The sequence below is a fragment of the Haliotis asinina genome, chromosome 5 (genome assembly GCF_037392515.1).
Source record: "Haliotis asinina isolate JCU_RB_2024 chromosome 5, JCU_Hal_asi_v2, whole genome shotgun sequence".
In the NCBI taxonomy this organism is placed as follows: domain Eukaryota; kingdom Metazoa; phylum Mollusca; class Gastropoda; order Lepetellida; family Haliotidae; genus Haliotis; species Haliotis asinina.
Window position 1 is genome coordinate 9,196,672 of NC_090284.1, and position 55,385 is coordinate 9,252,056.

The 55,385-nt window shown below is 39.4% G+C and overlaps 4 protein-coding genes across 4 annotated transcripts; all 4 read left to right on the forward strand.

Moving 5' to 3' along the window:
• Positions 1-7,564: 7,564 nt before the first annotated feature.
• LOC137284396 (G-protein coupled receptor GRL101-like) lies at positions 7,565-18,685 on the forward strand. Its single transcript, XM_067816186.1, has 14 exons — positions 7,565-7,623; positions 7,869-7,956; positions 8,473-8,627; positions 9,911-10,060; positions 10,836-10,949; positions 11,232-11,345; positions 13,583-13,732; positions 14,033-14,143; positions 14,419-14,535; positions 14,911-16,467; positions 16,947-17,089; positions 17,683-17,821; positions 18,048-18,262; positions 18,616-18,685. Exons 2-14 carry the CDS (start codon positions 7,913-7,915, stop codon positions 18,658-18,660), a joined length of 3,054 nt encoding a protein of 1,017 aa, XP_067672287.1. The 5' UTR covers positions 7,565-7,623; positions 7,869-7,912; the 3' UTR covers positions 18,661-18,685.
• Positions 18,686-23,260: 4,575 nt separating this feature from the next.
• On the forward strand, positions 23,261-29,851 carry LOC137285035 (trypsin-like). Its single transcript, XM_067817218.1, has 7 exons — positions 23,261-23,303; positions 27,133-27,266; positions 27,940-28,037; positions 28,406-28,671; positions 28,853-28,998; positions 29,166-29,220; positions 29,740-29,851. The coding sequence occupies exons 1-7, from the start codon at positions 23,261-23,263 to the stop codon at positions 29,844-29,846; spliced, it is 849 nt and encodes a 282-aa protein (XP_067673319.1). The 3' UTR covers positions 29,847-29,851.
• Positions 29,852-31,006: 1,155 nt separating this feature from the next.
• LOC137284384 (trypsin-like) lies at positions 31,007-38,221 on the forward strand. The gene is made up of 7 exons (XM_067816168.1): positions 31,007-31,115; positions 32,283-32,416; positions 34,483-34,580; positions 35,267-35,532; positions 36,306-36,451; positions 37,678-37,732; positions 38,087-38,221. Exons 1-7 carry the CDS (start codon positions 31,073-31,075, stop codon positions 38,188-38,190), a joined length of 846 nt encoding a protein of 281 aa, XP_067672269.1. The 5' UTR covers positions 31,007-31,072; the 3' UTR covers positions 38,191-38,221.
• Positions 38,222-47,639: 9,418 nt separating this feature from the next.
• LOC137284438 (trypsin-like) lies at positions 47,640-53,973 on the forward strand. The gene is made up of 7 exons (XM_067816236.1): positions 47,640-47,738; positions 49,080-49,213; positions 49,961-50,058; positions 50,544-50,809; positions 52,342-52,487; positions 53,177-53,231; positions 53,820-53,973. The coding sequence occupies exons 1-7, from the start codon at positions 47,696-47,698 to the stop codon at positions 53,921-53,923; spliced, it is 846 nt and encodes a 281-aa protein (XP_067672337.1). The 5' UTR covers positions 47,640-47,695; the 3' UTR covers positions 53,924-53,973.
• Positions 53,974-55,385: the final 1,412 nt, after the last annotated feature.

A 55,385-nucleotide genomic window follows, 5' to 3' on the forward strand; every position in this document is an offset into this window, starting at 1 on the left:
AGTGATTATAACCTCCACATTCACATTAAATGTAAGACAAGTTTTATATAGATTATACAACGTCAGTTCATTTCGTAGCCAGCCATTACTAACACCATGACGAACCTTTATTCAATCATTTATCTGTCATTTTGTCTCAGTATTATTCTTTTGTTGTCAAATTATTCCAGTTGTGTATCCAGCTATTGGAACAATGTACTGGAGCGGCGTATATATAAATCAAGTAGCTTGTTCGCATATCTAGGCTTCTGCTTGGACGAAATATAAATGTGGTTAAACCATATTAAAGTACATGCACCAGAATGTCATTGAGCTGTCTGTGTCGTTTGTGCTGCCCATATTCCAAAATATTATGCAGCACAATAACTTTTTATTTCACCTGTAGTGAAACTGATGCTGCATCAATAACTTAGGTAATGAACTGAATAGATATTGTATGAACCTGGTACAACTATAATTGTTAATAAGTGTTGCTGGAACAGTCTTTTTGATGGAGGAGAGACAGCTAGTAATTATAAACCTCTCAACTGGAACAGGTTGCGTATGTAGTCAAACTGGGAGTAGTCATTATGGGAATGAACCGTGATGACAGAGGCCAGGTCCTGGCGCCACGCTGACGGCTTCGTGTATACAAAGCACCTGACCCGTGAAGAACAGGGTTAGAACTGATCTTCAGCTGCTTATGCCGGTCGTTCAGAGGCAAATGAGGGAATTTGATGGTCAGACTCACTGACTTGGTTGACAGGTCATCGGTTCCCAATTGCCTCGATCGACGCTCATGCTGTTCATGACTGGAATGTCTGGTCCAGACTCGATTATTTACAGTCCGCCGCCATATCGTTGAATTATTGTTGAGGGCGGCACAAAACGCAACTCACTCATCCAAGCCTCCAACATGCTATTTAGTCAAGGACTAAAACAAAGGTTGCCATGGTTCATTGGGTCATATCGATGTGGTTATTTGTAGCGTGGCGGCACATTCTACACAATAAAAAGACAAAATTGAAAAAATAAAGCTTTCTACTGATGATGGAAGAAAGTATTATATTTTAGTTATATACGACATTTTCTGTTGAAAGCCTCATTTTCGAGAGTAATGTGATGCATGATAAAGGCGTGCTAAGTGATATTATAAACACTGCATATTGTTGCCTCTTGAACATTTTTCTGTACATTTGATTTAGTTTTAGTTTTTTTCTGTCTTTAGGAACCAGAACCGAATGTGACACATTGAATGTGTCACATCGAAAATATTATAAGCAGTTTGTTGAAATCTTATCAAATACGCATCATTCATGACACGGCTGATCGACGTGGAAATGGGCAGATTATGGGTATTTTGCATCAATTTTCCTGACCCTGTTTTCTTTTTAACTGCTCCTGGCCGTGATCAAAGCGCTTGGGGGATATCATTTTAGTGGAAGCTGTCTTAACTGGAACTCATCGGGACTGAAGAAATAATCCAGTTTAGACAACACGCCGGATTGTAGAGCTGATGATAAATATACAAGTCAACAATGGGACTGAATTTTTGTGCCAGTCTTAAAGGTCACATGCAACGTAAAACACATCTTTGCAGATTCTGGTACCTTTCGGTATGCACTTACCGAAACAAATCATAAAAAATGCCAATTCAACCTATAAAGTTGAAAAAAAACGCGATGAAAAAAAAAGCCCGCGAAATCGTAGTTCAAACGTTTCACTAAATTCCCCCCAGCGCTGGGGGGAAAACTGGTTTCAACAGCTGTGCTGCGCTGAGTCCATAACGCATACGCAGTGAATAGGTTCGCAGAGCTTGAAACAGTATGCATGCTCGGAGTCTTAGGTCGTGAGCAGTAGTCTAATCTTGGTTGTGTACACAAACAAGTAAATAATCAACTCGTTACGTAAAATAACTTGTTGACTGTGGTAAGCAGTCTCTGTCACAGAGAAAGCTCAGTGTCTGGTTTATTCACACTTATATGTCTGTCTGCCTGTCTGCTAAAGACAACATGCAAGTGATAAATGTGTTTTAATTATGTTTGACTTTTTGGTTGCATGTGACCTTTAACTCACTCATTCACTTCTATATACATACCAAAACATTGTTGATTTTGTCTTCTGGTTGTATGTGATGTGACGTTCCAGTATGGCTTTTTATGCTTTTTTCATCGTATATTATAAAGAAGTTGTTGTCCATAAAGAATCTTTCTTTCTTTTTTCTCACCAAGTTCTAAAATGCCAGTCAAACAGAATGTTCTCTGTACTGACAAGTATAAATGTTGGTGCTGCTTGCTTGGGTCTGTACAATTTGATGGATTGTACAGATGCCGGTTATGACAGCTTCCATTGTATTGGTCAAAGCATAGTTATACACTTAATGCCAACGTTAATGCTATACACGATACGGTGCAGGCAATGCTGTCTATACCGATTGCAATGCTCATACATTCTTCAGTAGATATGGTTATTTTCTTGATGTAAGTAGTTGGGAGCATGCGTTGATTTACACGAAGTACCCGTGTCCCAGTTGCATTAACGGCACATACATAACGACACATACATACAGTACTTAGGCAACCTTGGTTATTTGGGGATTGTTGCCCTCCGTTTTCGTCACACATGGTGTTTCGGCTAAATGTACACGGAGGCTGTGTGAGGCAGTTCGTAACATGTACCAGTTTACCATGTATACGTATGAATAATCAGGATCTGAGCTTCAAATCCACATCTAACGGTATTTGGTTGACAACTACATGTATGATAGATCCATTACACCACGATATATGCCATTGAACCAGTAGCATACAGGACGGCCTTATTTTCGGAATATCACAGCGATCGTTTTGAGTAACGGGACACTGTACCAAATGCGACTTCATTTCACATGTTGCAAGGTACTTGGAAAATCACGTGGACTCTGAAGCTATGTAGGCCCAAGTTCGTATTTATTCCAATTAGTTTAACAGAACAGAGATGAACGGCCTTCCAAGCGACAAATCCACACGTGCTTCCTCTATTCAAATCGTGCAAGACTAATTACGAATTGATCGAAGACTCCTGAATCCATCGGTGTCCTCTATCCCCTCTGGACTCAACATAATTACAGGTATGTGGAACCATTCCAGTATTTCCTGAAACCCTACAGGGGTTTCCGACCTTCGTATACGGTCACTAGAATCGAAAATTGTCATTAGTAATCTGAATTGAAGTTGGCCAATCCCATTCTCTATTCTTTTACACAGATGCGCGTACCTTCGGGATACTTGCGTGTGTTTGATACACATCAAACGAAACTTTTATTACCCACATATTGTCAACAGATAATATTTGTCCCTATCACAGCCAGCCATATTAATTGAAACCATCCTGGATGCCCCATTAACCTGGGGGCAGACAGGTATATGTGGGTATGTGTCTTTCTCTGGTTCAGTCTGAACGTTTTCAAAAGCTGTAAGCACGTTTAGGCCAATCTGTGTCCTCGCTTCGTTTCAGATTTACGACTGAGATAGGATTCTCTCCACAACTGATGCACGCATGATTTTTTCAAGCGTAAAGCTCTATCCAGTGAGTATAAAACGTTACATATACCAGTGCGAATATTGTCCTCTAGTATTTTATAGTTATCATATATCATAGTATAGACATTGTTATGTTATGTCAATTCGGCAATAAAGCGTTTTTTCCAGAAAATACTGTTATTTGAAGTAGTTATAAATGCATACATAATGGACAACGGTAGAGCATGAAGAAGTACCGAGCATGGAAATAAAGTGCGTTTCATGAAGATAAAGCACATCTGATTACTTGAAATGTGTTGTCAGTATTCACTCGTTGGTATTTTATCAACTATAATGCATGGCTTAGGGCTATTTCACCACATATGTGTGAATAAAATTAAAAAGAAGACTAGTTCTAAACCCTATTGTAGGCTGAGGTTGTGATACGTCCATAAAGGCGCAAGAATTGATCACAAGTTGATAAACATATTTTTCATGTGTGATGGTGTCCCCACTGAGTTTCAGTCATACATCCACGTAATTTCCACTGCTGTTGTCCCCTTTGCACCAAGTGGATTATTTCTGAGGGTAGTCTAAAACGTGTACTCTATGATAAATTATCCCCTACAAGCAGTTAGTGTCAATCACATTTAATGACATCTCCACAACTGTTTATATATGTGCCACCATCAATTTAATTACCGAGACATTCTATCTTCGCAATGGTTACAAAGTGTGTTGTTGTTTTCATTGATCATTTTTCCACATTTGTTGATGATGGTCACATATGTTGGGTAGAATTCTCTCGTGACCAACAAAATGTCGATTCATTTCAAAGCTTCATTCCATGATTTATTGTTACTCAGTGTAGTGACCAAATATAATAATTGTTGTCCATCGATCTCACCTGGAGTTGGTATGAAGTTGTAGTCTTAAAAAGCGTCTTCATGGACACATATGTGCAAGTATTTAGATGCATTCAGAGTCAAGGTGACAAAACATTCTTCCCAGGACTATAATAAGGAAGACGACTTCAACTTAAGGTAGTTGACATTCTCGGCATTTGAGCAAAATTTCAACATTTTGGTATCACATTTCACAACATTGGGGATACAAAAGAGTGTAGCCCTTCAAGGAAGATTTCAAAGATCGTCATGGGATCAAATTTTGTTTGGTCAATGTTAAAAGCCTCCGTAATGCATACTAAATGTTGTAAGTTAGAACATCTTGGAGAAAAGTTTCAAATTTCAAAATATTGTCAGTTGCAATTTCCTTTTTCACTTTTCAGTTGAAATATTAAATTGCTTCTACGCGTGTCAGTATTACGCTAACCTTTTTGCCAACATCTGGTATGATTATTGTACGGGGCTTCAATAACAACTGCCCCAAATCGAATATTCGACTCTGACATAATTCGAGTACGAGCTGACTTCAAGATCGTGTCATTTTCTCGACAGTGTATACACGGAACGGGAGTGGCTTATCCCCTTGAGCCGTTCAATCAATACACCTACATGTACAGTACACAGCTTCTCCTATGTTGCTATGCTAGAAGATACATGTGTTATGTCCTTCGGCCTTGGCGTATTTCCTGCACATGTAACTCCTGCTGTGAAATGTAACGAGATACCTGGTGTCTTGAGAACTAGCTCAAGTTTATACCCATGTTAGTAAAAAATGAAGATGTACCTGTCACAATATCGCTTTCCTCCTGTTGATTTCGGAGGTGGAATATTTTATCCCCGTCTGTTCACTAACTTGGTAATGTGATAAAACTGTTGACGTCTTGCGCGAAATGGCACCAAAATGGTGGATTATAGGAATTATTACACAATTCACTTAACACGCGTATAACAGCGTATTTTAAGTTTTCTGTGAACAATGTAGTCTATAAATAATGTGCAACAAAAAATGTCATCATAATCGTAAGACATCTCTCCAAACAGCAGATGAAGTTCGTTGACGAATTACTGCCAAACAAGGTCTTTGAATAACATTTAGAAGGAATACATATACAGGGTGGAAGTTAATCTATCCATAGCAGCTTCTGTATTACGAAGTATATTGTTACCTGATAAACGAATATACTCCGAAACGTTGTTTCCCTTATATTACAGAAGATGACATCCATCTATGTTCACCCTTTACTGTCATTTGCAAATGTTGACAGGAGTTAATAACTTTTGAATAAATTTCATGCATTATACTGTTGTCGAAAGTTCTCTCGTCAGGACATGGCTGAACTATTGCCGATGTGACAATAAATTTTAACTCACTCACTCACTTAGTTGCAAATGTTCTTTCACCACGGCCATGCTCACACATATAGATACAGTAGCATGTTAGTCGACATTTATTGGTGGACTACACTTAACTGATAACTGTTTTTTTTCTCACAATCCTTGTATTTTTTCAGTCAAGTTGAAGGAGCGATGACTTTATTTAACATAATCAAGTGTCTCTGCGTCCTGCACGTGACTTTGTCTACAAAGACGAAACACCAACTGAATTCACGTAAGCACAGATACACGGACTTCTTATCCTTGCGGTCTTTCCTTACAGCATCACATTTCGGTTCGATAATGCAGCATCTTGGTCATTAGTATCTTTACTGAGTGAGTTGGGCAACGAGCGAGTTAGGCTTTACGCAACTTGTAGCATTATTCCAGCAATATCATGACGGAGACAGCAGAAATGAGCTTCATGCAATGTGCCCATGTGGGCCATCAAACCCGTTCCGTTATTGAAAGAATAAATTTGTGCCATAGTATATATTGATGACGGTTTTGAAAACCTGGACCGATAATAAATAATATAATTCAGGCTGTTATTTAACCAGTAACTTTACATGAATAATAAAACAAATCTGGCATATTTTCTATACACAGACATTTGCTCACCATGCACACACAGCACGCGGCTACCTGTGCTGATACCATCTAAGTCTCATAAGCCAGGAATGGGAAAGTATACTGTCATGGTTTCCTCGGACAGCCCATGCCATTCTTGTGCCGTTACTCAACGTCCTTAGTTTGGATGGAAGTGTTATGGTGTGAGGAGGCATCACAACTCGTGGGGAAACACAACTCATCTTTGTTATCGGCAGTTTGGTGGTATACGCTGTACTCAGAGGACATCGTCCAAGATGATCTACTAGCAGGGACGCAACGTCAGCCCTCACGCTGAACGTGTCTAAACAGACTGTTAATGGTCCATAAAGCAAACTCACACGTGGAACGTGAATTTAAGAGACTTTTGAGGCTGCTTAACGACAGCCCACACATTACATGTGGTGTAACAGACTTTTGAGGCTGCACAACGTCAGCCATCTAGTTTAACAGACTTTTGAAGCTTCACAACGTCAACACATGCATTAGATCTGGTTTAACAGACTTAACGTCAGTCAATACGTTGCATGTGGGTTATCAGATTTTTGAGACTGTATTTCTGTACTGTCATGGACAGATGTTTCTCCAGACCTTTCCCCAATAGAGGATATAGAGACATGGCGGCCTTCAACTGGACCAAAACCACCAGGTCACGCCGGTTGGACCGGTGTTGTGGGTTGGCATTTCATCAGCATGCCGTTTCAAATGATCTAGTGTTTTAATACACCGTCGCCTTCTCTTTTGTATCCCGTGGCGTTCATCACCAACATTGCTAATACGCAAATGTGTTTCTCCTCCAACGTCTATTTGAGTTGGGAGAATGTCGCTGTTTCTGTTTAACCAGGTATGGCTTTAGCCAATGCTTGTGCTATGATGGACATTGTATAATTGTAGCCAGTATACCATATCACAATATTTCACAATACACTCAGCACTTTTTCCCATTTTCCCATCAACGTTGACTTCGCACTGTATCTGTTGATTGTATTCCTGGATATTTGTTTTAGTTTGCGAAGATAACTGGCAGTTCTTCGAAGAAAGTTGCTATTGGGTTGAGTTGGCAACGGTAAATATCAAATGGTCGGAGGCAAAGCGAGAATGTCGGTCAAAGGGCAGTCTGTTGGTCAGTATAGGCTCGGAGGACGAGCACAACTACTTGATCAGTGTCTCCAGCGTCTTAATGAACAGATCACAAAATGAGTCTGTGTCTTCGGGAGTAGTGAGGAGTCTAACTGGAGACGGATACGTTCATATAGGTAAGAAGTAATTGAAGAGATGAGTGCATATAAACATAACATAATTCACAAATTATGTACATTTACAAGGTACACAACGTCAATTAATGTCGGTTATTTGATTGAGTTTTGAAGTAAAACGTTTGATATGTTCTTTGATTATTTACTGATCCGTACTCTAGCTCTTAAATACTAGTCCTCCTACCAAAAAGTTGTGTGAGGTACATGTATACAAATGTGCTATTATGTGGGTAATGTATGTCCAGGTCTCCGGAAAACCTTCACAAGAAAACCCGGAATATTCAAAGACATGTTTATCTGGGAGGATGGTTCACCACTCACATTCCGGAAGTGGTAAGAGAAAAACTGCTGCTATGTCACATTTCAATGTCTATGTCATGTACCAAGCAATTATCCTGTTAAGCCATTTTGATTCCTTCTCCCAGATTAACCTTTCTCAATTGTAATTATCATTTTGTGAAACATTTCCCTGTCGTTACAACTCTAAAACCTCTTTACATACAACTAAATTTTAGATTAAAAGGCCCCTCGCCCACTCTGGGCGTACGTGATTTATATATGACATATACGGTAAATGTAACCAATCCTAATAATCAAAGATCCCTTAAAAACATAGCGGTCACCCTGAAATTACTCGCCTCGTAAATTACTGCATGCTTGAATAGGCCGGCAATCTGGACCCCATCTGGTCATGGGAGACCATGTGAGCTGGCGGCGAGATGCGATGACTCGATTCCTACCCTGTTCCTTGCATCGATCAACTTGCAGTTGGTTGTCAGGTCCTTTTTACAGTTTTCATGTAACCGGGCTATTACAGGTTAACTTACACGTCTATAAACTAATCAACAGGTACAAAGACGACACGGTGACTGAACCAGGGGGTGCTCGTCTCGAGACGTGTACAGCGTTGACAACACGCGGATGGCATGATATCGGATGTGGTAACCCAATCGGTACTGGCTTTATCTGTGAAAAGAAAGCCGGTAATGAGTCGCAGTCTGTTGGTAAGATACGGTTTTCAGGAAAGAACACTATTAAGGCAAAATAGATATCATTCCCCCTCGTCTATTAAAACAGTTCGATTTTGTAATTATTAGGTATAATTATAAAAGGCTGACATTTAAAACTGGTTGTAAATCAACCCATTGATACGTTTATTTGAATTAAACCATTTGATTCTGATATTTACATGAAGAGGAATTATTAAGACATATATAACAGGAGGGTCATGATGAGGGGTTATTGTTCATAACTCGTCATTGAACGTAGATGAGTGATGTATTCGGACAGACGTAGTGTTGATGGGGCACCAGTCTTACATCCGTGAATATCACCTTCTGTAGTCTCCTGAGAGGCTACGTAAGACCCAAAACATTCGAAGTCAGATTTAATCTTCCACAGATTTAGCTGTAGTATTATTGCCATTTTAATTTGTGTCTAAACTTGCCCATACCGGCCCATGTCCCGTAGAATGGTGATCTATCTTCAGTTGTTGGTGATCAACAGCCCATTTTGCATGGTCTAATCTAAAATAGTTTTCTCTTTAAAAAAAACCAACATTCTAGCTAGTTTTCACTCTTTTTGTGATACTCTAGTTAGTTTACAGCCCGTCGATGGCTGGTTCTTAAACTACATGTATTTATTGTGTATCTGCAGCATTTCTCGTCACTATATGGCTGCAATATTTCATGACGTTTATTTCCATGGAGCGTTGCGATTGTGATTGTAGCAAAACAGTTGATTTGTGTGGGCAATTGAAGGACTTACCAAAATTACCCGTATATGTTGTGATGCTCTGACATTATTTACCTCTACCCTTTGATGCACCGGAATGACGTCACTGATACATGGATAAAGTCATTGTGGTTATAGCTTTCGAATGAGAGGCATCATATTGCATTCTTCATTACCATATCGTCAGTGAAATTAAATATACTAGTATTCTAAATGGCGGGTGCCTTGTAGCAAGTTGATTGAAGTTTATACACAGAAGTGCATGGCTATACAGTTGAAAGCAAAAGTGATGGAAATAATTATGCCTTCTACGTTTATAATCTGCCATTATGATGATACTTGTGTAAATAGTCACAACGTTTACTGTTGTTTAAAAGCCAGAAGCACTTTGTATAAACTGAAATATTCGCATAATCGTTGACATATCATTACACAGCAACTTTGATGTCAGTGGGTGTACTGTCATACGATGTCCTAATTTGTTTCGATGAACATTTTTATGAGGTTGTAGTATTGTTTTATGGTTATTGAGTCTATATTGATCCAAACCCAGGTCCCCCGGTACTTCCGGTTCCTTCCAATCAGCTGCTGCACTCGCACACGCCACAATACATGGTGTGTGGCAATGGTGAGATTGTATCCGCTCTGTTGATTTGTGATGGGAGAGAGGACTGTTTGGATGGCACGGATGAGCTGGAATGTGGTGTGTACATAGTCTGGTAGTTTCTGTATAGTAGTATGCCACTAGAATACTAACAGTTGAACTCACCACAGCGTTTCGTGTCAGCTTGTCATGAAATCCTGGGACATGTAAGTCTTTCAGGCGGAAATGAGACAAGTTCACGCGGGACTTTTGTTTAATTTTGGAAATATACTATAGGAGATGGGATCATTTCAAAGAATGTTGATTAAGAAATACAGTTCACTCTACCCCAACCACATGTAAAGTGTAATATAGTACATTTAACTATTACAGACACCTTTGATCTCTTAGCAAATCATCCCAGAATTTCATGTCTCAGGGGCAAGTATCCGTCTGCCCAGAGGCAGATTATGATTCTTGAAGTCAAAAACTGCATGCACACACACGCAGACGATTTACTGGTTTATGATGAAAGATAAAATAAATATGGATGTCAGCTTCTATATTTTGATGGACATGTGTAGTTGTTTCCTGGTCTTTCATTCACCTTCATGGAGAAGTAAGAATATGCTCCGAGATGTCGTGACTATCATAATAAAGAAGCTGACATCCATAACTTATTGCCTTTTGTGTATCATTTCTGAATGACGTTCTGAAGTTGTTGGCAATCTATCGCCCATTTTGTATTGTATTGTCATCGATAGTGAAACGTTCAGATTTAATTATTTTTAAATTCATCTAAGTGATAATCTAGTTATTTTACTGTCTAGTTTGGTTTTTTTTAAATTTAGCATTTATTACTAGCATGTATACCATTTTATTCGGATTTCTGCAGATAGCGACTGTGGGCGCGATCAGTACAAGTGCGACAACGGTAGATGCATCTCCATCAGCCTCTACTGCGATTTTGTCAACGACTGTGGTGACAACTCTGATGAGGAATACTGCAGTGAGTCATACAGAATCTAAAACGCAGTATTTCGCTGTGTGATTTAGCATCTGTTGAGCACGTCAAACCTCTCTCATAATGGGTTCCAGTCATGTGCCATGGCAGGACATCTTGCTTGCAGTGGGAACTACACGATATTTGGCATCGCTAATGTTTCATGTGTGAGCCCACCTTGATTTTTTGTTTCAACATTCATAGTCCTCTTAAACGTCCCCAGTCACTGACAAAACGTTTCTTTTTTGGCACATCAAGTAAAAGCCTTTACTATCAATCTCGTTCCAGTTCCTACGCCCTGCAGTGGCGGTTGGTCTTGTAAGAGCGGGCAGTGTATATCGACTGCAGAGAGATGTGACATGGTAGAAAACTGTGTTGATGGCAGTGATGAAGAGGAATGCGGTAAGCAATATCCTCTTTGATAAGAAACAGTTGCTAGTGAGTGAATCAGTGACTGAGTAGAGAATCTAGTTATATTTCTGCCTGTCAGTTTTATGTGCGAGAATGTATCTGTTTGATGAATCCAACTAGTTCAGATGCCGTGCCGACAAACCGTGAAACATAACTGGGACGGACAGAGATTCCAACCATTTTTCATAATTAGTGAGTTAGTGAGTGTTAGTTTTACGCCGCTCTTGGCAAAATACCGGAAATACCACCACGGAAGACACCAGAAATGGGTTTCACACATTGTACCCATTTGAGGAATCGAACCCGGATCTTCGGCTCGGCGAGTGAACGTTTTAGCCACTGGCCTACCCCACCACCCCTCATTCATAGACAGAATTCTGGGTTGTCCAGTTAAATATCTCGGCTTTTCATCTTTGTATGTGCAATAGACTTTAGACCAGAGCACACGACAGATAAGGAAACTACAGAGTAAAGCTGAGATATAAGCGAAGCCAAACCACAATAACGTCATCTCGCAATGGTTGAGGAACTCTGCACTTTTGACCCCCTGAGACATGGCGATTCATTAAAGGTCACATGCAACCAAAAAATCAAACATTATTAAAACACATTTATCACTTATTAATTCATGACATATAATATACATTGCTGCTTTTAAAAAAACGAATAAACACAATTATAAGCGTACAATCGCGATTCAAAAGTGCAATATTTTGTACTTGGGCTTACTTCCCTCGAAACGAAGCCCTCGGGAGACCGAACCCAGTCATACCGGGTGGATATGCACTCAAGTGTAACGACGGTTTCCGATTGGCTGTTTCATTTGCTGATATGCTGAGGGTTCATTGTGTGTACAGAAAGATGATCTGTTTGATGGGCATTTTAGAAGTATAGCCAGTCACAAGAAAGTAAGATTCTGCGTGGCTGGAATCTGTCATTCGTCCAAGTACAAAGCAGGACTTGAAACTGACTAGAGTTTGCACCAGTTTCCGTCAGATCCAGTCATCCGACAAAACATGAATGTAGTATGTTTGCAACCCACAGACATAAAAACCTGTCATGTGTATCACACGTGCCTAATTACATGATGTGGCAGACACGGGACTCGGGTGCACGAGTCATAAATCAACTTATTTTCTTTACGTCGTATAGTCTGATAGGTGTTAAGTTCAAATTGCACGTGGTCAATGATTGAAGCTGTGTTTTGCATATTGTCTTTAGCAGACAGGCAGGCAGACATATAGGTGTGAATAAACCAGACACTGAGCTTTCTCTGTGACAGAGGCTGCTTACCACAATCAACAAGTTTTTTTTAACGTAACGAGAAGATTATTTAATTGTTTGTGTACACAACCAAGATTAGACTACTGCTCACAACCTCAGACGCTGGGCATGCATACTGTGTCGAGCTCCGCGAACCTATTCACTGCGCATGCGTTATGGACGCAGCGCAGCACAGCTGTTGAAACCAGTTTTCCCCCCAGCGCTGGGGGGAAATTAGTGAAACGTTTGAACTCCCATTTCGCAGGCTTTTTTTTCATCGCGTTTTTTTCAACTTTATAGGTTGAATTGGCATTTTTTATGATTTGTTTCGGTAAATGCATACCGAAAGGTTCCAGAATCTGCAAAGTTGTGTTTTACGTTGCATGTGACCTTTAAATATCTTCACCCGTAGTCACAACTGTAATCGAACCTTGTCCGGGACGCAAGTTCTTCAAGCATTCATCCATATCAAACAGCTAGGCGATCCTCTGTCCTTCCCATAGTGTCTGCATTGGCAGTATGGCCTAGATGTCCATAAACACTGCTTTGAATTACGCACTGGGATTGTTAAACGTCGGTATTTAAAGGAAACCCAGCTTAGTTTGTGTTCTATACCAAAACGCATGGATAATTTAAACGGAGACTTTGTCATCATAAAATAGTTTGCTTTCATTTGTGCCCTACATATATTTTAATAGGAGTGCACGCATGCCTTATGCTTGGGCGGATCACACGTTTGTCGTAAGTAGGGACTAAAAAAAGTGTCAGAACAGACTAGTTTCGAGTCCTCAAACCTCGACTGATGTATGTTTAGTGCTACCAGTCATCCGCTGGTCCAATTTAACAAAAAACACAGCAAACATTACTCAATCAGGTGGAAATATGACCATCTGGTTTCCATATTGGTCACCTCTGCGAGATAATCAACATGATACATTGTATTCTGACACATATATGTTTTACAGATACTTGTAATAGTTTTGAATGCTATGATGGTCGTTGTATCCCGAATGTTTGGAAGAATGACGACATCGTCGACTGTGACGGTGCAAATATGGAAGACGAATACGGTCAACATGAAGACATGCCCCCTCTTAATCTCACTCTACCCTCCGGTAAGTCGATCGTTTGGAAATGTACGATATAACGTAAATTTATCTGTATTTTTGCTTTACAGTTGCAATATGACAGGTGTCATGTTAAGGTGCCCGCTGTCTAATATTTAAAAGTACTAACACATGATGAATAGAAGTCATTGTCACTAAGACACACTCCAGAAGTAATCCTTTGGTAAGGAGATTTTATGAGCGTTTGAAGGTGAATACAGTGGCTCTTGTGAGTGAAGGGACCTAAAATAGCAACGTTTATACAGTGCTCCGACCAACTACCGATTACATTGCCGTGTATATCCACAGATCAGTATCCACTGAAGATCTATGGAGCTACAAACCTATCTTGTCTGAGGATGCCAGACGTATTTGGGAAAGTGTCACGGTCGTTTGATGGAAATAACATTGATGCCTGCAGTATGTTAGCAAGTATATTTTAATCAATAAAATATTAATTTTATTCTTCTGAAAACCGTGGTAAAACTGTGTGTTGTCTAATGTGTACAATTTTCTATAGATACTGTTCATGACTGACAGGACAGATTCCATTTCAAACGTTAAAGTAAATTGTTCTACAGTATATATGTCAGTTTATTTCATGTTTACACTTAGCTGATTTTCCTTAAATATTATCTACAGATGAACATTTATATGGCCCTTTGTAAAGTACTCATGTCACCAATGTGTTTAAGGCTTAACGGTATGCCCAGAAGGGTTCTACAGATGCCCAGGCAGCTACTGTATTCCAGTATATCTTGTGTGCAATGGCGTCACAGACTGCCCCAGAGGAGATGATGAACACGACTGCGGTAAAATCTGGGTTTTGAAGGATGGTACAAACTGACAGCAAAACCCGACCCTCTCACACACACGCTCGCACGCACCATCCATCCATCCATACACACACACACACACACACACACACACACACACACACACATACATACATACATACATAGGACAAAGGTAACTGTGCATTAAATACTAAAGGGCAAATTCTTGGTAGATTCTTATTAAACCTACACGAAGACAGCAAGAAAAAAGATATTTATATAAACAAATCCTTAGTTTCTAGTGATTATGAATGCCCAGGTAGTCTATATCAGTCCCTACGTGAAGAAGCACTTTGAGGCAAAATATGATGTATATCATGTGCCCTAATGCACAAAGTTTCTTCACAGCAGGTTCCTATAGATGTCCTGGTTACTATCGCTGTCGGAGTTCAGGATTGGACATCAACCATTGCATCCACACTAATGAACTATGTGACAACATTTACCATTGCCCAGGAGGTGACGATGAGAGGTTCTGTCAAAGCACATGCCCCGACGAATGCACCTGCATCGGATATTCCATTGTTTGCGAAATGGGAATGCCATTAATTTCTCACTTGCCAAAAGCTGCCAGAAGAATAGAACTTCTAAACATTGACATGTCAGAGATTAATCTAGAGTTTGATGGGTTTTATCTGTTAGAGAGTCTGAAAATGATTAACTGCAGTTTGACACAACTTCCTCGGATCGTTAATCTTTTAAACTTGCAATCACTGTACGTAAGGAAAACGGAAATAATGGAAATACCAGAAGGAACCTTCTCAGCTCCTCGTCTGAAACATCTCGACTTATCATTGAACGAAAACCTTCATCATATTGTACCAGGCTCCTTTAGTGGTTTGGGAGCATTAGAAACGCTGGATCTATCTGAGACTGGCATATCCCACTTACCAGCTGACGTTTTTCTAGGTATGCCGAATCTGAAAGACATCTCATTCTCCGACACCAGTATTGCCGATATTGAATCTGGTGCATTCAATGGACTCTCACTGGTCAAGACTTTGAATATTGACGATGCTGATATTGAAATCTTTTCTGAAAATATATTCAAAGGCCTTGATCATTTGAAAACCCTGTATGCTGATTCACCAGTTATGTGTTGTGATGGAATTCGACCTCAATCGGTCCAGATTGGGGAATGCTATGCAGAAACTGACAAAATATCATCTTGTTCTGACTTGATAGGTAATGACTTACTCCGTATTTTCCTCTGGATTTTAGCAGTCATGGCCGTCATTGGTAACCTCTCTGCCCTCTTGTTTAGACTTACATATAACAGATCTGTGTTGAGGAAAGGCTATGGTATCTTCATTACAAATCTCTGCGTGGCTGATCTCATCATGGGCGTATATCTAGTCATCATTGGATCAGTTAATGTGTACTATAAAGGAACCTATATGTGGCATGCATTTTACTGGAAACACAGTTACCTGTGTCAGTTTAGTGGATTCCTCTCAACGATGTCCTCGGAGGCTTCCTGTCTCTTCATTTTTTTAGTCACCGTGGACAGATTTTTTGCAACCAAATTCCCTTTTGGCCAAGTCAGATTCACTAGGAAATGGGCAATAGTTGTGTCAGTATCAACATGGCTCATCGCCATAGTATTATCAGCGACACCACTCCTGTTTGATGACTGGAACTTCTACACAGACAACTCTGTATGTCTGGCTCTACCATTCTCTGACGACATGACTCCAGAATGGATGTATGCATTCTCTATTTTTGTGTGCTTCAACTTCCTTGTGTTCCTCCTGATTGTATTTGGTCAGATATTCATCTACAGAGAAGTGACTTCAAATTCTGTAGTGAAAGATGAGAAGAGGAGTGCCCAGGAGCTGTCCATTGCAAAACGACTCTTTTTCGTTGCTTTCACAGATTTTTGCTGCTGGTTCCCAATTGGTATTATGGGTAAATTGGTTTCTTTCCTCTTCCTTCAAAACAAAAGCCACAAGATAATCAGCTAAGTTTTCGTTTTTAGTACCTTTACAAAGATCAGTGAAAATACGAGAACAATAATAACTATAACTAACAGTGATCATTTGTAACAGGTTGAAACCATTTACTGACGCAATCTCAAAGTTCTACATTAAAGGAGTATTCAGGGGTGATGATTATACAGTGCAGTTAATATACAAACGGGCATGAGTTTCTGTTTCTGCGCTGTAAGGTGTTGTTGGTGATCTAGTGCCAGGTTTCTTACAATTTGTGGTTACGATCAAGTGACAAATCATCAGATATTCCCAAACCGTCTGCATCAAATATAGAAGGGCACACGTCTCACCTTTCCGAAAAGCTCTATCAAAATGCGCCACTGGTCACTGATTGTTCGACATAATAATCCACATGAATCAAACTTAATTTAATTGAACGCATTGCATATGTTTCAGCATTGCTCGCAGCATTTGGGACTGAGATTCCGGACGTTACCTATGCTTGGACCTTAGTGTTTATTCTACCTGTTAACTCTGCCATCAATCCGCTGTTGTATACCCTACCACTTATAACAGGGATGAAGGTATGCAACAGCCCTGCATTACCTGAATCATGACCGTGGTCTTGTATTCCGACGAGTAATGATTGTATTGTTCTGTTTTCAAAATACATTTGCTCTGTTTGGTAAAGTTTAACAGCTTCAGCTTTGATGTGTGAACTATTATCAAAATTATGAATTGATTATCATTCATAACATATGTCATTCATAACATATAAGTAGCCATAGTGTGGCATTTGGACAAGAAGTTGGAAAACAAACCCATCCACACTGATTGGGTTCTCCTCCTTGTGGATCCGTTCCTTTGTTTTGTGCATGTGAATCGGAATATCTGCATGGGTTGGCAAGATCAATACAAATTAATTTGACCATAAAGCTACACTTTAGCTTCAGATATGTCGATGGTCTAATATCGTTGAATAACATTCATGTACCCAGTTCCATTTGTGTGTATTGATGACGAAACAACCGTGACTGATATAGTGTCCAACTATTTTATGTCATATGCTTTTGAACGATTCTTTTCAAAAGGTACTGTCATAAACAAATACATATTCTTTGCACAAATGACGGTTCAATAGACATGTGTCATATGTACGTACTCCTCATATCGTCGTATGTTGTTCTTCCAGAAATCAAGTAAAAATGGGAGAATAGATTCCAACAAGAAGAGCTCATCGGGTTCGAATCTTGATGCCTCCTTTGTATCTAATGGCAAACATGACGATTTGAAACCGATGGAACAAGATGAAAAATCTTTTGTCTGCAAAGGTGAGTATACATGCCATTTGATTCAGACTACTTTAAATATCCTTTACATACTATCCTGGTGATATCTCATTCCCACAGTTATTATGTCGCCTAGAGTTTTGTTTACTATGCACTAAAAATGTGTATAAACAGAACAGAAACGACACAACACTTTGTTTAATCCGTGAAAATCCGTCTACCCAGTATTACATTTAACATGTGAAGTATCATTGTGCTTGCGCTTCAGGTGTCGGGCAACAACCTTCGACACATTCAGTATATACTGGCGTTCCATCAGATGGCATGGAAAGACTCGTGGACGTTGTCCAGTCTGGAAGAGTAACAGCTCTTGGTCTTCTCCACACGATTCGCAATATTCTGGAATTTCTTTATGATCCAAGTTTGAAAGATCAGATTTCTCCACTCGATGATGATAGTGTTTACGTCATGATAGACAGGCAGGTACGACATATGTTTATTGTGACGGTAGTTAAAACTTCGTACATTCCATCAGTTCAGGTTGTATACACCCAAATTACTGATAATGCCCTGGAATGCTCGCTGATTGTTAACCACATGTTTCACTTTGAGCGCACGGGTTCGTGGCATGAAGTTTGCTTATATCATATTCCATATATATTTATAAGAATGTCATTATTTTCAGTATTGTTTCAGGTCTTTCTCTAAAATAATATAATCACAATATTTACTCGAGTTTCGAAGGTGTTGAATTTCATCCCCAAATCAAGTTATTCGAAACACAAACCGGCCACGCTCACCAGGCGCACCTGTTTTAATACTTTGACATGTTTCAGACCATAACGGAGGCATGTCTTCGTGGACCCCAGCGAGACAACTGAACCGCGGCCCTTTCTGATCTCTCATTCCTACTTGATGATGTCTATTGAGACTTCTTGATCCGAGCTTTGCATGCTCAAACTGTGTTGATCTCCTACTGACGAATGTTACGTCCAGTCGACAATCAGTATTTTATATAACATACGCTGTTGGTTCACAATAGATTACACACGACACAATGTTTGGTGACAGATGACGAATATGAGATAATATAATAATTATTGTCGTCAATATTTAAAGCTACATATTTGAATCTCGGTCCGCATTTATCAGTTCTTTTAAGATATATTTTTATGATACTTTCAACCAGTTGTTGATAGTCCTGGCAGAATCACTTGCGGACAGATTCACTCTTCACTCATTGTTAAAAAGGAGATATACCAGCCAGCCTCATTCATTATGACAGGATCCTGCCACGACAACGCTGTATCTTCATTGTGGCACGCTCTATCCTGGCCACTTTGTATCGTTGTATCTATACATTCACCGTGACACGATCCTGCCCTGACAAAATTGTATTGTCATCCCTGTACATTCATTGTATCACGCCCCTAACCTGACCACCTTGTATCGTTATATCTATACATTCACTTTGACACGATCCTGCCCTGACATTTGTGTATTGTCATCCCTGTACATGGATTGTATCACAGCCCTAACCTGGCCACCTTGTATCGTTATATCTGGACATTCACTTTGACACGATCCTGCCCTGACATTTGTGTATTGTCATCCCTGTACATGGATTGTATCACGCCCCTAACCTGGCCACCTTGTATCGTTATATCTGGACATTCACTTTGACATGATCCTGCCCTGACATTTGTGTATTGTCATCCCTGTACATGGATTGTATCACGCCCCTAACCTGGCCTCCTTGTATCGTTATATCTGGACATTCACTTTTGTGCATTGTCATCCCTGTACATGGATTGTATCACGCCCCTAACCTGGCCACCTTGTATCGTTATATCTGGACATTCACTTTGACACGATCCTGCCCTGACATTTGTGTATTGTCATCCCTGTACATGGATTGTATCACGCCCCTAACCTGGCCACCTTGTATCGTTATATCTGGACATTCACTTTGACACGATCCTGCCCTGACATTTGTGTTGTAGGAGATCGGGGAATGTATGGAAGTAGAAAGTAGGAGTAGAAACGGGATGTCGGGTGGAATAAAATTATAGTGTTATGGTTTTTGGGGTTGTTTGTTTATATATCGGCGGGTTGAGTGGCTTATTATACCCGTGGTTTTGTCAATGTAAACAAATAGGTTAGATGGCTTATAATTACATCTTTGCCTATTGTGCAAGCACCGTATTGACGTCGTTATCTTGCAGTCATTTATTCTACTTATTACTCACGTTTGGCAGTAAAATTCCATTGGAATTTCCTTCGTCGGTCATGTATCGTATCCCTTCACTGTCCACCATGTTGGGTGCGGAAGCATAAGGTGCGCGGTGCCGCAGTGAAGTTGTTTATTATTGCGTAGCCAATCATAACACTTCGTTGTGACCTTTCGGAGGTTAGCTCACGGGGTATATAAGAGCATGATGCGACTGATATCGTTGTCTTGCGTATCGGTGTTCCGAGCAAGTAAGTCCACTGCCTATACGGGGGATGTTCGGGTTAGGGTTGGTTTGTTTTGTGAGGACTCATATTGTTGAGTAGTTTTATGACATAGTATATTTTACGGCATTAATATGCAGGTAGTGTGGGTTGGGGGAGAAATTAGTGTCAGGAAATAAGTAGATGTAGGAATTAGTGTAGGAAATTAGGCTTTGTTTTTGTTAAAGGAGTGACAAAGAGACGGCTATTTCCTTCAGTTTTTGTTATCATCTGTTTTGCTTATTTTTTTATGTTTTATGTAACATAATAAATTATCATTATTGTTTACACTTCTGCCTTGTGTCATATTTTGTTGAATGAGATGACAAATGCCATTGGACCCGAAGAAGAGTGTACACTGTTCCGCTGGTTTGTAGATTTCCACCATATGTTAAAAGTACACAACGCAAAGTCCATAATACACCCTGAACAGGGAACCACCGTGGTACACTTTGCATTGAACTTCTGCCACTGGGCTGCCTCCCAGTGAGCGCCTATTACAGTGTATTGTCATCCCCGGACATTCATTGTATCACGCCCCTAACCTGGCCACCTTGTATCGTTATATCTGGACATAAACTTTAACACGATCCTGTCCTGACATTTGTGTATTGTAGGTAGCAAAGGTCCCCATGGTCCCTAGTATGGTGATCTACCTTCAGTTGTTGACAACCTGTTGCTCATTTTTATATTGCATTGTCCTCTATAGATACATTGTTTTAGGTCTATTCACTAGTTTTAAATTCTACTCTGTGATATTCTAATTAGTTTTACTGTCCTTCGTTGACAGGTTTTTACAATGTATGTGCTATTTATTCATTTGTATTTTTATAATTCATCGTTCTCGTCACGATATGGCTGTATTATTGCCGATGTGACGTTAAGTATTAACTCACTCACTCACTCACATTTGTGTATTGTAATCTCGGTACATTCATTGTATCACAGCCCTAACCTGGCCACCTTGTAACGTTATATCTGGACATTCACTTTGACACGATCCTGCCCTGACATTTGTGTATTGTCATCCCTGTACATGGATTGTATCACGCCCCTAACCTGGCCACCTTGTATCGTTATATCTGAGCATTCACTTTGACACGATCCTGCCCTGACATTTGTGCATTGTCATCCCTGTACATGGATTGTATCACGCCCCTAACCTGGCCACCTTGTATCGTTATATCTGGACATTCACTTTGACACGATCCTGCCCTGACATTTGTGTATTGTCATCCCTGTACATGGATTGTATCACGCCCCTAACCTGGCCACCTTGTATCGTTATATCTGGACATTCACTTTGACACGATCCTGCCCTGACATTTGTGCATTGTCATCCCTGTACATGGATTGTATCACGCCCCTAACCTGGCCACCTTGTATCGTTATATCTATACATTCACTTTGACGCAATCCTGCCCTGACATTTGTGTATTGTGATCTCTGTACATTCATTGTATTACGCCTCTAACCTGACAACTTTGTATCATTGTGTCTATCCGTTCAATGTGACAGGCATCCACTTCTTATTTTGTGTCATATCTTATCGTGTTAATCTAAATCTTTACAGCACGCTTCCAAATTCAGTGTCAACAGTCACCCTACCTAAAACCTTTAAATAAACTGTTCAACCCAGTGGTTAGCGTTTAGACTCATCACGAACACTCTGTTTAATCATACTGAGTGTATCTCGCAGTACGATTGCAATACTGTTAGTGAAAGTGGCCTTCAGACCAACTCACCAACTCACTAACTCACTAACATTACCACCATGGGTCGAGAAATAAAGATTTAAAGACAAAGAACAATGTACGTTTTGCAGACAGAAGAAAACTAAATACAGTGACAAATCATGATGTAACGTCACATCTTACATTGATTCAAAGCACAGAATTCCTGAATGTACACACATAAACTAGAACCCGTCTTCATGAGCATGGTGGGTATTTGCAGGCAATGTACGTCGTTCAACACAATTATGCAACACTTTGCTCATATGATGTACGTAGAGAAAATAGTTTTACTTCTTTACATAATGCAATTCTACGGAAGCGTAGTGAGACCACGGTGAAATACGGGGCGTCACAATTTTCTGCGTAGGACATACTATCTCCTCCTCCGTAGTTATTAAGACCACCTTAGGACAACTTATCTCCCGTGTTGGACTTACTATCTCCTACGTAGGGCATACTGTCTCATGGGTGGTACTTAATGCATCCTTTTTATGAAGTGTGGCTATTAAGTTGAGAAATGTTTGGTTATGCAATACGTTACATAGTAGAAATAAAAGTCAGTGTTCTATTCGGTTAGGCGTGTGCCAGATACTTGATACCTGATATATCAGATATGTTGTTATTGTTATTGTTAGTATTATACCCATTTCTGTCTTGAAAACATATAGAGGTGTCAAACGGAATTTTATGTGACATTTTCCCACTGTGCCGTTGTCACTTACCCGCACCTGGCTTAAACAAAACATTTTTGCCATGTTTTATTAATCTAAATAATACTTGCCTGAAACATCAACCTTTAAACCTTTATTAATTATCAATATACCAAATTATTAACCCCGAAAACAAAACCCTTGCACAGATTAACTGCCCCGCCTGCCTAAGTATGTAATTTCCCTTTCCCTAGTCAAGATCAAGTAAGAATTACGACCTCTTGATAAGACCTTTTTTCAGGATCCTTCTGTTGCCCTATTGTTATAATGCCATTATATAAATATCGTCAGTCGTAACAAGGGGTTACATCGCAAATTATTGTATTACAATGGATTTTAGAACTGTGCGTCCGTGTGAATTTTTTTCTTAAAACACATGTAATGGAGACACTTACACGTTGGGTCTTATCAGTAAAAGAACAAACCCCAGTGACTTTGACAACTCTACTTATCACTCTCGCCCGGCACAGAGGCAACACCTTGATAAGGAAACAGTTTCAATAGTGTGTTAGGGACAGTCACAGAAGGAGCGTCTGGAGAAAATGTCAGGAATTGTATTTCTCGTTCTGGCATGTTTTGCGTCAGGTACGTTATGTTAAAAGTAACAATGTATTATTATGAGTTATTTTGTTCTGTCAAGAAAATTGACGCGACAAATAATCGAAGAATGCTCTCTGTTTCTCAGCCACTGGAACGTAGCAGTTTACACCACGTGATCGGTGTTTTTCGGTGTTTTTTCATTGCAAGCATGAATCAAATCTAAATTAGACATTTAAAATCAGACTTAATGGAAGTGTATAAGACGAGAATATGTGTGTAAAGTCTACTCTGTGTGCTTAGTCTACTTCTTTAACAAATATACGACGAAATGTTATGGATGTCAACTTCTTTATTGTTCTCACAACGTTTCTGAGCTATTCCTTGCCCCTTCGTCAGGTGGATGCTAACTAACACTTAAACAGGATATATATACTAGTAATGAACATGAAGCCAGAGAGGTGATTTAAGCATGTATATACAATTGAAACATAGCAGATGAAAAAGGATTAAAATATACAAAAGCTGATATGGTGTTGTTACAACGGATTAACCAGGAGAAGCCAATGTATTGATAGGCGTACAATGCTAGGGGGGGGGGGGGGGGGGGGGGGATGATAGACTAACAATTACGAAAGCTGAGATACTAAGGGTGGAATGATGCTGTAACGGTGGATAGCTGATGTTTGGTGAAGCCACGTGTCTAACTGATTTCGCAGGCATTGGGTAGGTAAACCCCTTGGTCTCTGTTCATCTGTGGGGCTAATCTTTTGATGTTGATGGCTTCTGACACTTCCACCATCCTTGATCCCGACCATGACCCTGCCATCCTCCTTGACTATCTCAACAAGCAGCACCTGCGCATCCAGTTCACGATGGAAATAGAAGACCAACAGAAACTACCATTCCTAGATGTGTCCTTGCACAACTCCCCCAACAAGATTACCTTCTCCGTCTACAGAAAACCCACCCACACCGACGAGTATATTCACTATCTCTCTAACCATCACCCCCAGACCAAACATGCAATTGTCTCCACCCTGACCAGACGAGCCAAATCTATCTGTGATTCTGACCATCTCCAAACTGAAATAGACCATCTAAGAATTACGTTCATCAACCTCAACGGCTATCCCAAACAACTTGTAGGCAGAACCATATCATCAACCCTGCAAGAACAACAACAGTAAGAAGAACACCAACCAAAACCTGAACCATCCCCAGTTAGAATTAACATTCCCTACCAAGATCAGATTAGCCACCACATCAGCCGACTTCTCAAGAAAACTGCCGGTATAGATGTGACCTTCAAGTCTGACAAAACACTCAAGACCATTCTGAAGGCCAATGGCAGAAGTACACCGACCAAGACCACTCACAAACCCAGGGACTGCATCTACAAGCTTATGTGTGACTGTGGCAGTAGCTATGTAGGAGAGACATCTCGCCCCATAGACATCAGGCTGAAAGAGCACAGAACCTCAGTAGAAGAATTAGATCTAAAGTCAGCCCTTTCTGAACATATTGTCAACAATCCGTCACACTCCATTGACTGGCAAGCAACTACAATCATAGTCTCGAACGTCCACGATTGGCGACGACGCAAACTGTCAGAAGCCATCAACATCAAAAGATTAGCCCCACAGATGAACAGAGACCAAGGGGTTTACCTACCCAATGCCTGGGAAATCAATTAGACACGAGGCTTCACCAATCATCAGCTATCCACCGTTACAGCATCATCGCAGCCTTAGTATCTCGCTTCTCCTGATTCATCCGTTGTAACAACACCATACCAGCTTTTGTATATTTTAATCCTTTTTTCATCTGCTATGTTTCAATTGTATATACATGCTTAAATCACCTCTCTGGCTTCATGTTCATTACTAGTATATATAACCTGTTCAAGAGTTTTAGTTAGCATCCACCTGTCGAAGGGGCAAGGAATACGTTATGAAAACAATAAAGAAGAAGTTGGCATCCATAACATTTCGTCGTATATTTGAATACCGACGTCTAAATGCCTCTCAAGAACCCCTTCTTTAACAAAACTCTAAAACTCTGCTTAAAGTGAGGTTATTTATTGTGTTACAACACTCGGTTTGAACATCATTTTTTCTTGAACCAATATTTGGACTTAATACAAGTGATATCAAACGTGTTCGTTGTTATACAGTTAAGATATTTGATATAGTCAATGAACCAGGGTCGTTAAAGGAACTTATTTTTTAAGCGTTTAGTCGACATAATAAAGATATGGTCTGGGGTCAGGTTCAGATTACATATGTAGCTGCCCCAGTTCCACAAACCGAGCCTCTCAAACTGTTCTAACCCGGTTTTCCACACAGAAGACCCTGTTTTTCAATATGTAACCATTTTAGTGATGTAAATTTGATACATAATGATACAATACATAAAGCAGTCCTATTCTGTGTTAATTGTAATTCCCAGTTATAACCATTAGCTTATTAATTAGATTAGCGTAAAGATATTTGTTGGAGAAGCATCTCTGCTTCATAGTATGTCTCTGTTGTTGTTATCATAGTTCTATAACGGCAGTTTATAACACATGACAATGGATACCGTCTTGAAACACATAAAATACCCCTTGATATATTCTCCCTTACAACTGCTTAAAGCAGCAATACTTAACATAAACCTGCATGGAACAATCAACACATGAAACATTTCCAAAGGTTCTTTGGTTATATATTATGGTTTCTGTTTATACATTTGAACATCAGCAAAAGGTCATGTTCTCACCATGATCAACAAGCCAACCTGAAATTCACTTATAAATAGCTCATCCAGAATATACATTTATTCGCGTACGTAAAGGATGTCCGTATCGTAAGGGGAACACAGTAATTCAACCTGTTATGGTTCAGAACTTGATTATGAGAGTTACTGGACCTTTATGGATTAAAATACAATCAAACGCCTTGTGGTACACTGTAAGGAATAAAATTCTTTGCTTCAACGAAACGACTAAATTCCATGGAGGTCGGTTTGTAAATGACAGGTTCGTGTCTGTTATAGGTAAAATGGATAGAATTATCATTCAAACGCCCGTACGTTATCAGAAATGAGCGGGCCACCGTAACTTGATAATCCCCGCAAAATGCTTGACGAGGGCCATTAACAAGCCCGTTGTTAGGTGAAGTCATAAGTGGCTCAGCTGTTGAAGTTCAATCACCTACGGCTTGAACTTGCGTTCATAATTGACGATATGTCTGGCTCACATTCTTCACATGTACTTGTGTCATTATGTACGTTCTTTCCTGTGCCAACCATAACAACTGTACCGTAAATTACCACACATAGCAATGAAAATTTCGACTGGAAGTCTAACGTTGCTGAGCAGTGAAAACAATGGCGGCTGGTAGTATGGGCAGAGGTCAAGGTCGAATGTCGCCACTCTTATAAATAGTGACGTCATCTGTATTGTTCTAAGACGTGTCTATAGTTGTAAAAAGTGTGTAAGTGACCTCCAACGTTTGTTGTTCGCCAGTTAATACTTCTAAACCGATGCCGTTGTTTTTATTCAGAATTATCTTATTTTAGCTATAATAACGGTAACGATATTATTCAGGGCATTATCATTTACAGGAGCCCGAGGTCTTTCATTAACTGCCCGACGAAGGAGGGCATTTGGAAAGCCCCAGGACTCCTACAAATGATAATGCCCTGGGCTCACTTGCACTAAATGATAAAAAATGATTGTAACTCCCATTCTCCAACATAGGTTTAAGATGGTCGTAGCGCTAAGATCGCTTTGTGCAACTAGGCTCTCAAAAATAGCGTTACCTCTATATTACACTGACGGCATTTCAGGTAAGTGAGTGTCACTACTGTTCCATGGCAAGTGTAATTCCAGGTGTCCTCAGCGATATAGATTCTCCAGGATGTGGGCTCAATGATGTGGGGTTTGACTACAGCACCCTTCCAAAAGTAACCAGGAAACGCATCATTGGTGGACAAATCGCAACTCCACATTCGTTTCCATGGATGGTAAATATAGATAGTGTTCTTTCTGAATATCTGGCTTAAATTAAATCGTTGCCTCTCCCAAGAAACCATTCAATTTCATGTATCACAGTCATGAAACTGATGAATCATCAACCTGGATGTCGAGTTTCATGGCAAATATCCGTACTTTGTAAAGAAATGTCGAGATAAACAAGGTCAGTATTTAAATAATATTGTTTAGTTACGGTAACAACGTTTTCTGAATTATATGTATAAATCTGTAAATTATGTTGAAGTTTAGCCATGAGATTTACTTTTTAAAAAGCACTAATAGGTTGAATGAACTATGAAGCAAATACTTGGTGAGTTAAGGCCAGTGAAAGTTCCTACCGTGTCGTCACTAATAGGTTGAATGAACTATGAAGCAAATACTTGGTGAGTTAAGGCCAGTGAAAGTTCCTACCGTGTCGTCACTAATAGGTTGAATGAACTATGAAGCAAATACTTGGTGAGTTAAGGCCAGTGAAAGGTCCTACCGTGTCGTCACTAATAGGTTGAATGAACTATGAAGCAAATACTTGGTGAGTTAAGGCCAGTGAAAGGTCTTACCGTGTCGTCACTAATAGGTATAACCAGGAGAATACGTCTCCATCACAGCAAGCAGATACACTATGGCAGTTTCATCTCTATCTCAGTGGTTCCGTGTAAACTGCAGGTTGCGCTTGAACATCGAGGGATCTTCACTTGTGCTGGATCGCTTCTGAAGGGTTCGTCAAACAGATGGTTTATCCTCACCGCTGCACACTGTCTGCAGTAAGTTACTGTGAATGTAAATAACGAATACCCCGCTGTGCTTGAATAGATAAATAGATCTAACACAATCTAATATGAATTGTCTAGCTTAATGGAGGCATGGTTGACATGCAGATTTAAGTTACAAGCGTCGCTGTACAGATAGTTTGCTCTCAGCTACTATGATCTGCCGGGTGTAGGCTTGAATGTCATATTTTTGTATTCGGTTCGTTAGAGAACGTTGTGTTTTCGAGATCACTCATCTCCTATACTATCTTAATACAACAAAGAACACATTAACGTTCATAGGGCCATTGTATATGTATCTTTGGCCATACCCTTATTATATATATCATAAAATATTATAATACAATGGTGTCGCCTTTCAGTGACACGATTGTCACGGATTGGAAGATTCGTCTTGGCGCACACGATCTGTCAATAAAAGAACAATCCACTGAGTTCATTGACGTCAAGGCTATGATGAGCCATCCTTTGTTCAAGCCTCTGAAGCTTGAGCATGACACCGCCTTGCTGGAACTGGAGAGAGCACCAAGGATAAACAGGCCTGAAATCAGTTTCGGTTGTGTTACTGGCAATGTAACTGTACCAGGCGAAACATGCTATGTTATTGGATGGGGTACAACATCAGAAGGTATGTTTCAATACTATTGTATGACCAATTAAATGTGCTGTTACACGTTTGATTCTGACTAGGAAAATTTAGTTTAAAATTTAATATCCTACTCTATTCCATCAATTCCATCACCTTTTAATGAAGAGCTGTTTTATTTCCATCAATCATGGTGAGAATATACATTTTTACATGCCAACAGAGAGCGCACCATCAGATATGCTGCAGGTTGTGGAGAAGCCCGTGATGTCCCAGTCCTCGTGTAGAAATATATATGGCTCGAACGACTTCCACGAAGCTTCCATGATCTGTGCAGGTTTCCCTGAAGGAGGGAAAGACTCGTGTAGAGTATGTTACACATACAGTCCTGAATAACTAAATTGAATATTATTGGGATTACGAGACTTTTGTAAGGTACTTGACGAACCATGACTTTAACATAGACACCGTTCTCAAACCCATTCTTGTAATCACTTTTTTCACTTGCTAAAACGCTTTAGGACGTGTTTTTTCAGTATGACAGCGGTGGACCTTTGATGTGTTATCGTAATGGCCGTATGGAAATAATTGGTACGTCTGACAACATATATGTCAACAGAGGTATATAATGGTATACAGGTATCGATAATGTCATAAGTACACCTAGAATAAAATTAATGATACACTAGGAAAATTGAGATTTACGTAGCACACATGTTTCAAGGGCTTATAACCTTCAAATAATGTCCCTTTATAAAAAAAAGTGAAGATTACATCTTAATGATGTGACTTAATGAAATTCTATAAACCAAAGGGTTTAAGGGGAGCAGACATGGTCACGGATATTGGTATGACGCCAGTGTTAGTGTCGAAACAAGGATACAGTTCACATTGCTCCGTCAAAATTTGCAGTAGCTACATTACAGTGTACATTGTAGCATTTGTAACATTATAGGTCATCAATACATTGTCAAGAAAGCATCAAGACCTGGAGCGATCGTAATCCTCTATAATACACAGTGAAACAATAACACTGCATTAAAATCATTCATACCCGTCTTTGATATATGCATCATCATGAGCAAGTCTTAATCAGTTTAAATATTTCAGGCACCGTCAGCTGGGGCTTTGGCTGTGGTCAACCGAATTATCCAGCCGTATATGCAAGTGCAGCAGGCGCCATACAATGGATTGTGGCCACCATAAACGCACAATGAGCGTTGTTGAGACACATGTATGTACAACTTGAATAGAGGTTTTCAAAACGTTCGTCACAGTTTGATTTCAGTATCTATACTCATGGAAACAAATAACGGAGTGTTCCTTTATGTATAAGTTTTACCCACAGTGCAAAACATACATGTACCTTATGAATAAAACCGGAAAATATGAAATACCTGTACTTTCATGTGTCCCCTTATTTGTTTCCACGAGTATACATGTATATACAATGAGACGGTTTGGCAAAAATTCTACGACGCACATATTTGACACTGGAAGGAAGCAATCATTCAAAGATGGATGATTGTGGAGGTGCACATACCGCTACAATTAGAATGTCTCATAGTCCCTGAACCACGTTTTTTCTCTAATGCCTAGCCCTGCCTGCATTGCAAAAGCCCCAAATGAAGTCCAGATTTCCCAACAGTCTTCGACTCCTTTTCAGTTTAAATAGGTTTATTTGTTACTGTCACAATTATGTAAACTCAGGTACGTTAGTCTAAATTACAATATGTAATTAAACGATAATGCGCGCACTTCATACGCAGTAATATTCCCTTCAGTTCCCTTATCTATGGGTGTCCTATAAGTTTCCATAACCTGTGAAAAATGTCGTGTGACACATATTTGGCAAATCTTGGGACAAACATGTACACTTCACTAACTGAATCTCAGGGATCATGCCCCACTTTTAAATAGCAGTGTTGTAGCCGAGTGGTTATCGCGTTGGCTTGTCATGCCGAAAACACGGTTCGATTCCCCTTGTTGGTATAATGTGTGAATCCCATTTCCGGTGTCCAAAAGAATCCATTCGACACTGGTGGTTTCAGCAAAGCAATCAAGAAACAAATCGTCACTTCAGCGGTCGCCCACCAATGACGACCCGACTTGACGTGGATTCTAACCACACAGCTCCAACACAGGTTCAGTCAGCAGCATTTACCATTCCTGGCGGCATGTGTATATCTGAGACAACAGTTGCACGATGTCTACTCGTCTGTGACATCAATGTAAGACGCCAAACCGGATGGGCATTTCAGGCGCCAGAACATCGACGTCGACGTATTTCATAAATATAACCTGTTCTCGATTTCATGTTCTGTTATATCTAAGTACAGTGTGTCTGAGTTGTTACCGTCAAAAACCGACGCTCACTGCTTATCTAATCTGGAAAAGCAGACTGACGTTTTGTTGAACGGTTTTGGATGTCAAGACGAGGAATATGCTAGCTCATCTGTGTGTCGTGTTTTTGTATCTTGCATCAGGTAAGATTTAACTAATATTAATAATTTTAGTAATTATGCTTTGAATTTTGGTAGTAGCTTCCTTTCTGTAACCAGTTATACTGACATCTGTCTTCTTTGTAGTCTGAAACTATGTCTGATAAACGTACATAACGTATCTTTGTGTTGATTAAATGAACAGGAAGGCAGCATTACAATGTCAATACGACTGAATGGAAATTACGGTTTTGTTTTCGTATCTTAATATAAATATTAGTGCCGAGACATACATAATTAGACAGCATGTTGCCTCAAACGAAGAAAATATTTTTTTCACTTGTACCAAATTCTGACATAACTTTAGGTGTGGATGGTATTATTGTAATTTGAGCAATCAGTGAGCTAAGAAATGACCTGTATGCCAAAGCGATACTATCGGGAGCATTCTAGATCCTGTCATTATTATCACCACCATGTCATAAACTGGGACAGTGACTCTGCTACACTGTAATCATTTGCAGTAGGACCGGTACACATCATCGTACATGTGAAATTTATATTACACGATACTAATACATTATCTACACCTTCAATGTTATAGCTTCACGCATCTCACACCGTCACAGGCCTCATTCAATACACTCTACAGATATGCCATGCATCTTATTGGTGTGAAGAGTCGAACCTACAGTCAGCAACAGTAAAGGAACGTTGCTTTCTAAAGGCAACATATATAAGACATTATTGGAGTATCTGGGTTCTATCATATCGTTGTGTCAGTAACCTTAATTTTGGTGTATCGTTTGATACAATTCTTAGAAACGCTACATAGTACCTTTGTATAAGACACCACTGAAGGAAATGGTTCATATTATGTCACTGGATCTAAATCCAACGCGATGTTGCTCTCTAGCGTTACATCATTACCCTGACGGAACTACTTTCAAAGCTGCTACTAAGCGCCAAGTGCGACTGTATAGGTCTGTACATCCGCTTTTCAGCTATCCACTGGTGGGTAGGTGGACTGAGTGCCTTGCCCAAGGACACAACATGAGACGCAAGTAAAAAATTCTGGTGTCTCCACCGGGATTCGAACGATAGCCTTTGGCGTGAGAGGCCAGCATGCTAACCATATGCTAACCACTAACCAGCTGTGAGCAGCTTCACAAAATACCTAACATGTCAATCTTTTCGTGACCATTTCGGCAGGTGTTTCAAGCGATTTGAGTCCTCCAGGATGTGGGATCAATGATGTTGGTTTTGACTACACCACCCTCCCAAAAGTAAACAAGAGACGGATCGTTGGTGGAGAAATTGCAACTCCACATTCATTCCCATGGATGGTAATAAAGACGTATCTTTTCCACCTTTAAATTTCACTATACGCAATGCCATGTAACATGTGATGAAGGCGATTACAGAGATAATTCAGTAATAACAGGGATTTCTCAGTTAGGTACAGATTCTGGTTCAGTCTGGGATTCGAACCCGCACTATGAGCACACACTTTCGAAATGGTATTGGGAACTTTGTCAATATCTCAAAGTCAATGTCAATGTCAATGTCAATGTCATATCTCTTTCCAACCTTAAGTTATAAGATACACAATGACATTTAGAAAGTGGCCAAATGCAACATATCTTATATCTGGGATTACACACATTCTCAGTGCGGTACAGACTCTATTGTCAATGTCAATGTCAGAGTCATATCTCTTTCCAACCTTAAGTTATAAGATACACAATGACATTTAGAAAGTGGCCAAATGCAACATATCTTATATCTGGGATTACACACATTCTCAGTGCGGTACAGACTCTATTGTCAATGTCAATGTCAGAGTCATATCTCTTTCCAACCTTAAGTTATAAGATACACAATGACATTTAGAAAGTGGCCAAATGCAACATATCTTATATCTGGGATTACACACATTCTCAGTGCGGTACAGACTCTATTGTCAATGTCAATGTCAATGTCAATGTCATATCTCTTTCCAACTTTAACTTCTAAGATACACTCACACTCTTAGTACACACTTTTGACATGGCTTTTACACGTCAGAGAGGTTCACAATGTACGTGATCTTCACTACCAGTTGCTAGTTTTGTGGGGTGGCTGAGTGAGTTAGAGTTGTTTTTGTCTGCTGGCTTGTATTTGTCTTACTATGAGCAAGTTCTACCCATTATACGTTAGTGAAAACTAAACTTTCACTCACATTTGGTTTCATCACACTTTTTCTTCTCTTTATGTTTATAGTGGGTGGTAAATATAGCGTACCGCGATCTCTTAAAGCAAACATAGCGTGTGTGCGTGTGTGTGTGATAGAGAGACAGAGAGAGAGTGTGTGTATGTATGATGTATTTAATGAATATGTACATTAATCATATGTAAGTTGCTGACAGTTCCATTGTGGGGCTAAGTCTTTAAACAGTCATTGTGTGATCATATGTAGCATTATACATATGTGTGCTGACACATTTCTATGATTTAAGCTCTCTGAAACTTCATCGATGAGGCAAATAATGATAAGGAAAACTCCATAAAACATGTCTTGATAAATATGATTTAGTTATTCGGCTCCACGTCACGCTTGAGGTGTGAATGTATCCTTCACATTCGTTACACACCTTGTAATACGGTCAAGAGCAGTGTGGTCCAGGCAAACCAGTGGCTGAAAGCCGATTACGATGACACCCCAGTTTTCACCAAGTTACAGGGTCTAATCACCCGATCCTCACTGGTCATTTACGAAAACCTTAAGTTGCATGTGCAGGCACTATAAAATGACCAAATCTTTCTAAAAATCTCCAGTGAAATGGAGCATATCTAATTCTAAATTGTACATGTGTGTGCACTGAAACCGTGCCACACAAACAGACGAGAACCAATGAACACTGTTGAGTTTTGTTTTGAATATTTTTAACAGTGGTGTTTGATCAAAACGCAACTAGGTGAAGGAGATGTTCCAAACTTTAAGTACCTATCATGACAACCGATGATGTGAGTGAGTGAGTTTAGTTTTACGCCGCACTCAGCAATATTCCAGCTATATCGGCGGTCTGTAAATAATCAAGTCTGGAACAGACAATCCCGTGACCAACAACATCAGCATCGATCCGCGCAATTGGGAACCGATGACATGTGTCAAACAAGTCAGTGAGTCTGACCACCCGATCCCGTTAGTCGCCTCTGACGACAAGCAGAGTCGCCTTTTATGGCCAGCGTAGGTTGCTGAAGCCCGGAACCTTCAAGGGTCCCGATGACGGTATAGATATTAAGGCGATCACAATGTGCTTGAAGTGATGAGCTTGTACATACATATATTATATCTGATGCCACGGACCCTAGCTTGAGATCAATACGACTAAATGTCCTGTTCATTCATTACCTGTATCTATGTCTCCAGGCCGCTCTTGAAAACCGTGGTGTTTTGCACTGCGGCGGGTCACTTCTAAGAGGCAGTTCTGACAGGTGGTTCGTCCTAACTGCTGCCCACTGTGTGCAGTAAGTTCACCACACGTAAACACAATTATATATATAAATATATATGTATATATATGCGTATAAAACTGATGAGTGAGTCAGTGTTATTGCAACTTTGAACAGTATTTCCGTCATATTATGACTGGATGTCATAAAGATAGCCGATTTTCAATGATCTATTCTTAAGAATTTCACATCCACATTTTCTGTTCACCAAAAGGAATCAGATTAGTCATGACAAGCCAATATATGTTCTTGCTAAGAGTGACCAGTCAATAACATATTTAGTCCTAAGTTATAGTCATGAATTACGTGTGAACATGCTAGTCCCATTTATATCACTGTCTTATTGGTGTACACCGATATGACTCCTACATTTGATGCAGGGATAAGTACTCTAGATGCCTAAGGTAAAGTAGTTGGTGTCTTTATTAACGTGAAATGGTAGGGTTTACGTAGGGAGTGGTGTTTATCAGGTGTGCCCCCTTTTCACGGAGACGAGATCAGAATGCGCGATAACACATTTCCAAAATGTAGTTATTCTGAAACAATCGCGAGTTGTTGGTATGAACATGTCCGCAAGAACATTGCCAGATCATGTAATATTTGAAATACAAAGTACGATAGAAAGATCTGTTTCCGGTGTCAGTTCACTAGCAAATTATATACAAAAGAATTTGTTACTAACTTTATTTCTGTGTTATCAGTGGAACGTCTGCGTCAGACTGGAAGGTTCGCCTTGGAGTTCATGATATCTCCCAAACCGAATCTTCCTCGGAGTCAATTGACGTGAGGACCGCGTTGATCCACCCTCAGTACGATAGCAGCACATTCGAGTATGACATCGCACTAATTGAGTTGAGCAGCGCCCCACAGCTCTCTAGGCCTGAAATCAACATTGGATGTGTGTCCGGGGATATCTCTAAAGTAGGCGAAGTGTGCTATGTTGTCGGATGGGGACTCACCTCATCAGGTAAGTCTTTCAGTTCATGGCGCTAAACGCATACATGTATATGATTGACAGTATATGCGTCGATCTACTTGTATAATCAGAGCAACACTTTGAAGTCGCGAGATCTTAATTCATTCTATTTCTACATTCCATTCAGTAAAATAGTGATAATCCTTGATAGTTTCAGTATTAAAGTTATTATTTTTACGTCAGCTATCGTTAATAATGAAGCTTAGTCTAATTTCAAAATTATCATTGAATAGTGTCCTTTTGTAATACAGCATCATCACACACAATTTGCTCATTAAACCCGCATTGCTCGTTCCAGTAGTAATCACTCCTCATTCTTCTAATTTTTCTTCGTTTCCTATCAACCTAGACCCAGATAACAGATTTGTCACATTTTCACATATCAGCTACATAAATTGTAGATATAAATCTAAAAAGCAGGGTTTTTTCTACTGAACCCATGTTGAAGAACATACAGATTTCCTTTCAAGACGCTCGAGCCATTTACCAACCCTAAAGGAACTCGGCAATGACCTTACTGAAGAGTATTATAACTTCTGTGGGCAACCATCCACCCAAATATTAGGAGCATGGAACGTCAGTTCCATTCTGTTTCAGTCTTGTTCAGATACTCTCATTTTGACAAGCAATTTATTAGCGGATTATTAGCAATATGCTGTTTGTCGTTTATTGTGTCATTTGACAGTGGGCTTTTGTTTACTTATATAGAGAGCGGCTGTACAAATTATCAATAGAACACTCTTCGATGAAAACTTTACTTATAGGAGGCGATACATCAGATGTTCTCCAAATTATTGAAAAGCCAGTCCTGTCACAAGCCCAATGTAGGGACATATTTGGCTCGAATACCTTCTACGAATCTTCAATGATCTGTGCAGGCTTCCTAGAAGGAGGAAAGGATTCCTGCACCGTAAGTACCATCGATTAATGATCGTCCAATAACCACCTCCTCTCAACCGATTGACCCACGATGCCTGACCTAGAAATAGAAGCAATCACTGAAACCGATTCATATGTTTCATATGTTTTTCTAATAAATAACGATACATATTTTACAGTGCACCAATTCATTTCTAGTGTCAATGGATCTGTGTGTAGAGTAATTGTATGCTAACCTCTCTGGGGAGACTGCACGCGGAGCGCAAAAAAAATCAGTGCTGTGTGCACAGATATATGGAATCAATAGAGTATCAACGTTTTCTCGTTAGTGAACGGAATGAAAAGAAATGTCGTGAGAAACTGTCATTTGTATTATACGCGTTAGGTGTCTATAATTCCCATAGCCGTTCTGTTTGTGTATTTACGCAATCGTTGAAAAGCATTTATTATTATTTACCTTTGGGGGTCAGGAGTACAATAACCGGTGGTACTTATGACCTAGAGATATATCTGTTCAATAACCGGTGGTACTTATGACCTAGAGATATATCTGTTCAATAACCGGTGGTACTTATGACCTAGAGATATATCTGTTCAATAACCGGTGGTACTTATGACCTAGAGATATATCTGTTCAATAACCGGTGGTACTTATGACCTAGAGATATACCTGTTCAATAACCGGTGGTACTTATGACCTAGAGATATACCTGTTCAATAACCGGTGGTACTTATGACCTAGAGATATATCTGTTCAATAACCGGTGGTACTTATGACCTAGAGATATACCTGTTCAATAACCGGTGGTACTTATGACCTAGAGATATACCTGTTCAATAACCGGTGGTACTTATGACCTAGAGATATATCTGTTCAATAACCGGTGGTACTTATGACCTAGAGATATATCTGTTCAATAACCGGTGGTACTTATGACCTAGAGATATATCTGTTCAATAACCGGTGGTACTTATGACCTAGAGATATATCTGTTCAATAACCGGTGGTACTTATGACCTAGAGATATATCTGTTCAATAACCGGTGGTACTTATGACCTAGAGATATATCTGTTCAATAACGACCCCACAATTCACAGTAAGTATGAAAATCACAACTAGTATTCCTTACAAACTGACATTAGTAATGAAATTAGTTGACTTTCTCATTGTCACAAAGCTGAGACAATTCGGTAAATGTGTAATGTGTGTGTGGGCTAACGTATTTGATCTAATAGGGAGAAAACGTTTATTGCAGAGAGACAGCGGAGGGCCCTTGATGTGCTACCGAAACAATCGTATGGAGATAATTGGTAAAGTGTCATTATTATAAGACAAGCATTTCTCAGAAATGTTACATAAAATGCCAATGATAATAAGATCCCACTTTCTGGCACATCAGTAAACGAACGTACCACTGCACCCAGTTCTTGAAGTCCGTCCGAGTAAAGATCTGAGGTAGTTTCTAATTATTTATTGATCTCCTGTCTATTATTTTCAAAATACGTTTACAACATCGAAGCATGTCTATCATGAGACGCGAGGCAGCCCCGCAAGACCCACATAATAACTTGAAATTAAGTGGAAAAACTTGGTTACTCCAGTTTTAACAACAAAGGAGATCTTCATTTTACACAACTTAAAGGCATTGATCTTCATGTTTGCAGGCATTGTGAGCTGGGGAAATGGATGCGGGGAACCCAACTCACCTGGAGTCTATGCTAGTGCATCAGCAGGGAAGCAGTGGATTGAAGCTTACATAAACGAATAGGTGGTATCCAAAATAAAACCAATGAAATACGCTTGCATACCCTCGTTTTATCAACTTAAGCAAGTTTTTCTTGTGTGGTCGTCACACATTACACCATGCTTGAAATATTATATTCAGATAGATCACTGAAAGTAGTGAGTGTCAAAAACACTATAGCCACATCGGCAATATTTCCGCCATGTGGTGACTTTAAAAGTTATAAATTGATAATAATTATAATTATTAATTAATTAATTAATTAATTCTACAACACCTGTGGACGAAGGACAGAGAAACAACTAGATTATCACAGGAATAAATTTAAGACTAGTAATTAAATCTAAAATGTTTAACTATAAATAAAAATACAATATATAAACAGGCTAAAAATTTCCAACAACTGAAGGAAGATCGCCATACTAGGGATCATGGTGACTTAAACTACATTTGCTTCGTTCATGGGCCCCAGCTATTTACATCATACCTTCTGCTTTACTGAAGGTGAGTGAACAAAGGTGCTACGTGGAGGGTAAGCATACCTTGACCCAACAGTTAGCGTTAGCTCTTCACACTCACTCACTCACTCACACACACACACACACACACACACACACACACACACACACACACACACACACACACACACACACACACACACACACCACATTATCAGGGTGACGAAGTGAATTTGTTGGAACAAGAAACTCTCTTGTTGAGTACCGAATACATTCTATTATTTGTCATTCTGTTACAAATATCATTTACAGTTGTGAAAAGAGAAGCTCATTTATCACATCCAGTTACATTTTCTCTTTACGTGCCCAGCAACAATCGTATTCAACGCATTCTATATATACTGCCGTTCTCTTTAATGGCATGGAAAGATTTGTGGAAGTTGTCCAGCCAGGATGAGTAACAGGATCATATGGTCATGCTCGCACATGTGGCACATGTCATCGTGGAATCACTGGATTGTCTGGTCCAGACTCAGTTACTTACAGACGGCGTTACATAACAACATACGTTTCGCCAACCTTATTTAGTAAGGTTCAAATGATCACCACTCCAGGGGTACCCGTGGCGAGCCACCTCCTCGTGGTGGGTGCTGGGTAACGCCAAGAGCTCGCCAACACCCCCGTTGTGGACCCGGGGGGATATTTGGTCCACCAACCCGTTTGCCGTGGGTTGCGGCCCTGTGTCGGCGGAGGAGGGGATCCTGGTGGTTGAGGGCAATAGGGGCCTGCAATCGTGCTCCTGTTGCTCAATACACCACTTTGGCCCTGACTTCGCCTAGACGGGTGGTTGAATGGGTCCAGTTCAACCAATCGGCTGGTCATGCCAAGCCCATGTGCATTGTATTTGATATTGCACACTTTTGATTTAAATAAATGATCCTGATAAAGGTATTGATCAAATACTTCACTAAATTTCTATTGATTTAAAGCTTTAACAAATACATATTTTGCCTAGAGTCTTAATGCCCAGAAGGCGGTGGCTCATGGGCCAATCTGGTAGATCAATTATTTATAATTCTTCTGCTGGAGTATATCATCTGAGCATCTTTGGTGCTGCAAGTCGGAGGCCCACTTGTTTTTAGCATTGTCCTTGTGATACTCCGTGGTGGGTGGGGAGCTCAGATGATGAACCATATTAAACTAACTATGGCTTACACAACCCCCATTAAAAGAAACAAGCGTCAACTTGACAATGATGATGATGAACTACGACCGTCCAATCCGACCGTGGAATACTGGCCACGATTCCTAGTGATCGAGACACTTGACAAGTCACCTATCAAATTAAACCCGTTTGCGGTATCTAAAGGTATACATGGTATCGCAGGCGAGGTACGAAATATCAGACGACTGCGTTCAGGTTCCCTACTTGTAGAATGTAGCAGGAAACAGCAATCAACCAACCTGTTGTCAACTGAGCTGTTTGTTGGAGTTCAGGTCGCAGTTACTCCACACAGGACTCTGAATACGAGCAAAGGGATTGTCAGAGACCGAGATCAATTGTTCGCTGATATGACTGAATTTGATATCGTATCAGAAATATAAGATCAAGGGGTTACTTTCGTTAAAAGATTTACAACCCGGATAAACTCAGAAACAAAACCAACTAACACATATCTCTTCCACTTCGCTTCTCCAAGTATTCCAAAATCAGTAAGAGCAGGATATTGTAATATTAGTGTTGATACTTACATTCCCAATCAACTGCGATGCTTCAAATGCCAAAGGTACGGGCACGGTGTCACTAACTGTACTAACTCAGTAACATGCGCTCATTGTAGTGAGAAAACTCATGTTACTGAGGACTGCAATAACACTCTTAAAAAATGAGTCAACTGCTCTGGGACATATTCTGCTTTTTCTAAACAATGTCCGATCTGGAAGCAACAAATGGAGACGAACAAAATTAAATTTACACAGAATATCAGTTTTGCTGAAGCTAAGAAACTTGTTTCCACACCAGACGCTGTTGCATCTTATGCCTCAATTACGAGAGCACCCTCCACTATCAGCCACAAAACAGCCGTGTCCACTTCATCAACACTGTGTCAAACTGATCTGACATGGGTGGATACAGAAAAATCTGAAGTATACTCACCAAATCCGTCCACTCAGACTGCTGAGTCCCTTCACATTACTGAATCCCTTCCAAAAACACTAGGTCAAGTTCAGTCACGGTCATCTCAGGAACCGTCATCGTCATCATCATCACGATCCATAGCGAAACATGAATCTCAAAATAGTGGGAAACATCTTACTAAAACTAAAATCAAAACCAGAAATGACTTACAAAAATGTCAAAGTAGCAGAGTCTCAAAGTAGCAGAGTCGAATGACAAAGTCCAACTTTATAATAAGTTCGGATCTTTAGAGGACATGGATGTGTCTGGAAACATCCAAATTAGGGCACATAGCTTGTCGCCCTCAAGGAAAACAAGGGGCAGATCCCCAATAAACCCTCCGAAGAAATAATTTCTTCACATATTATTCAATGGAACTGCAGAGGCCTGAAGACAAATCTGAATGAACTACACCTGTTAGTCCAAGACTTTAAACCTGCAGCATTCTGCTTGCAAGAAACATATTTAAAACAGATGGATAATTTTAATCTTCGTCACTATAATGCGTCTCATTCTTTTTCTCCACCAGGCGATAAAGCCACAGGAGGATCGTCAATCCTTGTAAGGCATGATGTTATCCATAGCCCTGTGACTCTCAAAACTAATCTTCAAGCAGTTGCAGTGCGAATTACTTTGCACGTTACTCTTACTTTGTGTTCATTGTACATTCCACCTTCATCGACTCTTCTCCAGGCTGATCTACAAACTCTCTATGATCAATTACCCAAACCATGTATACTCATGGGTGATTTAAATGGGCACAATCCTCTTTGGGGTGGTGTGACCACAAACACAAAAGGTCAGGTTCTGGAAGATTTCATTTCGAATAATAATTTATGTATATACAATGATGGTACAAATACATATTTACATCCTGGCACAGGAACATATACAGCTCTTGATTTGTCACTAACTGACTCCAACTTATTAAACGAATTTGAATGGTCAGTCCACAATGACCTGTGTGGAAGTGACCATTTTCCTACTATACTAAAATCTACAACACCATCCGATGTGCCCCCATCAACAAGATGGAATTTTAAAAAGGCTGATTGGCCTTTATATGAAACGCTGTGTGCTGCGAAGCTTCAACCTGAATATTTTATTACTGTTCCTGACGCTATCAAATGCTTTTCTGATGAACTGAAATCTATAGCTGATGAATGTAAACCGAAGTCCTCTGCAGTTCCACATATTCGAAAACCATGGTTCAGAGATGAATGCAAACAAGCTAGGAAGACAAGGAAAAAAGCAGAACATTATTTCCGTCGCCATCCTATGGTGCATAATTTAAATAAATTTAAGATTTTAAATGCTAAAGCACGGCTTACTTTTAAACAGAACAAACGCCAATCTTGGCAAAATTATGTATCTAAAATAAATTCTCGGACACCCATGTCCAAGGTATGGAACATGATCCAGAAAATTAAAGGTAAAGGTACTAAATCTACTGTCCATCATCTTAATCTTGGAGATCAGTTACTTACTGATAAAAAAGATATCGCAAATAAACTGGGCGAAACTCTCGCTAAACATTCTTCCTCTTCTAATTATATACCTAAATTTCAGCAATATCAAAAACAACAAGAAAAGAAAACTATTAATTTCAATTCTGATAATGGGGAAGATTATAATGAAACGTTTTCTATTCATGAACTCCATACTGCTCTTGATCAGGCTCATGACACTGCTACTGGAGCTGATAACATTCATTATCAGCTCCTGAAGCACTTACCAGAATCCTGCCTAGAAACTCTCCTAAATATTTTTGATGATATTTGAACATCGGGTAACTTTCCTCCTTAATGGCGAGACGCCATAGTAGTACCAATACCTAAACCTGGACGTGATCATACGGATCCGTCCAATTATCGTCCGATTTCATTAACAAGCTGTGTTTGCAAGACCATGGAACGCATGATAAAAATAATCGACTTGTTTGGTATTTGGAAACTAATAACCTTATCACAAATATACAATGTGGTTTCCGGAAAAACAGAAGTACTGTCGATCACTTAGTGCGTTTAGAATCATTTGTAAAAAACGCACTGATTAACAAACAACACACTGTGTCTATCTTTTTTGATCTTGAAAAAGCATATGACACTACTTGGAAATATGGCATTTTACGAGATTTACATGACTTCGGGTTGCGAGGTCGTTTGCCTGAATTTATTGCCAAGTTTTTAAATAACAGACAATTCCAGGTCCGTGTGGGCTCTACCCTGTCTGATCATTACAATCAGGATCAGGGTGTTCCACAAGGCAGTATTTTGTCAGTCACACTTTTTAGTACAAAGATAAACAGTTTATCAAAAGTTTTAAACGATTCAATTGATGGATCGTTATTTGTGGATGATTTTAATATTTCTTGTCGTGGTAAAAATATGAATACCATTGAACGACAACTACAGTTGTGTTTAAACAAGATTAATAAATGGTGTCTTGAAAACGGCTTTAAATTTTCTAAATCGAAAACTAACTGTATACATTTTTGTCGTAAATATAAACCACATAAAGACCCTGAACTATCTCTAGATGGCACACCAATTAAAGTTGTGCAGGAAGCTAAGTTCTTGGGTCTCATTTTTTGACTCACACTTAACGTTTTTACCACATATTAAATCACTTAAAACTAAATGCCTGAAAGCACTTGACTTGTTGAAAGTGGTTTCAAATTCAAAATGGGGAGGGGATCAAGCTACCCTTCTCCATCTATATCGATCTCTCGTGCGTTCGAAACTCGATTATGGCTCCATTGTCTATGGTGGAGCCTGCAAAAGCAACTTAAAACTATTAGATTCAGTCCACCATCAAGGTCTAAGACTTTGTCTTGGCTCCTTTAGAACTTCACCTGTTGACAGCCTGTATGTCGAGGCTGACGAACCATCTCTTGAGCAGCGACGTATAAAATTAGCTTTACAGTATGTAACAAAACTATATTCAAATGAGTCCAACCCTGCATATAACTGTGTTTTCAATCCCCTGTATGACGATTTATACAAAAAGAAATCTTCTCTTGTTCCGCCTCTTGGTTTAAGAATAAAACCACTTATTTCTGCTGCCAGCATTGAGCTGGAAAACATAGCTCCTTCCCATCTTCTTTCTTCTCGTCCTTGGCAGTTGGTTAGGCCACAAGTTGACCTAACATTAACGACTTTTAAAAAATCAGAAACGAATGAATTATAGTATAAACAAGTATATAATCAACTGAAACATAAATATAGCAATTATAAATCCTTATTTACAGATGGGTCCAAGGACGGTGGCGCAGTTGCTTGTGCCACTGTCATTGGATCCAGAACAATATCTTCTCGATTACCAGATAATAGTTCTATTTTTACAGCAGAAGCTAACGCCATATTAACAGCTCTCAAATATATTCAAAGACACCCTAAACGTAAACAATATATAATCTATTCCGACTCTCTTTCTTGCCTTCAGGCTATTAAAACATCTCTTGTAAACATCCACTTTTAATACAAATTATTGAATTGTATAATAATCTTGCAACTGGCCAACATCGTCTTTTGTTGGTTACCCAGCCACGTAGGTATTTCCGGTAACGCAATGGCCGATCTTGCTGCCAAGGCAGCACTCAACAAATCTGTGACACCACTTCTTATTCCATACTCTGATTATAAAACCAGCATTAGAACTTACATCCGTGATCTGATTGAGAAGAAGTGGGACACCCAAGTGGGCATAAATAAATTACATGCAATAAAACCCTATATTGGTTACACCTACTTGGGTTGTCAGTCCAGATTTGAAGAGGTCATCATGCGGCGATGTCGTATTGGCCACACCAGATATACACATGAATACCTTTTGAAAGGTGAGGATCCTCCGTTCTACATCCCTTGTGATGAAAGAATCACAGTCAAGCAAATCTTGCTTGACTGTGTTGAGTATTCCATCACAAGGGATCAGTATTTTAATTCACATACTATGAAGGATCTTTTTAACAGTGTTAGTCCTCATTTAATTATTGCATTTTTAAACTAAATTTGTTAACCGAACTGTAAATAGATAAATATTTTAAAATTGGAAGATTAAATTAGTAACTCAAATCGTTACAAACACGTTAGTGGCTGTACCCTCAAAGGGGGTTGAAGTACCGAAAAATAATTGTCCTCCTGAAAGGGTACGTAAGTCCAAAAACATTTGACGTAAATTTCAGTTTTCCAGCTTTTTAATCGTAGAATAAGTGTGTTTTTACTTTATAGCTAGATTTGTCTAAATTGCTAACAGCTGAAAGGATGATGTAAATCCAGCTAGGGTCCATGCAGGAAGCAAATGTACTGTAAGTCCCCATGGTCCTTAGTATGGTGATCTACCTTCAGTTGTTGGCAACCTATAGCTCATTTTTATATTGTACTGTCCTCTATAGATACATTGTTTTAGGTCTATTCACTAGTTTTATATTCTATTCTGCGATATTCTAGTCAGTTTTACTGTCCTTCGTTGACAGGGTTTTACAATGTCCGTGCTAGTAATTCATTTGTATTTTTATAATTAATCGTTCTCGTCACGATATGGCTGCAATACTGCCGATGTGACGTTAAATACTAACTCACTCACTCACTACTCCAGGTACATAATCCACAATTAGGTGTTGTTTTGGTATTGAATAACAGAACCGTAAAACCATTCACATTTGACAATTATATAAATAAGCAGGACTTGTTCTTCCATTGTACCATAATTGACTTAATCGCCCCTGACCCATAGAAACTTTTGGCCAGTGTTATGTCATTATGTAAGAGAGTATTAACGAAACCTGCTTGACTCTCCAAAAAGTAACAAGGAAACACACCGTTGGTGGACAAATCGTAACCCCACATTCATTTCCGTAGATGGTAAATAATGAAAGAGTTCTTTTGGAAAATCTGGCTGAACGAGATCTAACCTCTCTTCAGAAACCAGGATGAGTTCGTTGCATGATAATGCAGTACATAACAGACGGGGGAGAGATACACATACGCACACATACAGCCAAATTCACAGAGAGAGAGAGAGAGAGAGAGAGAGAGAGAGAGAGAGAGAGAGAGAGAGAGAGAGAGAGAGAGAGAGAGAGAGAGAGAGAGAGAGAGAGAGAGAGAGAGAGAGAGAGAGAGAGAGAGAGAGAGAGACTCCCAAACACAATGCTTTACATAGTCAGTTATCATAATAGCAATTACATGCGCAATTTTAAATACATCATTGTATATATATGTAAAGGTGTAACCATAATTTTAAATTAGCAACTGCTGCAAGTAACACAGGACTTTAATGGATTGAATTAACTATAGTGAGTGAGTTAAAATTTATATTCACATCGGTAATATTTCAGCCATATCGTGAATAAAGCAAATTGTAAATTCACCATAAATACACGTAAATTATAAAAACCTCTCGACGAAGGACAGTAAATCCAGCTAGACTATCACAGTATTTGAGAAGTAAAACTATCGTCTATCTCTAAAATTGGATTGCCAATTCAGACAAGACAGTATAAAAATGGGCTATAGATTGCCAACAACCGAAGGTAGATCACCATACTAGGGACCATGGGGACTTACAGTACATTCGCTTCCTGCATGGTCCCCAGCTGGATTTACATCATCCCTCCAGCCGTTGGCAATTCAGACATATCTAGCCATAACTGAATTAACTATATAACACTTTCTTTTACTCAATAATGAATTATCAATCTGGGTAACTTGATATTTAATATACTTTGTACAAAATGTCGAGATAAACAAGGTCAGTATTACTACAATATTCTTTAATTACGGTAACTGAGTTTTCCTTATAAGATGTATAAATCTGTAAATTATGTTGAAGTTTAGCCATGAATTTTAATTTTTAAAAAGCTCGTTTACAGGTTGAATGAACTATGCAGCAAATATTGGGTGAGTTAATGCCAGTGAAAGTTCATATCTTGTCGTCACTAATATGTATAACCAGGAGAATACGTCTCCATCACAGCAAGCAGATACACTATGTCAGTGGTTCCGTGTAAATATCAAACATATGGTACCTCCTCACCGCTGTACACGTCTTCAGTAAGTTATTCTGCATGTAGATAACGAATACCCTGCTGTATTGGAATATGAATAAATATTGGATAATATTATCATGTTTGGTGTCTTAGAAAAACATAATGATGAATCTTATGGAGTACGTATGACCGGTTATTTCCGTTATTATCTGAATGCAATCGTGACCTAAACAAAGCTCACAGGGTCATTTTACATGTCTTCGTAAAAACAGCGTAACCATTTTATGAAACTTCAAACAATTGTTACACCTAATGGTGACACGGTTGTCACGGATTGAAGGATTCGTCTTGGTGCACAGAATCTGTCTGCAAATGAAAAATACAATGAGTTCATTGACGTCAACGCTATGACGAGCCATTCTTTGTCCAAGCTTCTGACGCTTGAGCATGACACCAGGTTGATGGAGCTGCAGGGAGCACCAAATATAAGCAGGTCAGTTTCGGTTGTGTTACTGGCAATGTAACGGTTTCAGTGAAAACATGCTGTTACTGGATGGGGTACAGCATCAGAAGGTATGTATGAATCGAGGGACAGGTATACAAATCTTACAATTTGATGATAAAACAATGACATTTCACTGTGAAAGCTATATGGCTAGAATGTCTTCCACAAAACTTTCTTGGTTTGTTCAGGGTTTTCTGAAGGAGGAACAGACTTTGTGTAATGTATGTTTCACAACTATGTTTCACATGTATGTTTCAACTATATATCTAACTACAGAATGTCAGTGTTTTTACCGTCAAAACTATTATGAAACACCTACGCTCACTGCTTATCTAATCTGTAAGAAGCCAGACATCTTGTTGCACAGTATATTTCATGAAATTGGTGTCAACACAAAGAATATGAAAGCTCCTCTGTGGTCCGTTTTGCTGTATCTTGCATCAGGTGAGATAAAACTATACTGTTAACATTTTTCATCGTGGTAACAGCTTCCTTTCTTTAAACAATTATACCGACATCTGTCTTCTTTGTGCTGTGAAATTATTTCTGATAAACATACATAATGCAACGCGAAATATATTTTTATTTCTTTATGACATGAAAAGGAAGATAATGTTACGATATTAATACGATTAAATGAAAATTATGCTTTTGTTTAAATCTTAGTTTAATATTAGTGTTGATACAAACAGGATAAAAAAATAAGCAAGTTGCCTCAAACGTAGACTATAAAAAATAATACTTGTAAATAATTTTGTAGAAGCTTAGATGTGAATGTTGTTACAGTTATTATTAATTATTTATTTAACAGTTAATTAATTAATAATCTATGAAGTGACCTATACGTCAGTGACACTATCGGGTGCATTCTTGCACCGTATGTCCAGACATTGTTATCAGAACAATGCCACAATCTGGGACAGTGACTCTGCTTTACAGTATTCATGAAACACATGGAGCAGCCCAGCTTACATCGGTGCATGCTTAAGGTCTGCCATACCATGGTGATCGATAAGAGCAGTCAAAAGTTGAAACATACATTTCAGTTAATTGTAGTTACAGTTATTGTTACTTTATCAAACATACAAATCTAAGTATGTAAATTATTTTCTCTTTCAACTGATTCTGAAGTTATATATGCAAACTGTTTATTTTTCAAAGACATTTATATGAGTAGGTTAATTAATTTATCTTTTAAATTTCCATTAAGTTACTTCCAGAGGAGGTATGGTGTGTGTTAGGGTTCATAGTTTTTATTGCACAGACAGGGAAGTATGGTGTGTTTGCTTCTCCATTAATTACCTTCTCCATTGTCTCACAAGTGGGAATCTCGCAACTGGGAGCTCTTACAAATGGGAGTTGACCTTCAAAACAGCGAAAAACAAGTATGGTGAAACGTACCAGCACCACGACCGATGCTACTTTCCAAAGACAACAACCCAATGCATGTTCAAACAGACGTCCCATAGTGTCTTTGGTTTGTAGTATACATCATGCACCCTCTTGGTGTGAAGAGTCGAACCTGCAGCCAACATATAGCACCACCTATGAAACGTTTCTCTCTAAACACTGTGTCTCTTGTAATACACACCATTAGATTAACTAGGTTCTATCATGTCCTTGGAACTAAATGTTTCTGTTCAGATCCACTTTGTGTGCTTAATTCGGGTTGTTTTTTGTTTAGACGTGCTTTAGGTTTTCAGTTTGTTGGTAAATGATTTCCAAACTTAAACATACACCGCCAAAATATCTAATGTATCATTGTGTTGGTAACTTTTGTGACAGGTGTTTCGAGTGATTTGAGTCCTCCAGGATGTGGGATCAATGATGTCGGTTTTGACTACACCACCCTCCCAAAAGTAACGAGGAAACGCATCATTGGTGGAGAAATTGCAACTCCACATTCATTTCCATGGCTGGTAAATAAAGACATATCTTTTCCAACATTAAATTCTGCTAGACACAATGCTCGTCAGAAACTGATCAAATTCAACATATGTCATGTTCGCTTTAAGGTACATAGTGCCCATGGAGGGTCCCAACCCACACTCTCAGCACACTATCGACGTGGCATTCGAAATTCACACCTTTGTCAAATTACACTTGTCAAAGGGGTACACACTTGGACTACCATTTTTGTGGGAGCCCCTTTATTTGAGTAGGTTAGATTTGGCATTGTGACCTGGCTTGTAATAGCTCCATTCTATGACAATCCTCGCCGAAATCTGTCAGTGCAAAGATCTTACTAATCCTTCAATCACATTCATCACATCTAGTTAAGGGATGTATCATCAAATTCATCAAATTCATCAAATTCCATCACACTGGTTGCAGATTTTCGCTTTGTTCAGAACTGATGGTAAATCTGAAATAAATAAAGTGTATTGCGTACAGGGCCCTTCAAACCACACAGAGTACACATGCTATGAGACCTAGAATACAAGGACAGAATTATTATTTTGCTTCTGTCAGTATTTGATCGTTTACCGACACATTTAGACTTAAAACATCGATGAACCAAAGATAAATGGCTTCTTTAAATTTCTGATGTTTGGCATTTCTCGATCGTAATAGGTCGGAAACATCGTTTGGTGTACCACGCCATTTATCATTTTGGATGATTACGTGGCCGGACGTTCATTCATTGCCTGCATCTATGTCCCCAGGCTGCTCTTGAAAACCGTGGTATTTTGCACTGCGGTGGGTCACTTTTGAAAGGCAGTTCTGACAGGTGGTTCGTCCTAACTGCTGCCCACTGTTTCCAGTAAGTTCATGACACGTAAATCTAATATGATATATATCTAGGGAACAACAGAAGTCCACATCTATGCGAAATACCTTCGTAGGTAATATAGTGACTCGTCAGTCTGTGTTATTACTACTGTCGACAGTATTTCCGTCATATTGTGGCGTGCCATATTGATGACTGTTTCATATGGCAGGAGGATAAATTTAGTGGTACCTCAGGTAGGGGAGTTAGTGCCTACATTTATGTGAAACGATCACTTTGGCTTATGTGTATCACGTTTATGCTGTTCCACTATCCGAGATATGAGAGATAACGCATTTCCAAAATTTAATTATTCTAAGTCAATATTCTCTAGTCGTTGGTTCCAAATTAACAGATTGTTAGACGATGTAATATCTGAAACACCATGTACGATAAAACGATCTGTTTTCTGTGTCAGTTCACCAGCTATTCATAGGAGAAAAGAATAATGTTTTATTAACATTATTTCTGTTTATCAGTGGAACTTCTGCGTCAGACTGGAAGGTTCGCCTTGGAGTTCACGATATCTCCAAAAACGAATCTTCCTCGGAGTCAATTAACGTAAAGACCGCATTAATCCACCCTCAATACGATACAAAAACATTGACGTATGACATCGCACTGATTGAGTTGAGCAGCGCCCCACAGCTCTCTAGGCCTGAAATCAACATTGGGTGTGTGTCCGGAGATGTCGCTAAAGCAGGAGAGGTGTGCTATGTTGCCGGATGGGGAGTCATCTCGTCAGGTATGGCTTTCAGTTAAACGTTTTCATACAATATATGCGTCGATCTATTTGCTTATACAGTTAATTCAATGTTTATCAAGAAAATAAATGGCTCTTTCTTTCAGTATCTTTGGCAACTGGAGCGTCCTGGTGCCTGTATTAACATGCTGTTTCCACATTCCGTTTTGTCAGTTAATTATACTGGACATTTGTTAAGGTTCAGTCGAATTTTCCTATGATTGATATGTCCTGGTACACTGTGACCTGCTGATCCGAAAGGAGACATGCAATAATCAGCAAGGCATGCACGAAATGTTTGAAAACTTGTGTTTGGAAGAGCAGGTACGTTTGTGGTAAGGCTGAAGATCACTCAATGGACGGACCAGGTCCCAGGGATTGTGCCTGACGAGAAAGAGTTCAGTATTCTGATGTTATATAATGATAGTTGTGATTTCATAATGCGCCTTTCCATGTACACATCTCAAATCGCTAACACACAATGATTATTATTACCCCGGATAACCCAAGCTGCCTGTGAAGACCAAGCAGTCACGTGACTTATCCCAGTGGGTACCCATTTTCTGCGGGGTGAACAAAGGCAAGCATGAACAAACCCAACTGCCTTCGTTGTGGGGCAGGACTGAAGTAATACAAACTCTCGGGAGTCAAGCTGCCATGTGTGGTCATCCACCCAAGGACTCTCCGCGCCTATCGATGCTTAACTTCAACTGATTTGTGACCTGAGCTCTATGTACATGACTACACACCACCTAACATGACCGCTGTGAAAAGGATTCAATCATGCTTTAGATGGGATCAGTTGGAAGCACCTATCTCGAACAGGCGTGCGTTACAGAGATAAAAATATGGTTTGTTCGTGAAACCTCACGCTGACCATAGAGGTAATTGTGACGACTTTGTCGTGCTGGGATTGTTCATGCCTACTTTGAGTAGGAAACTATTGTCGATATGGAGTGGCAAGCTAGGTAACAAAGCACTAGGGCTATTGAACGTATGTTGAACCAGCTGCAGATTGCCATTTTCAGGAAATTCACAGCCACTCTACTTGAACCTGGCGACGAACTTTCTAATGAGTGGAATGATTTCTGAGGGCAACCACCCCGACACATAATTAGGGGAAAAGGGCGGTAGCACCAGGCTGTTTCAGTTTCGTTCAGATACTATTATTCTTACTGGTAGTCTATTTTAACTCACTTGTTTGTCGTTATTGTGTCACATGACAGAAGACCTTTCTTAATTAGACTCGTGTTCACGCAATGTCCAATTCACGCTATTTGACGTTGTCCTTTTAACATTGCCAACTCTGAGTAAGGTGCATGAATATTACCGTTGTATCGAAAAAACATACTTAGACAAAACTGATATTCGTATAACAAATGAGCCATTTTCCCTTCCGTTATTAACTGTTAATTTCCAGTCAGTTTCAACGTTGCAAAACACATTATCAGTTATCATTTCTTAACAGGCGTAACGTGTGACTATACTAAATAATAACAAGCGACTGACGTCCTGGTGACAAACTGTACTTACAGAAGGCGATATATCAGATGTGCTCCAACTAATTGAAAAGCCAGTCCTGTCACAAACCCAATGTAGGGACATATTTGGCTCGAATACCTTCCACGAAGATTCAATGATATGTGCAGGTTTCATAGAAGGAGGAAAAGATTCCTGCACCGTAAGTACAGTTCTTATTGATCGTTAAATCAAAGTCAAACAGCCTCTGCCCTTCAATTCCTGTACCCACGGTACCCGAGGTAGGAATTAAAGATTCCAATGAAACATTTTTCCCATGCTTGTCTAGTAAGTAACGGAAGCATACCCAGTCAATGGGAGTGTGTGTAGTCTAATGCACGCTCTCCTCTCAAAGGAGAATCTAACTGCTTGTGAAGGGTTGTGCAAATCACTACTGGGTGAAAAGATACATAGAATCAACAGAATGCAAAGTTTTCTGTCGAATGAACGAAATCTTCAATCTTGATTTGGTAGAAAGGCCTTCGTCCACGTACAATGTTAACATGTGAAACACGTTTATGAGTTGCTGTCAAACATGTGAATTGCGCAAAATTAAGGCATCTTTAATATAGTTTGAGATGGACAGTAAATGTGTTCTCGTTAATGAACGGAATGAACAGCAATGTCATGAGAAACTGTCAATATTAAGATACACATTATGTGTTAACATTTTACAGAGGACTTGTATTTTGTACTTACGCGGTTAATAAGACACATTTATTTACGATCACCTTTGGGAGCCAGTAGTACAATAAGCGCCGGTATTTGTGACTTTCCCATTGTCACAAATCTGAGACTATTTGTTAAATATGTAACGTAACTGACATGATCGAAAGAAAACATTTATTACAGAGAGACAGTGGAGGACCTTTGATGTGCTACCGAAACAATCGCATGGAGATCATTGGTAAGAGGCCATATTCACATGTCTTTCTCGGAACTGATACATGCAAATTGCTCGTGATGATCACAGCCAGCCTTCGGACAGATCATGGACAGGCCTACTGCTTTCAGTTGTTGAAGTCAGTCTCGACTCTCGTGTAACGATCTGCAGGAGTTTCTGATCATGCGTTGATGTCCATTACATCCAATATATTTGAAACATCATAGCATTCCAGTCATGTCAGCTCTGTTTACGATGCCTCCCCACCCCCAAGGGTTTTACCTTGATGATAATGTCAATCCTGATGATACGTCTAACACAAAATAAATGATCTTCTCATTTGAGGTATTATCAATAAGTTTTAGCTAGAGTGGAGAACTTTATTTTGACACCTCTTTCCTAAATAGACATAAATACCTTGTGTCTATGATGGTCGTGTTTTGTTTCAGTCGCAGTTTTACCCTTACCAGATTGTTGAAGCGTACGTTTTGTACTTAAGTGTTTTGTCTTTATATTCAACTTTCATACTGAATACCCAATGTCACATTGAACCATGTCAGACTTTGTGTTGAAGAAATCATTTTCAAGAGCACTTTACTCTAATGTTTGCAGGCATTGTGAGCTGGGGAATTGGTTGTGGGGAACCCAACTCACCTGGAGTCTATGCTAGTGCATCAGCAGGCAAGCAGTGGATTGAAGCCAACATAAATTCATAGGTTGTCAAGAAAATACGACCAATGAAATAAACCCGCGTACCTTCGTTTTATTATTTGTGAAATGTATCATATGTTTCCTGTATGGCCTTCAAATAATAATATTACATTACGATTGTACATATCTAAAGTAGGTTGTGTCACTGAAACTATATTGACGCCATGATCATAAAAAAATAATCTTAATTGTAATACCAAGAAAATAGACTTTAAAATGAGATACCATATGTAAATTATTAGCAAATATGTAAGCGTGGTATTACTTCCTGTTAGTGATAGTGATGAAAAAGTGACTCAATCTAACTGGGTATCACGAAGTAATTACACACTGACTGCATACTAAAATGACATGGCTTTTTATATGTTACAACACCATGGTATATGTCACAGCAGCAATAACGTGACATTAATATTTTGAGTCAATCAGTACTTCTGAATCAGGCTCGTTCATTTTGAAGTTGTATATGTTATTTGCGTGCGTCTCTGTGTTGTTAGCTTGTTATGCATCCGACATGCAACGTTATTGGCATGTAGATCCTTTGAAACATATCTTTTGATTTGTTGTTTGAGTGTACTTGGTAATGTATTTAGAAAGTCCAAGTGCAATTGTGCATGACTGGACTCAGGTTCAACGTATATGTTGCGCTTATAATCTAATAATTTAGATTGGCTCAGAGTGAGCATGGATTTAGCACTATCCCAGCAATATCATGACCAGGGACACCAGATATGGGGGTCTCATATCGTACACACCTTGGGAATCGAACGTTCTTCGGCGTGATTAGCAAAAGCTTTAATTACTGGGTCCTGGGTGGATCAGAGAGCATTCTAGTTATCATACAGAATCGACTCTCTACTTATATCGAACAGTATCCTACCGCTGCGAGTAAGACATTGTCAATACCCGACTAAACAGACTGTGTATTCTGCACCAGTGAAGTAATGTAATTTACAATGCAAATGTACGATTGGGGTTCCTACACTGGGGTTCCTACATTGGGGTTTCTGTTTTCTCGGTATTCCTTGTTTTATGCAGATGGGATAGGATATCTATTTGGCTCACATTTCCAGGCAACTAGTGTTTGCTCAAGGTATATTTCCCTCATCATTGGACGTCAATCTCAACTCCCTTGGGAGTACACACCTCTTGCTGCCTGTAGGCGCACTGAGTTATTTGTGTCGTTCTCATTCTAACAAGTTGCATATGTGTCGGTTGGATTTTTCTATTTTGCGCGTTACTAATTATTCAATAACAACTATGTGACGGAACAGATTCCCTTTAGAGCGTAAGAGTCAAAATCGAGGTGAAATGACATGAATGAATCAGTGACCATCTTGATACCAGGTGTGCAAATCATCAGATTCTTCCTGTGCCGTTTTCTTTAAATTTCCCAAACGTCTCTACAGCTACCTTTGCGGCTGATCTCTAACAAAGCATCATGATACAATTCGTTGGTAAAAGCTG

Excerpts from the sequence above, each read along its gene's own strand:
- LOC137284438 (XM_067816236.1), top strand. The coding sequence starts at position 47,696 with ATGAAAGCTCCTCTGTGGTCCGTTTTGCTGTATCTTGCATCAG. Across the intron at positions 47,739-49,079 it reads TTTGCTGTATCTTGCATCAG|GTGTTTCGAGTGATTTGAGT; the intron begins GTGAGATAAAAC and ends CTTTTGTGACAG. Across the intron at positions 49,214-49,960 it reads CACATTCATTTCCATGGCTG|GCTGCTCTTGAAAACCGTGG; the intron begins GTAAATAAAGAC and ends CTATGTCCCCAG.
- LOC137284396 (XM_067816186.1), top strand. The coding sequence starts at position 7,913 with ATGTTTATCTGGGAGGATGGTTCACCACTCACATTCCGGAAGTG. Across the intron at positions 14,536-14,910 it reads AGATGATGAACACGACTGCG|GTTCCTATAGATGTCCTGGT; the intron begins GTAAAATCTGGG and ends TCTTCACAGCAG. Across the intron at positions 17,822-18,047 it reads AAAATCTTTTGTCTGCAAAG|GTGTCGGGCAACAACCTTCG; the intron begins GTGAGTATACAT and ends CTTGCGCTTCAG.
- LOC137284384 (XM_067816168.1), top strand. The coding sequence starts at position 31,073 with ATGCTAGCTCATCTGTGTGTCGTGTTTTTGTATCTTGCATCAG. Across the intron at positions 31,116-32,282 it reads GTTTTTGTATCTTGCATCAG|GTGTTTCAAGCGATTTGAGT; the intron begins GTAAGATTTAAC and ends CCATTTCGGCAG. Across the intron at positions 32,417-34,482 it reads CACATTCATTCCCATGGATG|GCCGCTCTTGAAAACCGTGG; the intron begins GTAATAAAGACG and ends CTATGTCTCCAG.
- LOC137285035 (XM_067817218.1), top strand. The coding sequence starts at position 23,261 with ATGTCAGGAATTGTATTTCTCGTTCTGGCATGTTTTGCGTCAG. Across the intron at positions 28,999-29,165 it reads GAGGGAAAGACTCGTGTAGA|TATGACAGCGGTGGACCTTT; the intron begins GTATGTTACACA and ends GTGTTTTTTCAG. Across the intron at positions 29,221-29,739 it reads TGGCCGTATGGAAATAATTG|GCACCGTCAGCTGGGGCTTT; the intron begins GTACGTCTGACA and ends TAAATATTTCAG.